The sequence below is a fragment of the Ammospiza caudacuta genome, chromosome 6, assembly GCF_027887145.1.
Source record: "Ammospiza caudacuta isolate bAmmCau1 chromosome 6, bAmmCau1.pri, whole genome shotgun sequence".
NCBI classification, from domain to species: Eukaryota; Metazoa; Chordata; class Aves; order Passeriformes; family Passerellidae; genus Ammospiza; species Ammospiza caudacuta.
The window spans coordinates 49,193,329-49,265,417 of record NC_080598.1 but is presented as its reverse complement, the minus strand read 5'-3'; the positions used below and the strand labels follow the sequence as shown (position 1 = coordinate 49,265,417).

Below are 72,089 nucleotides of genomic sequence, written 5' to 3'. Positions count from 1 at the left end.
GAGCCCACATTATCCAAACCAAATAACCTCATGCAAGAAGTGCAGAGGCTGGAGGCTGAAGAGGCACCACACACTGCTGCCATGCGAGCAATGGTCAGTGAAGTGAGGGAAGCATGGAGGGGCAGAGCATCCAGCAATGTGATGACAGGATGGAGCAGCAATGAGGGCTGCAGAAAAATATGTCTGTAGTTCACTGGGCTACCACAAACATCTGCTGAATTCCTCCCCACACTCTTCTTTCTCATAATACTTAATCTGTCTCATTAAAGAAAGTCCTTTACCAAAAAGTCAGGTTGTTACAGATTGTCCTGTGGTCTGGGCATTACGTAGGGGTATCTAGCACACAGATACTATGTTAGCTTCTATGTGTCCATCAGGTCTAACCTGATGGAATACCAGCTGTTTTTTCCCTTCAGCTGACATGCCTTTCCGCATATGAGAGACATAAATGCCCGCATTTCTGCCAGATCAGTAGGCAGTATCATTAGCACCCAGAACATGGGCTCTGCTGACTCTTTGAGTTCCTTCTGCTCCTGAGGCAGTTCCTTCAATCATGATTCATTTTAAGCAGATGATTTCCACCTTGCTGGAAAATTTCTTCTTTATTTTATTACATGATCCCTCCAACTACAGGGAATATTTTGGCACCATGCAAAATTTTGTTATGTGCATGGATACATCATGTAGGTTGTAACTATCCCTCTGGATTTATGATAATCAAGGGTGTTCCAGAAAGGGAAGAACTTCATTATTTATAGGCTCAGATTTTTATGAGAAGTACATTACTGCTGATAAGTGTTTCTCTAGGATCTGATTCTTTACCCATTGCTGCAAGAGAACTAATAATACTGGAAGGCTTTAATCTGTCTTACTCAAAATTGCTCTGATTAAAGCACGATGAAAATGTCCTTCAGGCCCAGTTAAGACCCTTTGTAGAGTGAAACATCTAATAAACTGTACCTAAAGGAGGCCTACAAGAAAGGCAGAGAGAGACCTTTTACAAATGCATGTCATGATAGGACAAGGGGAAGTGGTTTTAAAATAAAAAAGGAGAGTTTTAGATTAGATGTTAGGAGGAAATTATCTACAGTGAGGGTGGTGAAACACTTGAAAAGGATTCCTAGAGAAGCTGTGGATGCCACATCCCTGGAGGTGTTCAAGGCCAGGTTGGATGGGGCTTTGAGCAGCCTGGTCTAGTGGAAGGTGTCCCTGGCCATGGCAGGGGTGTTGGGACTAAAGGGACCTTTACGGTCCCTTTCAACCCAATCCATTCTGTCATTCTGTGGTATGAGATACAAGTAGCAGCCATCCAATGCAATGGGCCAACCTCTGGGCCCAGTGATGGGCTGAGCCAGGGATTCTATGGCCAACACCAAGTTAGATGTGTGTCTGTGTGAGGAAAAAAACTGCAAAAACTACCCAAACAACAATGGGCCATGTTGCAAGAGCATCCCCAAGGAGTCAGCAGGAAGGTCTATGGCCACAGAATGCAGGGAGACTGAGGTTGTAAAAATGGTTTGGGTGGTTTTTATTTCTATTACAATTAGACAAACAAGATTCTGACATCATTAGCTGTAAATAAAATGCTTTGTTTTTTTTTTTAAAGATTAAATCTCATCAGAAACTTCCAAAGGAAAAGGAAAAAAAAAAACCCAAAAATTTAAAGGCTCTGAATCTTGCCTAGCCACTCAGAGGGTTTATAGTTATAAAAGGACACCTGGTCACATCCTCCTGCCTTTGCTGGAGGTGCTTGTAGCTGGCAGCCCTTCCCCCAGGCACCTGATGGTGAAACAGCTGCCAGTGTAGGACACCAGCCTGTTGTTGGGTGCTGTGGGATTACCAGAGCATGGGCTGCATCAGAGTGAGCAGGATGACAGCACACATCTCGCTCCACAGGCTGGTTGTGGAATACAAAATCTCCAGGAAAAAAAGAAAGGCCCTGGGTTTGCTGGATGTGAGATGTTTTAATTTGCACAAATGCAAGTGACAGACACTTTGGAAGTTTCCACTTTGTATTCTGTTTTCATCTTAATTAGTATTAACTTATTCTTCCAACAAGGGAAAACCCACAGAACACTGATCAAGAGAAGAAAACTGCAATAGTTCCAATAGTCCCCTTCATTCAGCTGCTAATACTGTACTAGGAAGGATATGTTTGTAGTGGGGCATCATCTCTAATGACCAAGTTCTACAGAAAGAAGTTGAATTCATTGCTGTGGCAATTAAGAAAAGCTACAGCAGGATCACACACAAGGTGAATTAAGCCACTGGATGCCTTTAATTCCCCACAAATTGTGAGCAACCCATGGATGGTGTTCTTCATCAGCCTGAGCCCACAGGCTCAGAATCTGCAGAATCCTCAGGCTTGGCTGTACTCTGGCCAGCTCCTGTGAATGTGGAGATCCCCCTTGGGCTGCTAAAATTGAAGGTGAATATCTTTCTGCCAGTCAGGCATGCTGCAATGCCAGGACACTGGAGCTGGTGAGTGTTGGAGCTGTTTGAGGAAGGAGGCAGGGTCCCATGGCCAGGATGCAGGGAAGAGCATGACCAATGGCAGCTAGCTGATACACAGCTGAGGTGCTTGTCAAATTGCAGCCCAAGCAGTGAAAAACAACAGTTTTCTATCTGTGAAAAGAAGGTGTTGATGCCAACTAACAGAGCTGTGGCAACTTCTCAGGTGGCTGCCCATGACCCAAACATCTGCTGCAACAGAGTGGTAGAAGAAAAAAGTGACAAGGCCTGACTAGCATCTAAATCACTTTTGTGTTAACTAGCCAAACTTCTTGCAAGTCATGCTCACTTTTTTCAGAAAAACGTGTAGTGAAAGACAAACAACTCTTCAGCAAGCTGCAAAATCCAGTCCCTGCAAGTGGGCACAAGTGCAGCTGAAGCAGCCAGTGCCAGGAAGCCCCTGCCAAAAAGCCCCTCTTTGGGTTTATTGTATGGTAAAACAAATTACTCTCTGCAAGCTCCATTTCAGAGTCTAGAGGTAGGTGCAGGATTGGTTGGCATTCTGTGGCAGTGCCAGTGGTACAGTGCAGGGATCCTGGCACTGTTCTTTTGCCTCAGACCAGCCCTGCTGAGCATGGGAGGACTGGATTTCAAACATGATGGGCACCCACAGCTAGTGCCAATTGCAGGTCAAGGTGCAGCTGCCCTGCAGCTCCTGGCACTGGGTCCTGAGGGCACCTCCTACTTCCCCCCAAAAGTGCTATCTGGTCAGCCTCTCTCTTTCCAATTATACAGAATATTCTGTTAACAGCGATGTTCACTACAGCTGTACCTGCATTTTGCACCTTTCTGCTGCACAGAAACACAGCAGCATCCCCTAAATGAATCTCACCCCTCAACAGTCTTCTTGGGTAGATACTGTGTCATCAGCTTTCCCAAGCAGGAATCCAGAGCTTTGAAACTGAATGCCTGCCAAGGCATGAGCGTGTCAGTGGCACAGAGCAAGGGAAGCAGCCATGCACCAGGACAGCAAGGACTCTGCTGTGTCACCAGGGCCTGATGGCCTCCACAGCCCCTGCTCCTGTGCCCCGAGGGTCAGCCCCACACTGGCTCTGCCTGCAAACTCCAATGAGCCCACTGAGATGGACCAGAACGGGATTTGCCTTTGCTTTGTTCTACCAAATGGATGTAACAGTGACAGGAAAAATGCACAGAGAGGATTTTCTGGCCTGTCATCAAGTAGAAAAGGAACAGGAAAGAAGAGAAGGAGAAATTAGAGTAACAGAGAGGATCAAAATGAAAGCAAGCAGGGAAGACAGGGTGGGAATATACTTTTGAGTCTTTGGCTCACATCCCTCAATATTTCAGCAACTGTATCATGTAAATCTCAATCTCAGACTTTTTTGACTGCTTCTGAACCCTTCTACTCTCATTGGAAAGCTATTTTGGAATCTCACTTCTTTCATGGCTAAAATCTTTTTAATTTCTAGCCTAATTTTATTCATAAATATGTTCACATCTTGTGGAACTTAAGCTGTAGTCCTAACTACAGCTTAAGTAGTTGTCCCTGGATGTTAACCTCATAGTTCTGGTCTTATGCTTGGTTTAAGGTGTCTCTATGTCTGACCTGCTGCCAAATACCTGATAACAAATATGTGTACAGACTTGACATTCCCTGGTCAGAAAGGTGTCCCTCTGCCTAGCAGCTGAATCACACAAACCCTCTCACAGCTCTGATTCAGGACCCTGAGTAGAAGATAGGGCCATCTTCTGCCAAAGCTTCCTCTGGATCACATCCACCACACCTTGACAACACAGCCACCTCCTTCCTTCCCCCCACAACCTCCCTGGTGCAGAGAAGGGTGTGCAAATGTTGTGCAGGGCTGTTTTACAAGGCCTAAACTCCCTGGTGTATGCTGTGACACCTGGGCTGGAGAGATATATACAGCAAATGTACTGGCCAGGCACACACCAGCTGGGCCCCATGTGTGTGATCAGTCTCACATCAGGAACACCCCAGCCACAGGTTCACATGCAGCAAAGCTGCTGAGTCTGTCTGCAAACCCCAGTGAATCTTCTGGGGTTTCTGGACATTTCACTCTAAGTGGAAAAGGAGGGGTTTTCCCTTGGAGTATCAGAAATATTCCTCTTAGACTACCTTTGCTTGGTTACAGAAATAAGAATTTCATCATTAAAAAAAACAGGAAACAAGTAGGAAATAAATAATACTGTTTTAGAAAACCCTACAAATATGAAAATTACCTAATCTTTAGATTCAAGCCATATTAGGGGACCAGAAGGACACATCAGTGCTCTGCTGCCTGGATTATCTGATGGAGTAACACTCAGAAGCACTGCTGCCAACTGCCCACATAAACCTGGTTTATCGCATCCCAATAAAGCAGATTATGCTTTTGTGGTGCCCTTGTCCACATGTTCAATCAACAGGGCTGCATTACCTTCCTCAGTGACCTTCCTATTGCTCTTCCAAATAAAACAGCCATGTGTTAGTCTCCAGCTCTAGCTGAGGCAGTGGCTGCAGTGCCAGTGCTGTGGCCTGGGGAGGAGCTGCATGGTGACACCAAGGTCAATTATCTCAGAAGAGAGAGGAAAAGCCCAGCAGAAGAGACCTTCACCTTGAACCTGCCATGCATGACCAGGAAGGCTCAGCCACTCAAAGAGCTTTGTGCTGCTACAAGGGGCAGCAGGCACCAGAGAGAAAGGGAAAACAAAGAACAGGCTTTCCCAGTGCTGCTCTAATTAAGCAGATAATTAGGTGTGAGCTGAGATGGATCTGTTGCTGCAGTCTGTGGGTTTGAGGTCCTAGTCAGAACTAGGACAAGGGACCAAATTTTGGCTCAGTTGGAATGAAGCAGAAACTTATGATTTAATTTGGCAAGATTTTCTCCAGTGCTGAAGGATTTCACCAGTTTCACAGGTGATATGAGCCTGTGTTATAGCAACCCATCTCCTTGTTCTCATTTGGCATTTCAAACGCTGTCAAGTCTGAGGGACTTGTGTCTGCTGTGTTTTAATTTACCTGTTTTTGGCAGCCTGTGGTTTCCCCAAGACAGACTTTAATTCCTAGACAGCCCCACTCAGAGATCATTCTGCTTACCTGAGTCCTGAAGAAAAGGGGAGAATGTTCTCTATTTTATGATATTTTATCATGCATTAAATAAAAGGTATATATTTTAACAAAGCCAAAAATATTTAACGTTTAAGTTTGCAATTATTGATAACTATCTTAAGACAGAAGTCTCTAGATATTTTAAAACTCTAACCATATTTTCCCAGCTGTGTTATCCATAGAGAATATGATACAGCTATGTAAAGCTGCTATGACTGCTAAGTGCATTCAATTATCTCTGCTAGTTTTGTCCCCCCCTCCCACACTTTCCATTCATTTCAGTGTTCACTAAATATTTTAAGCTTGTTAAGTGAGTTCATGCATGCATTACAAAAAGGCACTTTGGGAAAAATTTATGGCTATTTTATCCATCTCAATATATGGGCACGAACGTACCACTGATCTGCACAGAGCTGTGAGACTCTGTCCCTTTCCCTCTTACCCTCCCCCTTCGGGAAAGAAAAAACCCAAACTTTGGAAAAGGGGTCATGCAAAGGCAGGGATTTCTATAGGGAGCCCATGGAACAATGCCTGCATTGCCAGGCGTAGTGGGCTCCCATTGTCTGCTCTTTGAGCACATAATAGAGGCTTTGCCAGTGGGGAGGCTAAATGGGGAACAAATGGATGGACAGCAAAGATGATGTCGGCAGAAAGTGCAAGAACCTCCTTCTGCTTCTGTTTCTTTCAAAGGCTTGAAAGTAATAGTGTGCATAGTAATTCCTCTCCATTGTGGTGTGTGTAACGTTTATATTCATGCTGTGCTGGCTAAAGAAATGCTGGCTGTGGTCAGCAGAGAGGCCTGTACACATGCCTTTATCCCAGCAGCCTCCTGGAGCTCAAACAGTATGGAATCCATGTGTGGGGAGCAAAACACCAACTCTTATGTTAATGAAGATTACAGTGAAGAATGGAGGGTTGGAAGCCCAGCTGGTGGATTTTCCCTTACAGCAGCCAAGTACCCAACTATAGTTAAGTTTCATCAAAACTTTCTTTACCATCTATTTCTGAGGTTTCACAGCTGGGCTGGAAAATTTGTGTGGAGATAAACCCTTCATTCAGGCCTCAAGCAAATGTAAAAATGGCTGTTATGATTTTGTGAAAGCTCCAGAGATGGAACTACTAAAGCAGTGCAAATACACATATGAAAATCTACCTATTTAGAGATGGCACACATACAGAATTACACAGAATTAATTTATCCCAGAGTTAATTTATCCCAGCTGATAACTTATATTGTGTAAATGAACTCATTTTTTTATTTTCAAGCACTTTTAAGCCACATTATATCAATTTGAAGTGAAATAATTATTTTCTGTTAAATACTGTGAGATGACTCAAGAACTCTGTAGAAAGGTGATCAGTTCCCATTCACTTCCAGAAGTCTCTTTCCCAAAGGATTTGAAGTGACAATCAGCAGCAACGGCTGTTCTTCTATCCCTTCGTCCATCTTCTCCTCCACAAACTTCCAGTTGTAAGATTTTAAACACTGCTATTGCTACAAGTGAAGAAATAAAAGGCATTACTGAAGTATCACTTTTCAGACCATTCATTAGTCCTCAGTATATTTTTGGTCTGGGAAAAAATACCCACCTACATGAAATCCTTTTTTCCCCTGACCTTTTGTTTTCAAAATGCTTGAAAAAAATATCCATTCCAAGATCCATCTCAAGAATCCCTTGAAACCTTTGAAAATCCTCTTCCTGTATCTAGAGCTGGGCACTAGCAGGAAGATGGAGTGTTTTTAACCTGTGTATGGAGTGTTTTTAACCTGTGTGTCCTCACTGGCTCCACCCTGGGCTCACAGTGATCTCCTGAGGGTGCCATGGTTGCCCTGCACAGAGCAGGCTTGCAGCCTTCACCTGTGAATCCATGGATCTGAAAATTAGTTTCACCATGGAGAAACCAAAGGTTTCAGATGGGCTGGCATATCTTCTTCCTCACTCCAGTTGGCCCATCCAAGGAAAAATGGTAGCCCATGGAGAAACTGCCAATGCTGCCAACATGCAGCAATGTGAGCATTAAACCTGTCTTAAACAGAGGAAATTAATACCAAGCACCTCATTTGAATGGCATCTCGTTTGGGAGAAAGCCAGAAAACATAAAGGTTGGTTTGCTCTGCTCATCACTCACATGACTCTGCCTTTTGTTTTTCAGCCTGATGAGAGGCAAGGATAGAAAATCAGCCCCAGCTCTGAATTTCCTGGCTTTTGTCAGTTGATGTTACACCCATGATATTATTCAAACAGGGGGTTTTGTGTGTAACAGATAAATGTCGACAAAGCCCTGTCTAATGCCTTTTAGGTTGCTAGGAAACCTGGCTCTGTAGCCACCACAGAAATATCTCGGGCTAGGGGATTAGATAAGCTCTGACTTGTTTTGATTAGGTGAGCTTTATTGCAGAAAAGACAGCAGCATGCTTGACATTGTAAAAATATGACCCGCTTACAAACCCGGGGCACAAGGATCACTTATTGCTCAGGATGGCCTCCATGAGAGGGCACTTTGAATACTTTTGTAGCCCACCGAATGACCTCCCTAGAAAAAGCCACACCTCCTAATTAAGGTCTCCTTTGATCCCCTAGAACTTGGGGCTGCTGCTGCTAACACCCCTATGTTAGACCATACTGAGGTGAAAAGTCATTTTCAGCCTAGCTTAATTTCATGTGTCAGGAGAATGGGAGTATTTGTGGTCTGGTGGGCAGCACAGATAACTAAAAACTAGCTTACCTGCCCTCTGCTCTCAGCTCTGCCATTTAATGATTGTGCTTTGAAAATAAATTTGAACGAGTTGTACCTGTGGCAGATATTTATGCAACCCCATTAATGGAGGAGCTAGAGGCAGTGAGACTCCCTGCTGCTGCTCATGGTGACCTGAGATCTGCTATGGGGAGCTGAGTCTCTTCCCCTTTCTGACCCTGCCTGTCTCAGCCTTGTGCTGGTCTATGCCCTGCCTTTGCCAATGGCATGCCCAACAGGCATTTGGGGAAATGGTGGAAGCTCCATGCCCTCCTCATAAGTGGTTTCCACCCCTTACCTCTTTACTGACAAGAAGTTTTTGCTTTTTTCTACCTTACTGCAATTCAAGAACCTTGCTTCTTGTCTCACTCACAGTATATGTAACAAACAGGTTGTCCCCTCCTCTCTGCAGTGCCTTTTATGTGTTTGAACACAGTTCTCCTTCCTCAGTCAAATTTTCTCTGAACAAAACAACCTAAATGTTCTCCATCTACTCCCACAAAGTATATTTTCCCTAAGCTCTTTAGCTCCATGGTGTATTATCTGTGGAAGCAGGGCAGATATTCTGCAAGCTATAAATGAAACCAACAATCTTGAGGTGAAAGCACCAGTCTGACCACAGTCTCAGCCATGCTGTACCTGTGAGCTGTGCAGTTCCTGTCCAGGTTGCTGGCAATAGTTTGGGATCATATTATCTGCTCTTTAATCAGGAAAGCCTTGAGACAGGCATCTGAAACAGTCAAAATTACATGAGAGAGACCCTGGGTTCATGCTGAGGTGTAAGCAGAACTCAGGACCCTGATTTGGTCTAAGTTCATGTTTGCATATTCACATTTAATAAAGGACACAGCTCAGAGTTATACTCTAGTATGACAGACATGCATTGTACCAGTCAGAAGAGAGAACTGGCTGCATTACTAATGAAATTTAAAAAGGCTCTCCCTCAATTCACACCAATTACATGAAAAGTTCCATTCATAGAGAATGTGTAATCTGTCCATATTCTTAGCATTTTAAAAGAAATTTCTGCTCATCAATCTACCTCAGGTAAAGCTCCTCCTATTAGAGGAGCTAAAATATCATTGAAAGGGTGAAAACAATAAGGCTCTTTCCAGCTAACTGGGAAAGCAAATCTCAGAATAATGAATTCTGTGCTGAGAACACTGCAGTTGAAATGTTTCAGTTGGGAGAGCTCAGTACAAACAGGTACATTCCAAACCATTCAGTATATAGGTTAATATTAACATTAGGCATTGCACATTTAGCTCAGCAGTCTAAAAGCAATGATGTGCTATGCTCCCCTGCACTCATGGCTGAGCCTGGGTTTGTGCCTTGTGTTCAAACACACCAGGACGTCCTGTGACCCTGCTCTGGAGGAGACAAAGCCCTGTTCACACTGTCTTTGCAGCTCACACCTGGAGCAAGCCCTGGCTCCCTGGCAGCCTGCACAGCATGGCCTGTGTCCCTCAGGAGCACACAAACCGTGGCCACTCTGCAGTGCTCTGGGAACAAACCTGGCATCTTATCAGCCTCCACTGCAGTCTGCACCTGGAGGTGAGCATCTCCCCACTCTCCCAACACCAGGGTCAGAATGCACTTGCCCCAGGCATGGCAGATAACCATCAGCATCCTCCTCATGAGGTGACCGAGCCAAATAAAGGAGTGCAGAGGCTGCTACAAAAGCACACAACTTGCTTCTGCTCTGACCATGTCTGCTGCCATTTCCTCCTCTGTACACCATGCCAGTCCTACCACAGAAAACCTCATGCACTGGGGTCGCTGACAGAGCCAGCTCAAACTAGGGTATGGATGGCTACACACAGATGCCTGTTAGAGCCAGCCTTGGCCAGATGGTGTTTGTTGCCCCAATTATATTCCTGACTCTTACAGTCAGCCAAGCTGTGACATAGCAAGTTGTTATATGGAAGTGCTTGCAGGGTCTGGATGTCACTGTTGGCAAACAAGGGCAGGAGGCTGCTGGAAAAGGCTGCTTGTGTGTGTGGGGACATGTTAGCAGCACCCAGGGCACAGGGTGAGGTGAGTCTCTTGTCCTGAGCCCTGAGCTGCCACTTCTGCTGGAGAATGGCTGAATCACACAGTGTGTCTTTCCTAAGCACATCTGTACCTAAACACATCCTATTGTTCTCATCTCTTCAGTAACTCAGCCAAGACATCTACCAGAGCCACAGGCAATGCCTGAAACATGGCTTCATGCCTGGGGCCCCTCCACTTGTCCTGAGCATGGCAGTGAGGATGGAAGGGGTGAATAAATGGCCTCAGAGAGTCTCATCTGTTGCAAGGCTTGTTAGGGTCCCTGACCTCTCAGACCCAGCAAGATGCTCAAGTCCTAGGTGACAGTGCAACCGGGAGCTTACTGTTATGGCACATGGGCCCTGACCTGGTGTATTTCATGATAGATGGAGGCACATCAGCCAAGCTGCTCCAGCATAATCACAGGCTTCACAGCTCTCTACATGCACAGCCTTTGTTTGGATGAATTTGAAGTCAAAGTACTTACTGCTGCAGGCCAGACCCACAGCATGAAGCAGCCTCCGTTATGTGATGTGCAGATATCTTGGAAGTGCTGAATATGGCAGCTCTGAGTTTTTTGCACCCAAAAAGCTTTTAGATTTTTTTATTGACAAGTTTCAATAAAAATTCCAAGCAGTCAAATAATAAGAGGATTGATATAGAGCTCCCCAGGTCTTTGGGCCAACTGGGAGGCTGGTAAGGACAGCTGAGTGAGATTTGTGTGCGTAAGTCTGGGGCCACTGGAGAACATTCTTGGGAGGAGGAAGTGAATGTGTCTTGGCCTTTGTAGGTAGTGTCTGGGGTGTGCAAATCCCTGAGAACAACCCTCTCAAATGCACTTAAATTCCTAAACAGAGGTAGCTATTTCGCTTGCTTCAGCAGGGCTGATATGGCTGCACCTAGATGCTGGGAGACCAGGGCCAGGTGCCACCTGACTAGAGATGCACTCAGTCATGGATTGTGTTCACAAGGTCTGAGAGGAACAAGTACAAATTTTGCAGCTGTACTGTGCACATTAGCAGTTTTGGCAACTGCATGTATGCGCTTACAACTCTACAGATGACAGCAAAACCTGGATCTTGGTGATACAATGGGCTCTGCTGTATTTGAAAGGACCCACACGACCAGCTGACTGTACTCTTTGACATATATCATCCCTCAAGAAAGTGCAAACTCCTTGGATTCACAGACATACAGAAAATCAGCGTTGCCTGTGTACTGTCATTGTGTTGCTGTCACAGCCTCTCTTGAGACTCACCCAAACCAGATGCCAAGCACTTGCTCCCCCATTTTCCCTCCCACTTCCTGCTCCAGGGATGAAGTTGAGAATTATGTGAAAAATCACGGGTTGAAATAAGAACAATTTACTGGAAACAGCAATGAGATAAGAAAATTAACAGTAGCAGCAACAACATTAATAACAAAAGTGTGCTAAAAAGGAGGGTGATTTACATGCAAGATGCTCACTGAGCCCAAGCTGACATGACCACAGCCAGTGGCACCCCACCCCAATTTCTCCATCTGCCATGCTTGTTCCCAACTGGAAACTACACCCCTTCTCAGGGAGTCCTTTTCCCCAGCCCATGACATAAGATGGTATCACATAACACAGTGCCTTGGCCATATCCTCCCACTGATTTGGGCCAGAACCAGGGCAGCTTCCCAGACTCTTTTTGAGCCACCTCACCTAAAGAGCTCAGGCAGCAGAGACTGGCTGTCAAGAAGGTCACAGCATTAAGAGAGCATGTCCCATGCCCACTGTTCAGCTCTCCCTTCCCTGAACTGAGTACATAAACTTGACTCACTAACAGACCACATCCCTTCCATACAGTTATCACAGCTCCTAAAGATGCCACCTGACACAGAGTAACTGGCGGAAGTTCAGCTGGAGTCAGTGAAAAGTTTGCCCAATTTAGAAACGGAGTTCTCCTGCGGGACACCAGCCAGACCCATTGGCATTTGTGAGAGCATATCTAATTTGCACGCTTTTAGTGTGTCTGCTATTACTTTTGCCACGAGGCTGAAGTTTTTAATGAGATTAATGATCCATGGGTCACTGTGACCAGTGATTGATGAGGTTCTCAGCAAAATCAATTTACTGTTTCTTTCCACCAAGAGTTGCTGCCACCCTTCTGCATCCCAAAACGGGTCACAATTAAGACGATGTAGTTTGATCTGGTTTTCCCTGACCAGACACTTCAATTCAGTGCCTGCAGTTTGTTGACTACAGTTTTCCAATAAGCTCAAGGGAGCCTAATGGTAGCAGTGCATTAACCCACCAAAGCCAATTTGCAGTATTGGGTATCAGGACATGCAAATGAATTAAATTAGATCTTGTTTTCAAAGGGTATCATAAGGTGTCCCTTGAGCTTTATGTGCTTTTGGACATAATTTGATACATTAACATTTAATTTCTGCCAGGTGGGGTTCACCTTCCTCTGAGGTAAAGAGCTCACAGAGTAACTCAGATCCTGTACCTCCCTCCTTCCTCTGCTAATAAGAAATACAAGATCCAGTTTCTCTCTCCCTTCCCCCACTGTTTTCCTCCCACAACATTTTAAAAATCTGATAATAATGCAAAAAATAGTTCTGTATGGCTCTGTTGTCACTCAGGGACTCCCAGGTTATATTTGATGTGCTGGTGCAGTTGGGAGCTGAGCAGCAAGGCTGGTGTTACTGCTCTCCTTTGAGCCTGTACTGCCCTGGGACAGCTGCTTTACCTACATCCAAATGTAAGGACTGGTAAGAGGAGATTTTTGTCCAGTCGTGGACTTCTGCTGGTCACCTGCTGGAATGGGATTTGGGGATCCTACCCAGCCCAGTGTGAATTTTTGTCACGTGTAGGCCCTCAGGACAGTTCACAGCCTTGCAGCTTACCACTCAATTTAATTAATGAGGTTCCAAGCGACAGGGGACACAACAACTGCCAGTATTTAAGATCACAGGTTTTAAAGGTCAGTAGGCACCACTAGCCTTCATTATACCAGAAGCAAAAAAATTTAATCCAGTAAATTCTACCTCAAATTCCTATTTTGTTGTCAAACTGGAGCATATAATTTCAGGAGCTGCTCCAAACTCAGTCTACAGGTTTCATTTTAAAGAGGTATCCCACTGAGCTCTGGGTGCCCCTGTAACCTTCCTTGTGTGCAGCACCATGAGAGACACACATCTCCGTTCTTACAGTCGAGTTTTGCTTAAAACATGCCTGGTTTGGGTTAAAGCAGCATTATTTGCTGGGGGTTAACAATGTCTTCTGCCTTCCTTAAGTCATGGTTTTATGATGCAAATTAGACAGATAATACTGTCTGTAAACCATACTGCATGATCAGATGGCAGACTAAGCTTAGTGAGATAGAGATTTCCTTTTTAATTAAAACTGCAATGCTTCTGTGTGGTGGATTAACATGCAAGGGTCACTGGAAGAAGTGAATTAAAGTAGGATCTGAACAATGAGGAAAAATTGCTCCAAAATGGCCACTAACAGCATAACAACTAATGTCACTTACCAATGTCTTCCTTGCAGGAATATTACGTTATGTTAACCCCTACCATTCCTTAAGGGTAGTCAAGTGTCACCCACGTTTTAGTCATGTAAAAACTCTGATGTGGAAGGTTAAAATAATAATGAAATAATATCTGGCTTCTTTTGTCATAGCCTTCATCTTGACAATGAGACTTTGCTTTTGGAAGCACCTGGAAGCCAGGACTCCCACCAGTCAAGAAATTTTTTTCAATAGCTCCAGAAATGCAGCCCCATAGATCATTTTAGGTAAATCATGTTTTTCCTTCAGAGCGTGTGCACTCAGCAGTTAAGCTGCCATACGAGCACTGAGCTTTAATTCCCACAATATCCAGTCCTTCTGGCCAGCTTGTCCCAGAAGACTGTCAGTAAGCAGTGCTGCAACAGATGTCACACTTACACAGATATATCCTGGCTTTGCAGTGGAAAGAAAATTTCCTTTCCCCTAAACTCTATGAAGCCACAAGTTCTTGATTCAGACTGATGCAAGCCCACCTTCACATAGGTCTGAAGATTAATTTATCTTTATTAGACTATCTTTGCTGTTCAGATGACATCTTCTAACAAAGCCAAGTGTAATAGATGGTTAACTGCACATCTAAAACTTGCATTTGAATTCTTTTGCTAAATGCTCTGCAATTAGACATAAGCTGAGTAAGGCAGAGACTGCAGTACTGTATCACCAGGAAACATGTAAGGAGAAGGAATCTGAGCCATCCTTGTTTCACAAAAGGAAAAAAAAAATAGCAGCTGAGATACATACCTGAAAAATACAAGGGGAACTAAGAAATCCTGAATCAGCTGTTCACAAAGAACAAAATTTTTATAATCAGATTTCCACATGCATATTTACAGATTAGAAATGCAATGCCTAACAATTCTTAAACAAATACGAGCTTTCTTCCAGAAAAAATTGTCTGTTAAAAACAACAAATCCAGTGTGGTTACAGATATTACAAAACAGAGCAGCTCTTTGCTATTAAACCTCAAGAAATAATAAAATATTTCTGTGCTGTCACAGAAGAAATAAAGAAAAGGAAAAAAGCCTAACTGGGGAGGGGAGAAGAAGGAGGGGTAGGAGGGGTCAAAGGAAATTAACTGAATCACCTACAATTTCCTCCAAAAGTGACTTAATCCTGCTCAATCTTCTTTATGAGACAACCTATAGGAAAACCAAAAAACCTGTAATAGTCAGGCTGCCAGGTCCTTGAAAGGCAGCAGAATTTAATTTGAGTACTTCAACAGCACAATGGCATCCTCAGCCTTAGAGAGGACCTCTAGGCAGAGGCAAGGTAAATTTATAACAATAATAAATAAAATTATGCTTACCCCTTTAAGTACCTCAAAGGAAATTAATTTTTAGGTTTTTAAAGTAAAAACCTGTGTGAACAGAAACCACATCAGGCAGTATAGAGTACGTTTGAGACTAGCACAAGCAACGCTATCCAGATACTCAGGAATTGGATAGAGCACCCTACAAGGCACGTTTTGCTGCCAGCTCTCCTTGCTGCCCTGTCAGAGGAATGCAGGAGATTGCAGATGCAGGCGAGCCGAGGGAGGACCCGTCCCCACCTGCGTTACCTACCCCGTGGCTCCCTGGCAGCAGACTGCAATGCAGCACTGAGCTCTGCACTGGGGAAGGGCTTGCTTCTCTCTCCGAGCCTGTGCCAGCCAACGTGTGCAGGCAGCAGGGAGCTTTAATAAAGCAAACTCTGCAGCAGACTGCAGAGCAGGCTGATTAACGCTTTTGGTGGTGCTGGGGAGCGTGGCAGAGCGCTCTGCCTCCCCTCCTCCACCCAGCCTCAAACCTGAGAGATCAAACCTTGACCAGCATCAGGTGGTTAAAACACAGTTCATTAGCTCGGGGGGGTTTCTGCCTGCTCGCCATAGAAAGGCTGCAGGAGTTGCTCAGGATGATCACATACAAAATGTGTTTGCTGGAGTTCCAAACAGCTTGTCTCCTTCGTGCCAAGCCCGCCCTTTAAAATGATATTAATTAGGAAAGCAGCTTTAATGCAACAGGCAAACGGCATGTAATCAGTGATTAGAGCAGCAGGCAAGGACATGGTTTACCAGAGATTCAGTGAGATGGGGACAAATGCAAGCTCTTGTCTTTCCTTGCACAGCACCACACAGGGCTTTGACTTGCCCCACTCCCTCTCCCTGCTTTCCAGGTCCCACAAGTGGCATCTGCTTCACAGTGATCTCTCTGAGGGAAATCTGAGTCAGGGAGAGAAAAACAGTTTTCTTTCTCCTCCTGTAACAAGTCAGCTGGGGAAGGATATGTGATTCCCCAGTCCAGTTTCCAGAGCAAGGGCAAACAGGATGATGCAGTGACCGAAGGGTGCAGAGTCACAGTCACCCCCTCTGCCCCCATGGACCAGAGCAGGGAGCAGCTGGGCTCAGCCCCTGGAGGTGGGAGCAAGCTCTGACAGGGTGGAGGTGCTGGCTGCAGGCAGGGCAGCAAGGGGCAGCCTGCAGCAGGACCAAGGACCTAATGCAGGGACACACTCAGCAGGCAGAGAGTGATCAACAAGCAGATTCACTCAGCTGTAGGTTGTTTATGAGAATGAGATGGAAACCAAATTAATATATTGTCCCAACTGCTATCCCCACACTCCACTCAATATATTTGTTCTTCTCCCTTCTGTCTTTGGTCCTGCCCTCCCACATGAGAAAATAGTTATTTGTTTCTATTCCTTGCAGTCCTTTATAATGCCTTAGAAAAGCACTACCTGTGTTTCTGGGCTAAAACCCCATTTTGCAGCTGTAGAAAATGCAGCTTGGAGAGGCAGAGTGACTCAGTTGGGATTTTATAGCCAGCCCACAACAGAACCATCTTTCAGTGCTCATCCTCTTTGGCTCCTAAAAGGAACCTTCTTCCACCAGCACCAGAACTTTCCTTTGTAGCTAAAGTTACCACCACACTGAATTGGCTATCTTTAGTCCCTCAGCCGGGTATTTGTTTCTTTGTTCTTCAGAGTCCTGGATGTTGCTGGATGTAAAGCTGAGTGTGTACTATTGTTCACTTCAGCTTTGTGCTGATGAAAGAACAAGCACAAAGGAAGGAGAGAAGAGGAGAAAAGGGGGCACCTTCTTGTATAAAAGGCTCTGAAATCCCATATGGAAAAACTCTATAGAAGTGAATAAATGTGATTCTAAAAGCCTATTGAATTTAAGAGAGAATGATCTCCTTCCCACATGGTTTTCAAACACCATATAGACTGGTGCAGTCTTTGAGCATCGAGGGAAAAGAGATCAGACTCCTTTCAATGCTATGGATTTATTTATATAAAACTATTGCTTTAATTTCCACTAGGTACCTTATGGAAAAGGCCTAGGGAAAAAGATAAAAAGAGAATTAGGAAAGCAGTTTTAGTTGGTTTATTTTGAATTTTGAAGTGATTGCAGAATAGCAAGCAATACTATTGCTTTCTTCTGATTCTCAGTGATGTTCTATTTGTTTACTTTCTTTATAGTTTGGGATTTTTTGAGGCAATTACTATGATGGTGTTGGGCAGGGAGTTTTTAAAATAGTATGAATGCTTTCCTAGATGTTTTTTGAGATGAGTGTCTTGTCTAAATCTTTATCTTCACTATATGGAGGAGGCTGTGGTTAGGAGAAGGCAAAGTTGGTCTTCATAACAATTTATCTGCTGGATGAAAAAGGAACAACTGGAATAATGGTATGGATTATATGATCTAAAGACTCTTAGGGGAGGAGAGGGCTGCAGAAGGCAGCATTACAAACAGAAGGCCTTTGCCATGTAGCTGTTGTGGAAGGCAAAGTCTGTCAGTCTGCCTGAGAGAGCCACAGCTGTGCCAGATGTGTGGTGACATGAGCACAATGAAATTCAACACGGCATTCAGGTAGACTAATTTTTCCACTCAGAATTCAGGGGAACTATTCCCAAATCCTCCTGCACATATGTGCATGTGTGTAGGTATGTTACATAAAAGCAGTGTTTATGCTGGATGCCCAGAGGAAACATTAAATTACTGTGTGCACTGCTCATGATGGACTCTAGAGAGCCCAAAGGCAATTTTTCTACCATAAATTTATGTCAGTTTTTATATGCTACAACATCTGGGTCCAAAATTGGAGCTAGCAATCTAATAAGACAGCTTGGTTATGAGCAGTCACTCCAATGTCTTGACCCTGATCATCTCCCTTTTTTAGATGATGAAAACTTGGCCTGCTCACTTACAGACTGCACATTTCAACCAATCCTAAGCCATGCCATCTTGCTGGCAGGGGCAAAGTCAGCCCTGAAACTCCTGGGTGCAAAAAATTCCCTGCTGGTGCACACAAATGATCTGTCAGGTGGCATGTGCTGTTTTCTCTGTCCTGGTGACAGGTGCCTTTGCTCCTGGCATGGGTGTGGTGAAACACACAATCCCATCCCTCTGGGAAAGGGAAAGTTCCCGTGTGTCACAGGGACAGACTGACACACCAGAACTCCCAGGCTCTCTTTCCTGGTGGGATAGCTGGGCTAGGAAAGACCATGCAAGAGGAAAGGGGAGGTTTTATGGCCCCTGCATCTTTCCTTGCCCATTCGGACAAGGCTGGGAGTGGCCAGCCTTTCATCTCCCCAGGACTTTGTCAGCCATAAAACATGGATAGCACTCACCTTCCAGAGGGATTGGGAAGCTTTGTTTGGATATGCCTATAAAATGCTGTGACTGAAAGGCAGGGTAGAAAGGCAATGTTTTAATATATTATTGTTAGTCCTTGAAATGTGTGGAGGAAAAGGGCTACTGCAGGAAGAATAGTGGCATATTGGTAGCTGACAGGACTGTCCTGGGCTGCTTTGCTCCCATGCACACCAGAAAGTCTTGGTTTTCCCTGTGTGCTGGGAAAGCTGCTCCCACACCTTGTGTCACCGCACGGCAGCCGGCACTCAGCAGGACACCCCTGAGTCAGATACCCTACTGAATCATTGCAGTTTCTCACTGCTTGGATGGCATTTCCCCCATGTTTGTGTGTTGTTTCCATCTTATTCCAGGTCTCTGGGTTGATAGAGGGAGCAGGCTGTCCTGCTCTAAGCTGTGGGGCCAGGCTGTCATGCAGGTGTGAATGGCTCTGTGGGTCCTGCCACCATGGGTCACAGACACAGCCAGAAAGGAGAGCAGTGATGGTAACAACACTGTAACACAAGTTAGAACACCTTTTGCTTTACATATGGCATGCTTTCTACAGATATCTCTGGGCTTTGGTCAGCTCCCAGGGGCAGCTCCTGCTTTAAGGCTGCCCAGGGTTCCCCATGGCTCTCAGATCTCCTACAGGCACAGGGACAAACACACCAGCGGGAGGCACTCCCATTCCTGGGCCATGGAGGCTGCACAGATCAACAGTGAGTTCAATCAGGTGATTAGGGCTCTGTCTCAAGCATCATTATCCACACTCTGAGTGCCAATATCCTTGGACTTCAATGAGCCAGTACATTTTAATTAATGTGGATTTTTAAGGTTATTAATTAACCCTGTTAATTTTGCTGTTTCGTTTCTTAGACAGAAAATCTGAATGAAAGTCTCTGGACCTTTTCCTGTTTGCAGCAACAAGCAGCTGTGCCCTTGTGGGATAGAGTCATGGGTTTGTGCTCTGGCTCTTATCAAGGCAAGCACACTGGTATCCATTGCTTTGGTATTCACCTCTTTTCTTACCTTGACAGGTTTTATGAAAGGCACTGATGAAGCATTTGCCAGCTCCTTTCATGCACTCTGACAGAGTCACTGTGTGTCACAGTGTGAGCTTGTCTTCCCACCTCTTTGCCCCTCTGATGTTTCACTAATCTGCTTGCAAAGGCCCAGGGTTTTCTTCTGAGCATATTCTGTGCATATTACTGTCTCACTCTTGGTAAACTCCAAAGGATGTCTGTGTATCTCATCATACAACCTGACACTTTATCCTTCCCAGATACTCTTCTGTTTCATTAATATGTTTCTCACTACTGCCAGAGCCCAATAGAGTTGTAGTAACAGTGGCCAGAGAGTGCAAAAGGCAGTAATGAGATTTATTTTATGTGCAACTTTATGGCATTGAAGAGCTTTATGTATCATCTCTCTGTATTGCTTCCTCTCAGGCTGCTGCTGGTTGAACATGTTCTGTCTGACTCCTGCATCAGCCACACTGTGTCTTGATTTCCACTTAAATCAGTCAAGTGCCACTTTAACCCTGGCAGCCTTTGAAATCAGGAGGCCACTGGAACAATAGGCAGAATTTATACTGCAGTTTTCATCTTCACAGCAATTTTCAAACAGAAATGAATCCATCTTTAATGGTCCCTTAGGTGGGACATGACAAAAGACTGCAAGGCAGATTTTACAGACTCGGCTCAGAAAACCTGAGGGATTTGCTGAAAGCCACAGAAAAAAATATGGCCCAAACTGCAAAAGAACAAATGAGTTTGTACTACCAATTTTTTACATGCACATCATGTTCCCAGACCTTTAAACTACAAGGCACTTTGTTTTCTGGGTCCTGTATTGCATTATTAACAGCAGAACCAGGATATTTGCTGCCACCTCACTGTGTCAATGATATTCACTGATGTCACATAGTCTTTCCAAGGAAAGGGAAATTAATTATTGCAAGTTATAGGGCATATGATGACCCAGTGCCTGGCAATGTGGAGTGCCTTGGTGGAGTGCAAGATGTACTCGAGGCAGTACACTGGGAAAGGTCTTTGTGTGGAAAATGATGCCCAGGCATTGGAAACACACTCTCCTCCTCCCCCACCATTACAAAATGCTACCAAGTGGTTTCCTCATTGTGCTGAACCTGCTGCTCCTCACTCCTTCTGTTAACTGAGCTGAATAATTTGTGGTTTCATCACTGAACCACAATGTCTCAAGGTTTCAGTCCAATATTCATGTGCAGATTTCTCATTCTGCATATCATGGTACATCTGCACCCTAGAGATTACTCTGGAATTTGGATTATCCTTTCCCAACCCTGTCCACATAATTTCCTCACCAGAAGACCTATCAAGCATTGGAACAGGCTGCCCAGAGAAGTGATCTTCCATCCCTGGATTTATTTAAATGACACTAGATGTGGCGCTTAGGGACATGGTTTAATGGTGGACTTGGGAGAACTGAGTTAATGGTTGGACTTGATGGTCTTAGAGGTCTTTTCCAAGCCAAATTATTCTATGACTTTTTATATTACTGAGATTAATCTATTGTGCTGTGACGGTGGGCAGTGAAAATTTGGTTATTTAGTAATGTGGTAGTACAAGAAATCAGACTGGCTAAAATTGGTTAGCAAATGTGAAGGACTGTTGGAAGATCTGGAAGCTAAATAGAGTTAAAATTCTAGGAAGACACTGAGGAAGCTTACTAACTGCAATTCCAGCTTGCACAACTGTATGCTTCTTGAGTTTGGATGAAGGAGTTGTTATGCTTTGTTGTAATAAGCTTCTGAAAAATTAGTTAATTTTTCTATGGTTCAAAGGGGGTGGGTTATAAAATGAAATTATTAACCATGTAGAATAACCTTACCCTGTAAAATGAAAAGCAGATTATTAAAAAAAAATAGCTTCCAGGTCAATGAGAATTCCTGCAAAACCAAAAACATCCCCCAATGGAACCAGAGCAGGCAGAGGTTTGTGACGCAGCTTCTGCTTTGTCTTGCACTTGGAGGCAAAAAGGACTCCTACAGAATAATGCAACGGCCTTCTCCTAACCCCTGTTTCCTGAATACTCCCAAAAGATGAGGGGCCAGGAAGAACAAACAACACTGAGGAACAGCAGGTTCATCATGTTCTGGCATAAGTGGAAATAGTCTGGAAAGGGCTCTGTCAATACAGTTTTCCCTCAACAGATGTGACCCCATATTTTCATTTGGGCAAGAGAAATCATTCTAGAGAAAGACTGGGAATTCAACAAATACTTCGGGACAAAAATCACATAATTTGCTAGACACTAATGAATCACATACATCATGTTTCCCTTTATTCTTCTTATTGGTGCCCACACACATGATCCACCTCCCTTCAGTTTAATAAAGATCAGGGACCCTGTTTAACCTTCAAAGTCAGGCATATGACAAAGACCCAAAGCTGTCAGCAAATCCTAAAAGAAATTTATTGCTTTTCTCCATTTAAATGTTTTAAACTGCTTTTCTTGTTTTTCCTATTTTCCATCAAAGCTGTGGGAGGCAGTGATGCCTTTGGACTATTGCCCTATATCTTTTCATTCCTACTTTTACTTTCCTCTCTGGCCCTTTCTGAAACAGGAAAACAATGTGGGTGGCAGAAGGGCAGCTTCCACCACTTCATTAAAACAGCATTTGTTTTTTTTTAATTGAAATGTCTTGTGGCATCTCTCATTACAGCTATTAATATATGACCTAAGACCATTCTTAACAGTATTTGGATATTACTATTTTAGACTCAAATCCATGCACTTTTGATTTAATACATTAAATTAATGTAATTCCCATATATTTATATATATGTATTGCTGCTAGCCAGTTGGTAGCTGAGTAATATGTATCTACATCAATGATGTTTTAATGATGCACTGTTCTAATATATCACCAAAAAATAGTGCTCACATGATAGATTAGTGCCATACATCACACTAGTGAGGTATTTTTTATGATATATTGCCCAAACAATGTCATTGGAAAGGAAGAAGAGACACATAAGAAAAGGTAGGTTTTAATTCACTACAGTTTTAAAAACACTTCTAATATTCTTAACACAATAATAGTTCACCCAGTCTGAAGTGGAAGAGGTATGATACTAAAAGAGAGGTCTGAAGCAGAGATCTGAGGTGCAATCCAGTGGGTCAGAAGGCATCACACAGACTCTTGAGATAAGTCATGTATCTATTTATGCCAGCAAACAGAAAGAAAGTGGAATAAGGGGGGATCCTCATTTTTTTGTTTTCAAAATGGTTATACATCTGGTTAGAGAGGTGGGGCCTCTCTGGCTCCAGGCAGGATACCTCAGTGGTACCAAGTCCAGCTGATTCCAGCTGTGTGGGTCCATGAAGCATTCTCTCACTGGAGCTGGGTTGAAAGGAGATAGCATTTCTAATGGGATATTTATTTTATTTTTTTCCTAGTCAAGTAATGCTGATCCACCAGAAAAGAAAAAGTTCAATAAAAATATGGCTGTCTTGATGAGGCATAAGTTCAGGCTAAATGTTGGCTGATTAAAAATGATATCTGAGGGTAAGACTCTGGGAAAAATACATCTGGCTTGATTCAAGCCTGCTGCTGTTTGGCTTGGCATGGCCAGCTCTGCCCTCGTACATTGCCTGCTTTGTGGGTTTGGGGCTCCCAGCTATTCACTCTCTTCAGCTCGCAGCTGTGATGCAAGACTCAAACCCGGTTGTGAGACATTTGCTTGCAGAACTGCAACTTTGTGTGCTCATGCAGACACTGGACAGCTGCAGTGTGCCCAGCTCCGTGGCTGGACCAGGGTGAGGCAGCAGCTTCCACGAGGAAAGAATTTCAGCATGGATGCTGAAGGCTCTGATAACTGCTCACACATAGCAAGAGTAGCACTGGGACAGCAGAAAGATAAAGGTGAAAGAGGAAACAAAAATGAGAGAGCTGAGTATCAAGCTGGCACAGACAGCAGTGGAGTGAGCAACCAAGCTGGATGGGGCTCGTGAGCAACCTGGTCTAGTGAAAGGTCTTCCTGCCCACAGCAGAGAGATCGAGATGATTTTTAGGTCTCTTGAAACCTAAGCCAGTCTATGATTCTGTGATTCTATATGCTGAATAGGACTTGTGAAATTTGCCCTTACCAAAACATTCCTTTCATCCTATAGCTGCCTATACCTTAGTGCACCAAATGAAGATGTTGCAAGACAAGAAATCCCTAATAAGCTACCTAAAAACTAGAGCTGGTGTGGAAAAATTCTTCTAGAAAAACGCTGCTGCATATGAAACATGAAGTGCATTGAGTTGGCATCAGCTGGAACAGTAAGTGAATAATAAGGAAAAAACCAGAACTATTTGTATTAAAGAATAAAATCCCTGTTAATATCGAGTTATGTAGTTAACTTGTATCTAATGTACAAAAAAAGACTAAGCAGATACTGTACTCCAAGCAAAAAAATATTAGTCTTTAATTAAATGAAGTAAACATCTCATTAAATGTCTATTTTTATAGACACTAATGAACGTTATTGCCAAAGGGGCAACGGAAATGAGACAATGAATATGGTAAAATGTATTCCTTGACAATTTTTGAGTAGTAAATCTTTCCTGTGATCTAACAAGGTACAATAAGGAATCCTACTACATTAGAATACCTCTAAGGATGTAAGGAAACTGATCTCTGATCAGCTCAGCTAGAAATTACACCACACATTTCTGCTTGGTTTTTTAAAAACTCCTACTCTGATTATAATGCACCATTGGAGAAGACAGCATTATTTATTTTAGGATATTTCACACCAGGAGAGCAGACATTTTCAAGGAAACCTTGAAAAAGGTAGGGACCTTTAAGCAATAAAGACCTCAGTTTTAGATGCTTTCTTTAACTTCTGCTGGCTCTTTTCAGGCAAAGTAGCATACATTTATTCCTGTGTCTTCTCACAGGTTGCATGGTGAGATTTGAACTCATTGTATTCTGTCTGACCTGTGAAATTCAGGGCACAAAGTATTTTTGCCCAAAGTCTGCCTGATACAGAGCTGGGCCTTTCAAGGTGCTGTTTCCCCATTGACTGTGGGATAGGACTACTCCCTCCTCATATCTGGTGTCTCCACCAAATTTGAGAAGGGCTTTGCTCCCCACCCAGGCTCTCTCCTGTCTCTTCCTCCTTTCCTAGTTTCCCTTTCCCTCCCTTCCTGCTGTCCTGACATGCCATCAGATGGGGAAGCTCCCAGAAGCTGCCCAGTGCTAAGGGCAGATCTGAACTGGAACAAGGCTCTTTCACAGCTGCTGTGAAAGCTTATTTTGCTCCTCAGTTGTAGGGAACATGGCTTTTGCTCTGCTTATTTTCCCCATATCATACCCAGCACAGTTGTCTGTCAGTGGTTTGAGAGTTTCCCAGGAATCAGTGACCTCTCTGCAAGCCCTGGAGCTGCATTTATCCCGAGGAGCTGCATTTATCCCAGTGCCCTGCTGCAGGCAGCCAGCTCTCCTCTCCCTGTCAGCTGCAGCACCACCAGTTTCAGCCCTGGATTTTGAGCAGCTGTAATGTTCTGTACAGGAGGAGGCACAGCTTTGTACACAAATCCTGCATTGCTCATCCAGGAGAGCTTGCCTGTGTGGTCATGGTCACTGGTTCTGCACAGGAGATTCTGCCTTTGTGTCACCCCAGAGCTGCTTTTCTCTGAGGAACTGGATACAAGGCATTGCTGGAGGCAAGATGCTCAGTGTGGGTGATCTTATCCTCTCCACTTCTGCCTCTGAAATCAAGATCTCTTGTGGTTTAAGGTCCTGGGAGCCAGATGGTTAGCAGGGCTGTTGAATTTATTTCTTGGTGTTTCTGTACATAAATCTAACAAAATGGTTTTACCTTCCTACAGCTGGCACATGTGCCTAATGATTTGATCTTTTGCGTTTTAAATATTTATTCAGTATTTAATTTACACCCCTGAGACTAATCCTGGTGCTTTAACTTAGCCGTCAACTAGTTTCACTGAATCATCTTTATGACAATTCAGTGATCTTCAACAAATTGGCTTTGTATATGAGCAGGGCCCCCATCCTTTCTTATTGGTATTTTGGGGGTATTTTGGAAAGAGCTACTGGTGATTTTTTTAAGTATTACAAGGCATTAAACTGTTGTTTCTGTCTTTGAAATTATAGATGGTCTCCATAGAGACACTGAAGTTCTACATTGCTCTCTTGAATTGCCTGAAGAAGTGGCACTTAGAATTACATTCGAAACAATGCTAATTAGCAATTGCTGAATTTTAAGCAAGTTTCACAGCAAGGTTTTTGTTTGATAGAAGCAGCAAACCAGCAATCCACTGACCAAACTGACAAAGCTGAGCTACAGGCAACATGCTATTTAATTATTCATTAGACATTGAACAGGGTTAACTACAATAGGCACCATTCCCTTTTTGAGGAATCACTGAGCCAAGTGCAAGTGCCTTAGAAACCCAGCATAATAAATAGTCAGAAAAAATCAGCAAAATGAAATCTGCTTCCCAAATTGCAGATTTATTGAGGAGGGGAGAGGCATGAACAAACCTCTGCAGCCATTTGATGAGAATGACACAGCATATGCACAGAATGGAAATAACTTGTCAGGAGCCCAATCCTGCAGACAAAGCTACCATGAGAGGGCCTGGGTGGAGGACAACAGAGGTTGGAAACTGGCAGCAGCTGGACACAGAAGCCAGATGTTGCTGCTAGAATGCATTAACCTGGCAAGGTGCAAGTAGGGACAAAAAGAAAGCTTTGGAGAAGGCTTTTATATGAGCTAAAATCTTGTCACTTGCAGAATAAGCCATAGTCAAAGAAAATGATTGCAGGAAGGGGGAAGGTTTGTGGATCCATGCAGAAGCCACAAAGTGTTGGGAAACATTTTGGAGAGACACTGGTCTAGATTCAGATACACTTAGAAAAATAGAAACTGGAAATATATGTTTATTCCACTATTTGGTTTGATCTGTGTATTTCTCATGTTAGCTAAGCAAAGTCCATGTCTGCTGCAACAAAGCCAGTAAATGAGGACAATGTTTTGCCTCTCCCAAGCCAAAGGAAATTGAAGAGGAAACATTGCTCATTCTGAGCAGCACCACCAGAACTACACCAGGTACTGATTCAGGTGGCTGTGGTTATCTGCAATTGGATGCATTACAGACCAGGTAAAGAATTCTGGCCCACACTTTGACAAGGTTTATACTTGGAAGGGGACAAGAGGACTGCTGGCATGCTGTGTTGTTTCTCTGGAATGCAGGGCAGCAAGAATTGCCAGCATCACAGGCAGGAAGCTCAGAGAGCATGGTTATAAGTGTACATTGGAGTAACTGATGGCTGCAGAGAGCACTGAACCTTCAACTGAAAAGTATTTACAAAGAGTACCAGCATGATAGCTCAGTTTCACTAGTAATGTGGTGCAATCACTTACCATCCTCTTTCACTCTCTGTTGTGATTTTATTACTTAAGTGGGAAACAGCGAGAGAATCATCAGGGATTATCTCTGATGGTCTTGATTTGTGGAGCTAAACCTTCTTCCCTTAAAACCTGTTTCTGTAACTCTCTCAAATGCTTCTCATGCATCAGACATGGCACCACTGTTAATGAAGAATTCAGAAATGAGCAAATCAGAACACCAGACTTCACCTCACAAACACGTCTGTCAGCCCTCCGTGCAGACATTCAGCATTGCAGCAGGCATCTACCTACCACCTGCTCTGTGTGGGGAGAAACACAAGTGCACAACAGGACAACTTCAAAACAGTTCTGCTCCTTCAGCTGGGATGATGGTTTGTTGCAGGTATTTGTATTGGAGGATTATATTTTCTGAGATGAGACAAACAAGTGAGTAGGATGAACTATCTAATCAAATGGAATAAAATGTGACTGGTAATGCCATTCCCAGCTATGGTGATACTTCATCCTACTTATTATAGCTACCTACATATGGGCTAAAGCTCAGCATAATAAAATCTTTCTATCTAAAGTGGCTCACAGTCTGTAGCCAGTTATTTTCCTGCCACCACTTTGTCATATCAGCAGTAACTGCACTTGCCACGAGCATTTGAATGACCTGTCACAGGAGAGACTTGCCCTGCAAACAATCCCTGTGCTCTGCAGTCCTGTTAAATAATGCCTGTACTGAACCTGACTACAAGAATGATCTCACCCTGTGTATTGTTTTCTGTGGAGTGTCCACCATTATTAAGACTGCATGTCCTAGATCCCAGAGAAAGGCTCGTGTAAGGAAACAATTATTTCCCTTTTCTTTCCAGCATGCATATTTTATTCCTGCTAGTTTTGTCAGCAGCATACAAAAGCTGGGTGCTGAAGCCTGCAGATTTCTTGTTCTCTCCTGACACCGAGTCCCACACATATCTCGGTCAGGGAGCAATTGGTCTCCTTTCATGTGTCCACTGTAGGAGTATACATGAGGGAAAGCCTGAAATAGGACCTTTTAATTTGACAAATGGGAAGTACAAAGATGCTGGGTTGTCACTGTTGCTGGCTAAGGCAGCCCTTCTCAGCAGCATCTGGGCTTAGTTCAGCACATTCTTATGGGTTTGAGCGAGCATGCAGTTTCTCCTAGTCACCAAAAGGTTCACAAATGGTCAGGCAAAGAGGTGAAAAAAATAACCTGGTGTTTAACTGTACCTTTCTCTCTCCATTGTTTGGTGGCAGCTGGGTAAATACTAGCTTCTCCATGATGTGCCTGCTGTCTAATCTAGTGTAAGGCTCTGCCTCTGGAGCAGCATCCACAAATGGATTTGCCTTGCTTGCATGAAAAGATGGTCAGACACTGCAATTGCCCCAAGTGCCCAGACTCCCAATACAGTTTCTTTTTCAGGGAGAAAAATAAAAGGCCATGTGGAGGAAGAATTTAAATGCTGGTCTGGGATGACTTGCTGAGCCTGCACTGTGCTCACTTTAAAGCAGCCTTGGTTGGGGTTGTGCTGCCTTGTGAAAGCAGCCCCAGTCCCCAGGGAGCAGGGGAATGGCAGGGAATGGAGGAAGGGGTCCCAGGAGGCTGAGAGCAAGCACAGGTGGGGTCTGCCACTGCCAGGGTCAAGGACTCTCAAACCCTGAGGATTCTAAGGGTGTAAAACCCCACTGAGACTCAGCTCCTCCCTGCAGTATTTCCCAGTCTAGGAAAGGAGGGACATGGAGTTGGACCACTTGGTTGAGTTAAATGAATAGAAATGAGAATGAAATGTTTATTGAATAGCTGTATTCACTTCAATGTGTTTTCCTGTTACCTAGAAACAAATCAGCAATTTCTTTGGATCTGATACCCAAAGAATGCACCTCTGAACTAACCTGACTGCATGAGTTCTGGCTGCACCTTGGTCTGCATGTGGGTTTGAGAGGTTTGGTCTGTGTCCAAAAGCAACCTGAATCCCTACAGTGCCTCTTGTTTTCTGAGTGGCTCTAATTGCTGAATTAAACAAAAATAAGAAAAAAAAACATACAAAGAATTTTTTGACGGTAATAAAGCCTGTTTGGTATTTCCACGCTTAGTATTGAAGTGACCCATCATTTGGATTTGTCATTTCAACCTACTTTGGTCCAAGAACTATGAAGAAACAATACTTTTTAACGGAAGCTGTACTACAATACATTACAAAATGAGCTCACTCTCTCAGAGATGAAGATGTCTCCTTGGACTAATGTTCAGCTCCTGTATTTTCTGGCTTTTGGCTGATTTATCCGTGCAGCCATAATATCATTTTATGTTTCATTTCCTAGCTTTCTAAAGGAAACAAGAAAAATAAAAATGTAATTTAATGCACTCCACAATGACTATTTAAGCATTACATCATCAGAAAGGCTGTCACTAACTAGTAAGTGGTCCCAATGATAAGACAGCATTACCTAGCAACTGCAGAGAAGTTATTAACCCTTTTCTCACTACTATATTCACCACTGAAGCTGGAAATAGCTTGTAGCAAACAAATGCATATGTCCAAATGCCTGCAAAAAAACCCGAAGCTCCTTCCCTCTTGTGATTATGGTGTGAACATTTTTCTCTGTAATTCTGAAAAGATGCCCAGTTCAGTTCTGCAAAAGGACATATGAGGCCCACACGGCTGTGCAGGCAGCTTCTGAGGAAAAAGGGAAGTGTGATGAATCATTCCAGGGCTACATGTGCAGACATAGGGTGATACAGGGTTTTTTTACCAGCCTGGGGAATGATGACTGGTTAAAATATTATCAGGGCTCTCAGGAGGTATGCAGTTACTATTTGAACAGGTCATGATTCTTTGCAGCCCTCCTGAATGAACATCATTCAATGTTTTAGAGAACATTATGTTCATCCTATATGCTGCAAAGCAGAAAGAGGCAGTTAGCTGTAAGCCTTAAATTTAATCTAAACACTGGTATGATTTACATTGGAATGGGCAAATCCTGAGGGATAAAGCACCTAGGGGCTACCTCCCAGGCTCACATCTTCTCCTGATCAATGCTACCAGTCTCTGAGTTGGTGCAACTTCCAGAAAAGTCCTGAGATGGCTTTTACTGCAGGACTGAAACCTGAAATCCACCCTGGGAATCAGAGCAAGGACCTCCACTGCAGCTGCAGTACAGCTGCCTGCCAGGAAGCCAGCAGCAGAAGCAAGCGCTGCAGGCAGCAAGAATGTGGGAGAGGCACCAAGAGCCAGGTCTGCACACCCAGGACTAGGCAGGCTCCAGCAGGGCAGCATCTCTGTGGACTGTTGTCTTCTTAAGATTCAAGAGCATGCCATCTTTTCCTGTGTGATCTTGCGCAAAATGTTCTTGTCCAGGAGACTGCCAGACACAGAGAGAGCTCAAACCCTGGTGTTTTCTGTGTGAATGAAGAGTGGAGGAAAAACTGTGTGTCCTCCTATTTCCCATGCCTCATTTGACAGGTTTCCAGGTCCTCAGAAAGATCTCTATGGTGATGTCAGTAGACTCTGTCTATCTTCAAATACTGCCTTTTTCCTTTTTTTGTTTGAATACATATGCAAGAACACAACAGCCCAGTTTGTAGGTCTTTTCTTAAATTACATGGATGTAGTAGCCATGAACCAAGCAAGCTAGGGGATCAAGCAAGTGTGAGGAGAGCAAGAAAAATCCAGAAAAGAACAGCAAGAAGAGCACAGTAATTGCTTTTCAAGTCCCACAAAGATGGTCTGGACAAACATCAGTCTAATTGGAGCAATTCTTCAGTATTTTATTCCAAATAAATAAGCCGTCCAACTCAATTACATATGATGCTGTGTATTTGTTCCAATGATCTTTAACTGGGTAATAGGACTGCACTGCTTTGTGTGTTTTCATTCCAAATTACTAAAACAAGCTTTGTAAAGTCTCCCCAGAAAAACATGATGTCCTGCTAAATCACTACTCCAATACAATTATAAAAAACCCTGACTCTTATTACTCTGTTAGTTTCTCATAAGCTACAATAAAGCAGAGCAATAACTACCCAGCATGAAGGAGTGAGCATTTCCAGCTAAAGTGCAGAGAAGTAGATAGGACCTAATTTGTGTTCTGCAAAGCCTCAAGCCAGCCAGAGGCTGACAGTCTCCCTCTCACTGACTTCACTAGAAATCTCTCAGCACCTCATAGGATTGCAGAGCACCTGGAAATATTGACCTCATCAGTGCAGCCCCAAGTGCTCAGTGCTCTCATCAGCTGTTAACACAAATTATACCTGAGGGGATATAGCATTGGTAAGAGCTAATCCAAACACTAGTGAGCACCTGCACTATTTCACTGTGTCAAATAGGGTGCACCCATTTAGCCATCCATGAAAGTGTCATATCACAGCCATGCAGATCAAGCCATGTAAAATGATTTTGCAGTATTTCCATATCATAAAATATGTACATACACTGAATCCCACTGAAACACCAATCTTGTTGCCTACAAATACTGCTGATGCCTAGAAATTTACTGAGCCATCCACAGAGCTTTTTGGACTGTCTTTAGGATCTGAGCCAAACCCCAGATCCTGAGCCTTCTTTGATGCTTGGATCTCTCTTATAGCACCATTCACAGTTGTTTCTCTTATTTTAATTTACCAATTTCTTAATAGTGACAAGACACTTGCTAGACACACATGCCTTTTCCTTGAGGAGATTATTGCACGGTATATTTTTGAAGTTCCTTTGGTCTGTGACCTTGCATCCTCTAACAGGATCCAGGTAGGCACTGGATTTACAGAATAGCACTGCATTGAAAAGAGGCTGGATGTTTTTCCAGAATAGTTGCCATTCTGCAGTTGCTGTTCTCTTTTCAACTGAGATATTTCTGACTTTGAAAACCTGGTCCCTGGATAGTCTGCAGGGTATGAGTTAACTAGAGAAAATATTTTATATAACTTTATATTAACCCTACAGTTGCACAATGAGGTGATTAAAAACTTCTCTTTGACGTATCCTGGAACTTGTTCACTTCCACATTTTGCATTTAATTTCTTTGTTCATTTTCATTTAAAGGAAGAAAAAAACCCACAAAAACCACTTATGGGTGAAGGCATAAAGGCGATAGTCAATCTCCTCCATAATATTAATCTTGAAGAGTGACCAACCCAAATATATTTGCTCCAAAACTGATGTTTTGCTTTTCATTTTGTTTTCTGAGTTAGAAAGGGGTGAGAAAAGGAGCTAGTAATGAAAGCTGGGCTTCATTCTTGGCCACAGCAGGAACTGGGAAGATCTCACCATGATTTATGTGCATATATCTTATATTTAATTTCCTTATCTTTTTAAGTGGGTTGTGAATAATTCAAAAATGACTGTTTGGATAACAGAGTTTGTGCACCCCTGAAGATTGAAATCTTCTAATTACCCCATAACACATACAGCCTGGAACTCATAACACCAGGTTTCCTTATCCCACCTACCCACAGCCCAGGGCTGATCCCTATGCATGAGCCCTTTCCTATCCAGCTCCCAATTAGGTCTCAGCTTGTCCTTCAAGACATCCAACAAGGCTGACAGTGAAGATAACATCCATAAGAGGCCACTTGCCCTGGGGGAAGTCAACTGTCACTATCGAACTGGTTCCAGCAAAAAATTAAATATTTGGCATATGATAATAGCATACCTGTCACTATTGCCTCAGATCAGCCTTCAACCTCACCAGACAGAGGGTCATAAATCCTTATTGAGCTCTTCTTTTTATTTCCCAGTAAGTCCCCCTCTTTGACCATTAGTTCTTGAGCTCATTGACCTGAGTACACATTTAAGAAATTCTGTTAGTTATCTAAAAAAAGACAAAATGAAGGCAGGCAGAAGCTGAGTTAATCACTTGGACATATGAAAATAATGTGACAATGCTGTTTATATGCAGGCAGGCAGTTCCCTAATAGCATCACTGCAAAACACTCAGGGTGTTTTAACTGGGAAAAAAAAAACCCAAAACAAAGCAAGGGAGCTGCATAAGACAGCCATAATTTGATGGATTTGATTGAAAGCTCTTCTGCTGCTTAGTTTGCTGTGGGCATAATGAGCATGATCTGTAATTGCTACACAATATTTAAAATCTACAGCCAAATTCAAGCCAAAAAATGAGACAACTTTTCAGTTAGGAAAGGGGGACTGGCTGGACAAAGGAAAAACAACAATTTTGCCATAAATCCTTGCCATTATTCCAATGCCAGGAAAACTTTAATTTCCAAGGTAGGTTTACCCTGGGACCCTCCATTTGTCCTTCTAGAATTACCCCTTGATCTAAATGACCATTCTTTTCTGGCATATGTTTTCCTGTTAATTTTTATAGAGACCAATTGTAAAAGTACTAAAGATGTTCATATTGACCCAGAAAGGAAAAAACAGTGAACTGTGTGACTGAGATAACATAAACAGCTGGGGGATGGGGAGGTTTAAAGGTGTAAAATTTCCCTCTGCACATGAATATCAAATATACAGAGGGATGTTGGGATCTCTGGCTTGTCAGAGTGACTCCGAGAAGAGTTGGAAAGTCTCTTTTCCCGGCCCGGCGCTTGAAGAAGAAGTAATTTCTTGAAGAGCTTGAAGATGCTCTTCATTTCTTGGTCTCAAGGTTGTTTATTGTATCTTATCTATAAAATTCTTTCTCCTGTCCTGCTGAGGTCTGCTCAGCAAGACAGTCCAGTCACTCTGCCTGCCCCGGGGCAGTGTTATGTCTTTATACTAAAAACTACATATACAATATTTACAATTACTTTCCAATACCTATCACCTATGTTAGACAGTGAGCTTCTACTCTAAACCAATCTGTAAGTGCCAACATCACAGCAGAAGATGGAGGCCAAGAAGAAGAAGGAGAAAGGCTGGACATGCCCAGATCCCTCCATCTTGCCCCTCTGAATCCCCATTCTAAAAACCCCAAAATCTACTTTTTCACCTAGTGATAAATTCACTATCATTCTACTTAATTTGTTATGGCTTGCAGATCTTCATGTAAGGTTGGTAACTTGCTCCATGGGTCATAATCAAAACCACAGGCATTTTGGGCTCTGTGCCAGGGTCTCTGAGCATCCTGGCAGGGTCTTGGCAGGACAGCCAGAGGGATGTCCTGGGTCCTGACAGAGGGAGATAGGGGTGTTTCATTTAATTAACAAGAGAGAAGTCACTAATAAAGTTTAAACCTGCATTTGCCAATTTCTGATGGTTCAGCTATTGATGTTTCATTCACAAATGAAATGAAATGATGCTGTGTACTGCCAGCATCCAGCCGTAAGGTGTTTCCTTCTCTGTGCTTGTATCCCAGGTGGCAGCACTGGGAGCTGCTGAGCAGTTTCCCCCAGTCCTCCCCACCTGCCAGCATGCAAATGCCCTGTCACATTTCCTGGGCCAGGCATTTGGGTGCAGGGCCAGTGAGCCGCAGGTGCTGGGTTGGGGACAGCAATCAGATGGTGACAGGGTCCGGCCTGGTGGCTGCTCTGCTCCTGTGGGCACAGGGAAGCTTTGGAAGGAACCAGCTCCATGGCTGACTTCCTCGTGAAGGACAATAAAAGCAGTGAGTGGGGACCTCACACCAGCCTGTTTGCATGAATGTTGGTATCAACAATAACAATAAATCTCTTTTTCCAGCCCAGTCCTGTGGAACAGCCAGAAGGGGTTTCAAATAATCCCCAGCAGCTGGAGCATTGTGTGGGGCTGTCATGGCTGGTTTGGGCTGGGCTCATCCCCTGCCTGTGCTTGGCACAGGCTGCAAAACCTGCCCAGGAAGTGAGTGGTGCCTGGCAGGTAGGTGGGCCCAAGTCTGCAGCAGGCCAGCATGTGTGTCACCACAGCAGTGAGTCCCTGCCCCTCCACAAAGGGTGACAATCAGGACACTTGGCCAAACCCTGCTGCTCGAGCAGCCCCTGGTCACCACTGCACCACGTGGAGCCTTGGGCTCTGTTTGCAGGGTGGCTTGCAGAGCCACGTTGTTTAAAGTCACTGCTGCGTGTCCTCAGCCTGCTGAAAACAAGGACAGACATCTCTTTAGCAGCTGGAGTAGCACCAGACTGGGAGACAGTAGGTCCCCCACCACAGCAACCCCTGGGAAAGGGAAATAGGCAACCATAGGTGAGGTAACATTACAAGAAGGTCTCCTCTGCAGACTGAGAGCAGACATTTGCTGGCAGTACCTCAACTTGCAAGTCGTATCTGAACCAATGAACTTGGGCTGGATGTTTCTGCACCATATTCCTCTCTCTGGACTATTTCCTAAACTACTCAAAATAAGGAAATTGCTTGCACTTGATTTTGCCACTAAGTGTTAATTTGGTACCCGCTATACCTTTTTCATTGTCTCCGTTTCACTAGGTTTAAAACTGGTGGGATGAAATAGAAAAATAGGGCTAGAGGTTAAAAAGGGAACTGAAAAATATAGTTCTGTCTTTTAAACCACTCATAAGTGTTCCATATATGTTTTAAGCTCTTATCTGACAGTTTTCCATCAACTAGCTCATATTAAAGCTTAGTCCCTTGTAAAATAAGTCCTAAACTCAGGTCTGCTAATATTTTAAAAATTGAGGAGAACTGCATGTGGGAATAACTGGATATAGAGCAAACACCCTAAAAAAGTAGTACCCAGCTTGGAAACATGGATTGCAGCACAAGAGAGAGAGTCAGCTTTGAAGACTAGGCAGAAAGCCAAGCCATCCCTACTCATGGCTGGAACTGGAAACACAAAGGATTGCATCCCACTCCTCCCAAGTCACTGTTCCCTAAACCCTTGCTCAGCTTAACGCAGACTGTGGCAGCTTTGCCTCTGCAGCAGGGCTGCTATCATTTGTAGTAGGTTGCATTCCCAAGGCCATTTGCATGTTTCATCTATTTTTTATCTATTTTAGATCTTCCCTCACACACTTCTGCCCCCACTTGCCTCTATTCTCTGCAGGGATTCTCCCAGAGCTGGCTCTACAGAAATCTCTCATCATCCTCAGCAGAGCTCTTCTGTGTGAGTGCTTTGCCAAACACACTCATCTTTTATTCCTCCCTAAGTCCATCAGTCAGGCTTTTCTACCTTTGTTTATGTCAGTAACACCTTTTTTCCTTTTAAATCTTTCTTATCTTTTTATAATACAAAATTAAGTTAAACCACAAAGCCTCATTTTGTAAAACTTTGTCTGACCTAGATCGCCAGAATCAAAGAAATTCTGAGCTAATGATGAATCTGCCTTGTTCAGCTAATCACGCCTAATTGCCAGAGTTCATGGGCACTGAGCTGTCAGTGCAGGAACAGAACAAAATGATCACAGAGTGATGCTCTTGCTGGTTTGTGCTGAAAAGAGTGATGAACTTTTCTTATTTGGAAACATAAAATTGAGATAAAATTTGCTGGAAGGTGATAAATTTGCAAAATGGGTCAAATCCCAGACTGAAATATTTAACATCAACCAATTCACTCAGCAAGAAGTATACCAAATTCATTAGAAAATCTGCAGGTAAGAGGACTTTGCCAACCTAATAGAGTAAAACTGAAGAGATGAAATAAATTCCCAAACTAGCAGTCAACAATGCACAGCCAGCAATAGCCCTAAAAAGTGATTCTATTTTCTCACCTATTCAGCTGGGTGACCTAATGCTGGTTCCAATTGTTATTGTATTAACTGTTCATATTAATTTAATCTCAAATTTGGTCAAGACAATACCTGGCATGTTGTAAATCACTAAAAATACCTACATTGCCATACAAGTAGATTATATGACCTCTGGGTAATATCTTAGGAACCAAAGCTGCATGTGAGGCTCAGTATTGCTCTAGTAATTAGCAATCTGCAAACAGATAGCTTCATATTTCATCCTTGAACTAAAACCATCATTTGACTGGCCATGTGAAGTAGCTTGCATGTGATGGACATTAATTGTAAACAAGAATCTGAATTGTTCCCTATCCTATTAAAAAGAGAGACCCTAAATTACATTCCATTATTTCATAGTAAGCAATGTACTGCAAAAGTCTGGAAAAGGTACCCAGCTATATATATTTTATTAGATACTACCTTTTCATTTATATATACTCTCTAGTGGCCACAGCTTTGCTATGAAAAAACTTTTTGCCACATCTGAGAAGGAAGGTTATTTTCCCCCAAATAGCAACTACCTATTGTACGGAATCAGGTCTAATGTGTTTAAGTACAGAGTACTAAAATGACATTATTATAAATATGACTTCATAAAACTTCAAACTACCACAATAATTTAATATAAGTGCAATCAAACTTTATGTGACTTTTTGTGTGGGCAGACTTCTGCAGTTGAGAGCTTCTTGCTTGTACTTTTTCTGTGTGGGTACTCCTGCAGTAGTTTAGCAAATAGCAACTGATGTCCTAATCTAAAGCTGCCTATTAACAGAGTTAGGTTCAATGAGGTGGGATTTGTAGAATAGGTAAAATGTGTCATGATACATAAGAAGAGATGGAGATTAGGGGAGACAAATGGAGAGGAGGGTTGGTAGGAGCAAAGGGCTGGGAGGGATCTCTGTGTCAGACCCTGGTATAATTTTCCTCCCTGTTTCAGACTTATTCTGCCCCACATTATAGCCCTAAGTTGAAAAGACAATGCATTGATGTCTGCTGGGAAGAACCCATGTGCAAAGACTGTCTCTTATAAATCTGTCACATTTTAGATTCAAGATGGCTGAATATCAGTGGTGGATGAAGCGACTGCCTAAGCTTACATCTAGTGTGATTCTGCTCAAAAATGGACAGCAAAGCTCTTTGTGAGTGCAAGAAGGTATGAGAGTGGTGCAGAAGATATGAGTGGTGCACTCCATGTTTACAAAAGCCGTAACTCTTCTGAGACAAAAGCAGGGTTTCAGGGAAGAGGTGAGGCAGAGCAGGGGACCCTCACAGGCAGCACTGTGGTGGACTTCCAACAGCTGCCTCACCCTAGACTAAGTATCTCCAGCTTGCACCTTGGGGCAGCCTGAGCTGTATCTTCTTTTTTTGCAAACACAGCTCTCTGCTGCTGTGAGTCAAGCAAGTCAGGCAAGGCTCAGATCCACACCTGCAACCTGGGGCCTGAGCAGAGCACAGCAAAACTTTAGTCTGTGCCCTGACCTCAGTGATCACCCTGTCTTAGGCAACACAGAGAATAAAGTTGTTTGGTGAGAAATCAACTAATTAGGACCAAAAGTTGTGGAAATGGAGATCTGGAAGAAGGTACATCATTGGCAGCCCTCATTAGTGAGAGAAATAGATGGGTGCTGTCTTGGGCTGGGGTAGAGTTCATTTTCTTCATAGTTGCTCGTATGGTGCTCAGTTTTGGATTTGTGACACAAAAAATGTTGACAACAAAGGGATGGTTTAGCTATCACTGAGCAGTGCTTGCACATCATCAAGACTTTTTCAGCCTCTCACCCCACCCCAGCAGCAAGCAGGCTGAGGATGCACAAAGGGAATGCAGCCAGGTGAGCTGACTTAACTGTTCCAAGGGAACTGCCCAGAGAATCTGTGGATGCCCACCCCAGGCTGGATGGGGCATTGAGCAACCCAGTCTAGTGGAAGAGGGTTGGAACTCGGTGATCTTTTAGGTCTCTTCCAACCCAAACTATTGGATTTTTCCATCATAAGGTATCATGCTCAGCAATGAAGTCTGGGGGAAGAAGAAGGAAGGGGGGATGTTGCTGGAGTTATTGTGTTTGTTTTCTCAAATAATCATGTGGGATATGAAGCCCTGCTTTCCTAAGGATCGCTGAACACCTGCCTGCCTACGGGGATTAGTGAATTAATTCTTTGTTTTGCTTTATTTGTGCATGTGCATGATCTTTCCTGATCAAATTGTCTAAATCTCAACCCATGTATTTTCTCACTTTTATTCTTCTGATTCTCTCCCCCATCCCACTGGGGAGGGGAGAAAGCCAGTGGCTGGTGGGGCTGAGTTCCCAATTGGGGTTAGCCCATGACTGCAGAAATGAAAAAGGAGCAAGGACTGTGGGACAAGGAGACCTAGAAAAGTCTGAGAGGTACAAGCTGGGCCCAACATGGGTAGAGAATAAAATGGAGAGGAAGGGAGCAGGCAGGACAGGAAGAGAACAGGAGGTATGGGGTCATGGTTACAGGGAATGTGTGGAAAAGCTTAGGACCATGAAAGCACAGCTTCCTGCAGAGCTCTGAGCTGCTCCCTCAGTCCTGAATCCACCGCTCCTCTGCAAATCTGAGGGCAAAGCTCTCCCTCCCATGCTGGGCTGGCTGAGGACGTGAAGGAGCTTTGCTCACTGTTCCTCAAGAGGTCCCAGAGGTCTGTGAGGAACCCCCTGGCAGCAGCTCGGATGGTGACTCACTGGGGTGTCACCATGATGCCACACAACCGAGTTTCCTGTGCTGGGGGTGTAGTTCTGCTTTCCCTTTTGTGGTAATAAATTACAGGATTGAAACAGCAATGAAAGTACAAGGTTATGCTGCAAAGCACAGAGTGCTGCAACTGAGGGGGTTTGCCACTTTTATTCCCCTATTCTCCTCTCACAAACCATCACCTCCACCAGCACCCCCCTACTTTGTGGTCCTAGCATGAAATTACCCTGTTTTCTTCAGTTTGTTCTCTTCCCTGCTGCTCTGGGCATGAATTGGTTTGGCACAATGAAAGAAATGCTGCATAGTTGATACATTTTCTTATTCTGAATGAGCAAGGCAACACATAGTGGGTGATATGGGGGCTGAAAGAAGGCAGCTGACCTGCTGGGCAATGCAGGCCATGGCTGCCCTGGAAAACAAGTGCTCCTGGAGCCCTCTGTGGGGTGGGATCGACCACTCAGACTCTGCTGTCTACAGACAGACGCCTCTTCCAGTAACATTGGACTGCAATGGCCTGACCCAGAGGCTTAGACTGGTTTTCAGACTTGAAAGACGCTCTTACTGACAAGGTGTCTTTGTAGCACACATAAGGCATGATTATGATTCTGACAAATGAAAATGTCTCAGATGGAACTCTCAAAAATACTGCTTTGGAATTCAGCGCACCTCGGCTCCTTTTGTTTGGGAGGATAAAGCATGTCCTCAATTCACTGTGTGTCCCTAAAAGAACACAGCATTTGTGAAGCACTCAGACACCTAAGAGCCATAAGAAAATAATAATTCTGACTTTGGAGCAAGGGCTGCATAGTGGGTAGTGACTAGAGTATGGATAGAATGATGAATTCAAAGGGAAAGTTGCAATGCAATGCTTAATACATGGATGGAAAGATGGTGAAGGCAGTATAGAATGAGATAAGACAGTGCCATGATGTTTTGCAATAGGCCAGTCTCGAGTTTCAGGGATAACCTTAATTGCTTGGGATTTTTTTTAAATTTGAGTACTTAATTTTGTAGCTCTAAGACCATTTTTTCTTTGATAGTATTTTCCACATGTGCAAGTGTTTAATACAGAAAAGAGTAATAACCTGAGCTACTTAAGAAATTACCTTCCTCTACAAATTAATTTGATGGAAAATAAATCAGCAAGGCTATTCTCACACTTTAGCTATGCTTTTGTAACTGTGTGATAGTGCAAGATATCTTCTTTGATATAAAAATCTGTTGTACTTACTGATTTAGTTTACTGATTGAATCTACTTGTCTTTAATTCAGCTGTGTAAGGTGGACAGCATCATACACACTGATTGTCAGGGCATCTGGTATATTTGTGTAGGAATTTTTATTTATTAATATCTAAAGAAAAAAAATTAGTTATTAGGAAAATATCTATCAAATTTTATGTCCAAACCTTTGAGAAACTAATTTTGTTGGTGCTGCACAGAGATTCCTAGACAGCTAAATACTCTGGGCTAAAATTTCACTTCACAAGATAGTCAGTAAAGCCTCAATAAAATTGTGGTCATATTTTGTCTCCTCCTAACAGAATGTCTGGAGGAAATAATTATTTCAAATATACATTTTTTTTTAAAGCTGAGAACAAGCAGAGCACATTTGGCAAGTTCTAATCAGCAGCAGGATGACAGCTTTTCCAGGTTATTTTCAGGTAAATATTAAGTTAGCATGGAGCAAGGTGGAGCTATGGGGAGCCAGGAAAACTGCAAAAACTGAATAACAGCACCACTGCTAAAAAAACCAGGGTGCTCACAATTAAATATTTATAGCCTTATGGATAACAAATACTCTGCAGGACAAGACTACAAAGCAGTCCCAGAGACAGGTATTGTTTTTACTCTCCCTCCATCCATTTCTTTCACCATGCCCTTTTTAAGAATACTTGCTACACTGACAGCATTATTATTGCCAATCCTACTGCAAACTAGTAAAATGGGGAATGCTTTTTAATGCCTTCCTATGGCTTTCTCAGTTGATTCAGTTGGTTCCTATTCAAATACTGTGTTCATTTTAAATGCCACAAATTTTAGAGCAAGCATGGCATTTGTTGAAGAATCTGTTTTTGAACTATATCATAATGAGAGATCGGGAAATAAATAATATTCAGAAATAATTTTGATTAATTTTTAGATTATTAGAACAGTTTTCATATTGTACTTCAACCACTATTTTAGGAGTTGTTTTTGTCAGGAAAACACTGCACTATGAATAATTCTTTCAGTATTTTGGTGGATGCTGACTTGTAAGGCTACTGAAACGAATGAAGCTCTTCAGAGGAGATCTGTGCAAGATTTCCCAGTCAATGAAACTTCTATGAAAGATCAAAACAAAAAATTACCACAAACAAGGCTGTGGTACCCACTGCCAGGCAGATCTAGTCTTGTCCCTCACCTACAGGGATGCTGGAAAGGACAACTTGCAACTTCTTTTTGAGGGTCACTGGTGGTAATGCTGGGAGACTTGCTTCTCAACTTTCTGTAGCATTGCTCCATGGTGCTGGTCTCCCCAGGGATGTGGGAGAAATTTAACCCCATGATATGATTTTTTGTATTAAATGTTTGTGGGTTTTTCTCTTGCAGTTTAACAACTGGAAGGCCAAAAGGGCTGGGTTGTGCTATGAAGTGCGCTCCTGCTCCTGGTTAGTCATCAGTCAGAGAGCAACACACTCATTTACTGCTAGATAACAACTCTGCCTAACCATCTATGAGACAGTAAGAGGTTTTCTTGGTGTCTATCTAATCAGCAGGTCTGCCTTTTATTGGGATACCTGTTCACTTCAGTTCAAAACCCAATTTATTACTATTAAAGAAATTACCAACTCTTTCAAATGTCCTCTGACTGCTACTCTAGGATACTCACTGATAGGGGGTCTTAAAAAACATAAAATCCACTAAGTACTTGAGCCTTCATGCAAAGTTTCTATAGTCAACAACATCAAGAATCTTTGGAATCCTAGTTCTTTATACAATTCATCATGTAATTCATTACTTCACAATCTTGTATTTGAATTTTTAAAAAAACCCAATATCAGTAATATTTTGGAATTGCAATGCTTTTAGGAAAAAAATCCCCACACAACTTGGTATGTTTCTCTTGCTGATTTTAAAGATCCACCCACTCTACTTGAAAATAAATTATTTGGTTTCCTAAATGTCAGTCAGGAGAACCAGGGCATCAGCCTTCCTTGCCAATGTTCACTCGATAGTTGTATGTCTGTGTATCAGAAGAACATGCTGTGGTTCTACCACGGTCCTGTGTCAGATTTCACTTAGCAAATTGAAAAAAACCTTAAACAATAATAAAACACCATATCCCAAGCATCACCCCCTCCCTCCTCCATGAACGAACTAACCAACCAAACCAAAAAAACCCAAACCAAAACAACACTATGAAATGAAAAGAACCCAAACCCTAACTGGATTGCAGCAAAGAAGTGTTCCACTTAGTTTCATGGCAGGGGATAAGCAAGCTGTATTGACTCTGGTATTTCTAACCCCTGAGACTGGTTTTAGTCTAGGATGTTGTCATCTGGGAAGAAGAATCTGCATTCACATCACACAGGTGCTGCACTCCAGGCCCAGGACACAGCCTCACCCTCTGGGCAGGGCACAGAGCCTGGCAGCCACAGCACTGTCCCCTGCCCACAGAGCAGCCCCACACCCTCCCGTGCGTCCAAGGCATCAGTAAGGCACAGGGTCCTTTCTTAAACAGGTTCTAGCATGTCTGTGCCTCTGGAGCTGTGCAAGTAAGACAAATGGTTGGGGGTTAAGAATTTCCCACATCAGTAACCCTCCCCACCCCTCACTCCAGCCCATCCCAGCAAACAGAACAAACACCCCATACCTGGAGATGTTTCCAAGCCTGAATTATTAATAAAATAAGCATGATAATGAATAATCTATGTTAAGCATTTTCTTACCCTTTATTTTTTCATTATGATCAGAAGAGGAATATGATTAACAGCAGTTTAAACTTTAGCAGTACAATTTCAGTATTAAATATAAAACTACACTGCAAGTTGATGTGTTTTAAAAATGGTTATGTATACTCTAGCCTTAAATTTATGTATCAAATACAAGTAACTCAATTGTTTCTTGCCTTGACAATTAACATATCTAACAGGTTTCAACAAGCCAGACATCCATCTTTTCCATTAAAAAAAATAAGCAAGCACACCAACTCTTATTCATAGAAAGAGGGGTAAAGACTCAACACTTTCCTGAGTGTTGTGCAAATAATAACAGGTTCAAGAAAGTCAGTTAAATAAATGTAATGATAAACCTAAAGCTAAGCTGGAGGACCTTTTGATTAACTTCATATTTCATATATTATTTGCATCAGTTGAGAGCAACATGAGTTACAGAACTTCCATGAAAACAAGCCACTTACAAGCAGGTGTTTAAGCTTGATCAGTTTATTAAAAGGATTATATGACACGGTTGCCTGCAATAGCAGGGGACTGGATCTGATGACCCAGGAAGTTCTTTCCAGTCCCATGTTTCTAAGCCATGCACCAAGTGTATCCAGCCCACACTTTCACATTTGGAAAAAGCCAAAGCCACACACACACACTCACAGGAAAAAAAAGTTTTAAAAAAATTAAAAAAGACCTTGATGACACCATTTCATTTTTCTAGTTATTCACTATGCAGAAGGGAACAGAGCTTAAGTCCTGTACAGAGGATACATTTACTCGAGGTTGATGTGGTACTGAAGTCAGTTAATAATTAGATACCTCCAGGCAGATTCAGTTACAGGGCATACCAACACTGCACACTGCCAAACAATTTCTAATCAAGCCAAGAACCTCTTGCAGGATGAGGTCTCTGCTAGCAAGCACAGAGCACACTGAGTAAGCTAAAAGCAGCTGTTCTTAGGTGAACTACCCTACCAACCATGAGTGAATGACAGATAGATGGTAAGAAGCATTTACCTACTAGACAAGATCTCTGCACACCCAGGCAGAAGTAATTAGTTCAGAGCTGCAACCATCCTTCCTACCTTGCCTGTCTCTTGAGTACGTTCTCTTTAGTAGCTAGTCTACAGAATCAGTGCAGCCATTCTCAAGCACTACTAAAGTAGTAATTTGCAGCTGCTATGCAAGAATCTACTTTCAAATGGTAGTCAGACATTCCCATCATTGAGGCCAGTTTGCTTGGACAGCATTCACAGCCACGGTACTAAGCCTTTGCAACAAATAGATACCTAAGCAATTGCCTACATTCAGCCCATCTAACTTTTAGGCACTTGGTTAAGGTGTCTGGGTCGTTTGTCACCCAGAACTCCCCCCACCCCCCAGGGGAAAAAATAAGAATTACTGAAGGCAGGCAGTCTCAATTGCCTTCTGGAGGGGTCTCTTGACCCCCCCCCACTGAGCAAATCAAGTTCTTAACACACGCACCTCAGTTAGACAGGATGAATGGAGACCTGTATCTCTTCCTAGAGATGGTATCAATATTCCCCAAAACCAAATGCAATCAAACAACTACGGTTTTCAACCCATTACATTTGGAAACAAAAACTTAGTCAGTAATTATGCTGTAGTCCCTCCCTCCCAAGCATAAAAGCCTCCTTCCACATGGAGGCTCTGCTTAAAAAAAAAATAAGAAAAAAGAAAGAGAAGAAGCATTCTTCTTTCAGACAAAGAAGAGTGCACACGGCTGCTTTGCCACTCATTCATGGGGAAGCTGAAGGATCAGAGAACACTTATTCAGAGAACTGGAATGACTAAGCACTGCTAGTGCATGCAAAGCAGAAGTAACAAGATTGTTTTTAAATTAACCCTAGTCCTCTTCTCCACCCCACAAAATTCATGCAAGTGTTTGAAAAGTCAAGACATAATAGCCCCGGTTTCCAAAAAGGCTTAATTTGGTTTTTTTAATATATACTGTAAAATGTCCTTTTGATTTCTTTCTGCGGGCAGATAAATGCATTTTTGGCATGTTTGAGAATCACAGATATCTATGAAGTCCATGCTGTTTAAATTCTTCCACTAGTTTTTATAACCTGTCAAAAAAACATAAGCAACCTATACATGTTTCCCCAGTATTGACATGCATGCTCAGAGCTCTCCACTGTAGTGAAATGAGGTGTTACTTCTGTGCTGATAGTTGACGAGTCAGCATTACACGACTTTGAGACCAACTAAATTAACATTGTCGTAATATGAAAGGCAAGCACAAGTTCATTTATTTATAGCAAAGGTCTTGGGTTACAGGAGGTCAGTTCTTGCCATCTTGAAAAGATAGGGGATAACTTATTGCATACATGTGCATTATAATTTAGCAGCAAGTCATTCATAGAAACACTTCCTTCCTACTGCTTTTTTGGTTTATTATCTCAATTATATATATATATATTTTAACTTTACAAAGCATTTAACACCACCTTTAAGTTAATGGTCTTTTATTGGAAAAAAAAGACTAGCATTTACAACTTGGAATGGACATAAACTGTAATATCTTGAACAGCAATGTTGATAGTTGTGCTGAAGTCCACAGGCTACTCCGCCAGCTCCAAGTCATGGTACAGAAGGTTTTAAAAATATGAGAGTCCAAAGATGCTCCCTTGGTGAACGTTTCTTTTAAAAATTTTGTGAACGGTAACAGCCTGACACCCGTTTCACTATAGTGCAATGCAGACAATGTTAAACCAGTATTTTAACACAGACATGCCATCCATAGTTAAGATCATCCTATTTTTGGAGCACACTGCTACGTACAGGAGAACCATTCAACCTTTAGGGCATTTTCTTTAAGTTTTGCATCCTTCAACCATTTTGCTGCATACCATCCTGAGGTATAAACCAATTTTAAAGTAAACCAGCTATGACAATTTATACTACAAATTGAATTAGAATCCACTATTGAATAAGAGTGGATCCTTTAGGTTTTTTTTTCCTTTTAATACACATGTCTGACTGTGCTCAATTGTCAAGCTGCATGCATGAAAAACTGGCCAGCCCAAACAGTGTAATAGTCATTAGCAAATGGAACTTTTGAGTTCACTAAGTGCTTCCTTTTTTTTTTTTTATTTTCAAGGTAGTACAATTATTTATATTGTAAAACTGATGTTTAACTTTATCTTTTAGGGACAGGACCACCAACCATTACATGCAGTTTGTGGACAGAAGGTAATTTGACATTCAGTTTTGCTATACAGAAACAGAATGAATAAATGAACATTTTTTTTTTTGCAAGAGGTAAGTAAAAGATTCAATTTGATTCTTCTAGAGGAAAAAAGGTGTAAAGGAGGTCTCTTCACTTTGCAGTCATCATCTGTACGAATTCTGAAAAGATAAAAAGTCACTGTGATTTACTGTCTCCAGCATACTTCAAATCAAGAGTCTAAAACACAGTTGGAATAAAAAAACACTTTTCACTGCAGCTATGGTTTTGTCCACAGTAGTGAACAAGCAAATAACTACTATCACAAGTATTAAAAATTAATGCCCAATGCAACAGGCTCTCCTCAGACAGAATAATGTTTTTGAGTCAAGACAAGCATCTTTTTACCTTCATAGTTGACTTGCCCATCCCCATCAATGTCTGCTTCTCTGATCATTTCATCTACTTCTTCATCTGTTAGCTTTTCTCCTAAGTTTGTCATAACATGGCGTAGTTCTGCTGCACTGATATAGCCATTGCCATCCTATGAGAAAAGAGTTGCACAAGACCATGAACAACAACCCTGAGAGTGACCAACGTGGAAACTACAGCTAGGTTTCCAGTAACTGCTTCAGAAGCAGCCTTGCAGCTCTTGGGACAGATGTACAGACCTGGCACACTGTACACACTGCAGCATGTATCAGTGCCACCGCCTTGTGAGGCATGCATGACACCATATCCTTCCATACAATTATTGTGCTGCAATAACAACTGCATGCCTGACTTGTAGTTGTGATAAGGTATTTTTAATGTTTTTTAAGAGCTTTCAAAAATAAACAGACACAAAACCAAAAAAGTTTTTGTTTAGTCTCTTTTTGGCCTTTCTTAGGCAGCAGAGATCCACTTCCCCACCAGCAAGAATGAAGCCAGTTTTCTCTTGTGTTAACACTACCAGACTGCAGCTGACTATGTTAGGCTTTTCAGATGAGATGATAAAAAACAGATCAAAGAATGCATTTAAATTCTACTCATAAGGTGTTTTGAGAAGTTTTATGGCAAAATTAAAAAGAGAAATTCTAGAGTCTAGAAACACTTCTAAGCCAATGTCCCCATTTGCAACATCTAAACCTAGAGCTCACCCTGAGCCACTTCAGAAATTCCATACACTGGAAGAATACACTATCTTAGAGCAGGATATGGCCATCAGCAATATATAACTTACCTCAGTGGCTTTAACACTAACCTTGTCTGCAGAAATACCCCCATATTTTCAGCACAGTACTAGAGACTGACACCTTTTTTCTAGAAAAAGTAGTAGTAAAGTCTTCTTCCACACATGCACTTGCATTAGCTTTACAGCTGCACCAGCCACTACTTCACACAATTCTTGTATAACATCTGTCATGTTCAAACAACCCAAAGAGGAGAACCTCTGTTCTAAAAATCTGATATATGCCCAGCTATTCTTAAACAAGGTCAAGGGGGCTGAGCTCTTAAGTTTTCATGAAAGCAACCTCAAATTTCACATTTTGAAAAGAGAACATGAAATACTTCATGTCCCTCCAAATACTGATGACATCATCTTGGCCTCAAAATCTTCCATAGGGTAGTATAAAACCATGTGCACCCATGCAAATGTTTCCCTATTTCCCCCAAAGTCAAAAGGTAGAGAAAAATCTCCCTCCTCTATCCACATGTCTCAAAAAAACCCCACCCCGCCCCCTCCACCCCCACCAAGCATTAAGGTCTGCTAATCTCTGTTTCTAAGGAAAGGCCAGAAAGTTTTCCTCATGGATGAGCCTAAAGCTTAGACCTTGCTGTATAAAGCAAGTAGAACCTGGCTGCAACAGTTCTGGTTCTATACTCAGAACAATCTGTTATGTTTCCAATTCCCCTGTTTCTACTAGAGGACTCTTTCTCCTTCTAGAAAAGAAGAGAGAAAACACTAAGGAAAATACAGACATCATTATTGCTTTAGAAGAGTAGCTGTACTTTCAGTAATACCTTGTCAAAGACTCGGAATGCCTCACGGATTTCTTCCTCGCTGTCTGTGTCCTTCATTTTTCTGGCCATCATGGTTAAAAATTCAGGGAAGTCGATAGTGCCATTGCCTTAATAAAAAAAAACTTCCAAAAATTAAACTTCCAAGCTTTTCTTCACAAAAAAAAAAACAAACAAATATTTGGCATTTGACTTAGCCAGGGACAAGATTGCCAGATGGATGCTCTGTTAACTGTCCTTATAGATGAACTGGTTCCTCTCTCTATATGGCTACCACTGCCTTTTTGCTATTGTAACACGCAGCAGCCACTCTGTTCCAGCACAAAATCAACTGCTGCCTTCTTTCAAGGACAAGCCACACCATTTGCCACCAAACCCACAAGTAAAATGCCAATTTGATGCATCAAGGTTAATCAATAACAACACTTATTTTTACTTCAAATAACTCCCACAAAATCAACCTTTAAATTTTTTTATAATCTCTCAATTGTTGAGTCTTCCAGGAAGAACACATATTAAGCTGCCATTATAACCCAAGGTTATCTAATATTTGGGAACATCACTCATAACTAAACTGTAAATACTTTTTTCTTTCTAAAAATTAACTACCTTATCAACCAAAGTTGCACACAACAAGAGCAACAAACCATTCTAATGGGCAACAAGAACCTGCAAATTCCAGTGACACAAGAAAAGCTGACATTATTTGTTATTACTGATAAGCTTAGCTGTAGGTGCTCTTACAGGTACTTTACTGCAAAACTGAAAATCCCTGCTGACATCCAGGCCTCACCCCTGAGATTAAGTTCTTCATTCAAAGCAAAGATTTAAATTTCAGGCTGCTTAAAGCTAGAGAAAAAGTGGTGTGGTGAAGAAACTAGATTTGTATAGTCAGGATTCAGCTCTATATGCCAAAAAGGCACATTAAGTACTTCACAAAACCACATTAAACAGTTCACTGTTCAACTAAGATCTACCCATTGATTTAAAGAAGCATACAAATTTATTGTGCAACTAATTAAGTTTAAGAAAATCCTTGCATCCTAGGGATTCCAGCCTAAGCCATACACAGCTATTTATCATCATGGCCAGCTTTATGCACCAGTAAATATGAACACAGGTCTCGCACTCAGTTTTGAAAACAATCCCAATGAACATGCAGAAGAATAGCAAAGCATTCTGCTGTAACCCAAATTTTAACAGTTGGGCAGGCACACTTATCTGAAGTCCTCAGTCTCCTTCTGTTTTAAATCCACCAGAGCAGCATTTGGTCTGCAGCCTAAAGAAGCTACACAAACTCTACATACCACTGCAGACTTATCACTTATCAGCTTCTGCAAAAACCTAGCTGTTAAAGTCAACTTACACTTTTTTAAAGAAAGTAGTTTACTTATATGGCCTGATAATCCAGTAATTTATACTCTTGCCAATATACTTTCACTCTTCTTTTACAAAATGGTTAGAGAAAGATCACTATCACAACCAACACACATGACTAGAGGCTTGACATCCTTGAGCAGGGGAAATATTATTCCTTTTTAAAACTGGTAGCCTAGGTGGAGTTCAGAAACACAAAATGTGTTTCAATATGGGCTCTCTGGTGTTCCTTTTAAATAATTTTGTTATTATTTTATTTTTTATTATTCTTTAACCTAATTTTTATAATTTATTATTTATTAACCTAATTATGTTATTATATTATCCCTTGATATGGGAAGGGTTTTCTGCCTTTACCTCCAATAGCCCCTCTCTATCTATTAGGGATTTAATACATTAGATTATACACTCCTCCTGTTCTGCTGAACTTCCATTGAAAACACTATTCCACTTCTAACACATTTTTGCCTTAGCCAAAACCACAGGCACTGGTAAAACTATGGGCTGACAAAGCACATACAGAAAAGTTGGATGGAAAGACAGGTTAATGGCAGGGCAAGTCAGAGAGCAACAAGAAGCCTGTGACCCATAAAATATTAAAGACAAATAGCATAACTTTGTCTCTGCCCATTGCCTGTTTTTAGTCTCATGAATACTGAGATATAGCATCTCTGACATCCTTCTGAGTTTAGAGTCTATGCAGCATTTTGAACCTGCTCTAAGAGCTCTATGTCATGGTCTTGCAAATGCAGTTTAAGCCCAGGTGTGAATGTCATACAAATTAGAGATGATCACAGCACCTTCCCAACACTTACCATCAGCATCTACCTCGTTGATCATATCCTGCAATTCTGCTTCTGTTGGATTTTGACCCAGTGACCTCATGACAGTTCCCAGTTCTTTTGTTGTGATAGTACCATCACCATCTTTGTCAAATAGGGAAAAGGCTTCCTTGAATTCTAGAGGCAGAAACAGTCCCAGTGTTTAGAGACATCACCAGCATGAGAAAAACCAGACTAAAAATACACTCTACTGACAACGCCTGGCACAATTCTAAGAAATATTTTCTTTTTCTATCTAACTGTCCCTGTATTGAGAGAATTAACACTCTCAAACACAAATAAATTACTTACAGTACCAACACATAATTTTCACAATAAATTCAAACTTATTTCATGCGGCTATTTATCTGCATTTACAACTCTGTAATTCATTTCCATGCATCTGCATCTTGCCTGAGGCACAGTTGCTCCACAAACAGCAGCTGTCTGAAATAAGGAAAAGGAGCCACTGGGTTCCCTTAACAATTAACAGACTTAGAGGAACAAAAGCATTGTCATTTACCACTTATTTTCAAGCCAGCCACAAATGGGGGACTGGTCTCCAGAAGGTCAAATAATGCTTCCTTCTCCTGACCAGCCTGAGTTACAGGCAGTTTATTAAAAGATTTATTTAAAAGACACTGGCTTGTAACAATGTGCAATAAACCAATCTGAGGTTTATTTGTTACCATTTCATTTGTAATTGATGTTCACTCTATTAAAGAGTACCTAGGCCTCCTTTGGCTCTAAGTAGTTCATTTGAGTCTAGCAATTATTTCTGTTTGCCAGAAATCTAGGAGAACTTGGCTCAAGTCTGAACATCTAAAAAAATATCATTATCTGTAGTCCAAGGAATAAGAAGTCTAAATTAAGAGGCAATGAACCAGTAATCTTCCAGAATATTTTTGTCTAGTTTTTTTTTAGTTTGGGATTTTTTTAAGTGAGTGTTTTTCAAAAGTGGTAGTACAGATTTAAAATTGTCAGAGATGTTTTTTTCCCACTATGCTTGAGATAATATATTTTCTTTTAGTCACAAGAGCTAGCAAAAAAAAAAAAATTATCATCAAAACACTTACCAGCAATCTGTTCTTCAGTCAGCTGATCAGCCTACACGAAGAATAGAACATTTTAGAATGCTGTTTACCGCTAGCTCTGTCAAGCCATGAGGCACTTCCTTTCAATTTCAGAAGCGATTTATCATTACTTTTATCAAGTCATTTTCAAACCCTGGAATTCTGTCCCTGCAAGGAGACTGCACTCACCTACACCATGCAGCTGTTTCCAAAAGCATACTGGCTAACTTGGTTTGAATTGCATATGAAGAACCAAACACCATCCTGCAACGTGGCGAATCAGATTGTGTGCAGTGAAGGACACAGGGCAGGCTCCTTGCAGTTGGTCAGAGAGGCACAAAACGCCCCATGCCCTGTGTCTGGGGGTGCACAGCACACGCCACTCGCAGCAGGGCAGCGCGGGGGCACCGCACACGCGGGGGCTGAGCGTCGCCCACGGCTCCAGCCCTGCCCTCCCCAGCTCACTGCAGCAGCCTCCAGCCCTGTGCCAGCCCCACAGGAGCGGCTCTGCTGCAACGGTACAAGTTACAGCTCTGTGTTACCCAGATGTTCGCCACCTCTGACTAAGAAAATCATATCATTTTTCCATTCAGCCAAGCAGTTTAAGGTGCCTTATCCTGACATTCAGGTTGTTTATATATAATTTTAAGTGGCAAGATTTGAAATGCCTGTTTATGATCTGTACATCAAGGGGCACTGCTGCATACAAAGGTATACAGGTCAGGGTAATCACAAGGGCTTTCTAGAGCTTGACTGTGATAGCCACATCCATCCAGAAGCCTCTCCCTATGTATGGGTAGAGCATCACAAAAAGCTCCAGTTTGGACTCAAAGGAGCTAACTAGTTCTTTATAGAAAAATATGTATTTTCCTAGTAAAGAAAAAAAAAGGTAATTTTACATGCTTAATCATAGATACTGAAGAATACAAGGTAGTAACTTGTTTTAAACACATTTTACTGGACTGTTTTTACAAATAGAACAGAGAATTTTGTAGGTCAGAGAAGGTAGCCATACCCTTCTTGTCCTAAAATAATAAGTATAAAAGCCATCTAACTGCAGCAAAGAGCAACAAATACAATGGAGAATTAATCAGCTATGCAATGTTAAGGGAAAAGGATAGGGTTGAAAATCTTCTCTATATGTTAAGAAAAATACACAGATGTCATCTGTAACTAAGTAAGGGGTTTCTTTTAAGCTCTGTATGTAATGATTAAACAATTTCCCGCATGCAGTGTTGGAGGAAGGAGAAAAGGGTAAAATAGCTAAAGACAGTCTTCTTTAATAACTGCAAAAAAGCTTGTGCTCAAAATCCGCCTCGACTTCCTGCACGCTTTGTGATTTTCCAGAAAATACGAGGTTTCACTTAAAGATTATCTAAGGAATTTACATAACAGACTCACTGCCCTGCAGAACAGGAAACAGAGCCACACCTTGGCAAAAAACCTCCAGCCCACAGCACCAGTTCATTGCCCATTATTCAGAGCTCGCTGAACGTTTCTAAAATCATATTTCAAGTGGAAAAAAAAAAAAAGGAACAAAAAAAACCCCGCAAAATAAAACTCCAAAACCTTCGCACACCCGGTGATGCCCGAGGACACAGCCCAACCCTACATTGCCGAGGGGTTCACCTTCCCGAGCAACAGGCACAGCCATTAACTATACCCTAAGCACAGCCACAGGACAAAGGTACCCAGCCAGGGCTGGAGCCATCACCCCACCCAGCCAAGTCATCAAATCCTGTCCTGGTGATGTCAGCCCTCTCCTACGGGAAGGGGAGATGCAGAGGCAGGGTCGAGGAACACCCACATTACCAAAAAGCGATTAGAGGTCAATCTGCAACTGTTTCTCCGTTCTCGTAGGAAGCGAAAAACCGCCAGGAAAATCCCAGCCCTTCATCTCGCTCTGTTTTGGGAGCACCCGGCAGATGATGGGATGCGCTCCGGCGGGCATCGCCCGGCCGGCGGGGCGGGAGGCTCGCAGCCCGCCGGCGCAACAGGCGCCCTTCCCGGCCAGCAGCCACCCACTGCTGCAGTGCGTCCCCGTTTCCCCTCCCTCCCTCTCTCTCCAGCCGGCAGCCACACCACGTCCCCATCATTCAACCGCGAGGTCGCCCGGGCTCCGCGGCCAGCTTTCCCTCCCCACCGCCTTTCCTCCAGCGGGCGGCTGGGGCAGGAGCTCTTCCCCCTCAGCCCCTGGGGAGAGGGGAGGCTGCGCCCCTCCCGCCCCATGCAGGAGCTGGGCCGCTTCCAAGCGAGCAACTCGCACAGCGCCCCGGTCCCCGCGGCCGGGGGGTGCGCGGGGGCCGGGAGGAAGAGGAGGAGACATGATGTAATGCAGACAGCGATGGGCTTCGCCGCCGCGGCTGCGTTTTTTTGGGGGGGGACTGGGGAGGACGGCGGGGGCGCAGTAGCTGCAGCGCGGTGCCCTCCCCCGGCCGCCCCCCCGCTCCCTGCGCAGTGCAGCTGGTGCCGGAGCCGAGCGGGATCCTCGCCCGCAAACCCGCGCCCCGCCCCGCAGCGCGCCCTGCCCGGTGCTGGGGCCGTGGCCCCGGGGAGACGAGCCCGGCCCTTTCCGCAGGGGAGGGAAGGCGAGGCGGGGCGGGAGGGCGCGGGGCCGGGGCGCCCACACGGCAGGCCCGGGGAAAGGGGAAGGAAGCGGCGGAAGAGGAAGGGCCGCAGCTCCGCAGCGATCCCGCGCAAGGCGGCGGGGGGTAGGGAGAGGAAGAGTCCGCAGCCACCAACCCGCTCACCCCGCGGAAAGCCGGGCGGGAAGGGCCCCCGCGGGGCTCCCCCCACCCCCGCTCCTCCCCGGGGACAGCCCACCTCCACCAACACGACCGTCCCCAGCCAGCTCTGCAGCGAGCACACCGCGCACCAGCCCCCGCCCCAGCCCGGGCACCCCGTGCCGGTCGAGCGAGCGAGCGAACGAACGAACGAGCCCCCTACCATGGCGCGGCGGCGGCGGCGGGCCCGGCGGCGGCTGCACGAACTGCGCGACCACGAGCGGCGGCGGCTGCTGCCTCCTCCCGGCGCGGCTCACAGAGTGCTGGGGCTGTGAGCCTGCGCCGCCCGCTATATACGTGGGGCTGTATCCCTCCGCCGGAGCGGGGCCCTTTTCCCTCCTCCCGGCGCGCTATGTGCGAGGCGACTGCGGCGGGCGGCCCTGCCCCCTCGGCGGCCCGGCCCCTCCCCTCCCCCGGAGGGGCCGCTCCCGCGGCCCAGCGCCCCCAGAGGGGCGAGGGCAGCCCGGGGCCGGCCGTGGTTCTCCTCTGCCGAGCGCTGGAGCCGGCGCAGCCCGCGGGGAGCTGCCTCGCCGCCGGGTCCCTACCGGGTCCCCACCGGGTCCCCGCCGCTCTCCGGGCTGGGACCCCCGGAGCGGGGGCATCTCGGCCAAGTTGGTGCTTTTTGTATTTTCTAGACAGCATCCCTGCCGGCGGGGCGGGCCTGCGCTCCCCCGGGAGCCCCGAGCGGCCCCTGGGAGAGGATGATGGCGCGGGGACGGGGAAAACGTTAATAAAGGACTCTTTTTTCCATGACAAGACGTGTGTGACGGCGACTGTAAAACTAAAATGTTGAAGCGAGCACAGCTGCCTTTTTACTGTTCATAGGGCTTTTGTCAAGCACCAAAATCCACGCGACGGCGAAATTTAATCCAGAATCGGATCGTCTACAACTGAGGTGTCACAGCCTCTTCAGAAGCCTGCAATTGAGATGCAGCAAAGGCATGTCCTGATGTCAGAGTGTTTCTTCATTTCTTCCCTGTCAGCTCTGAGGATTTTGTCCACACTGGTAATAACCCCCAAAAAATACTGTAGTGTTCACACTGTACCTCCTTTAACACGCATGGAAGCACAAACATGGACCCACTTTGAAATCTAGGATTTTGGTTCCATTCATGACAGGCTCCCTTAGATTTTGAGATTTGTTTTAGTTCAAGATATTTTTATTTGAAGGTTTTAGTTTGGGCCTCTCTCTGGATGGGGAGGCTTGCAGTATTTCCAGCGTGGTCACAATTCTGATAAATCGGCTTGCAGTATAGCAAATCTTTTGAAATTAATTTGTCTATTCTATGATTTTGAAAAATCGTGCATACTTTCAGTGTTTGGAATAAAGACAAAATCAGTTTGGTTCTGTTTAACAGTTTCAATAGCTCTGCCACTGAAGTTACAATTTATTTGCTCGCCTTTCTGGAACACAGAGATAGGTTGGCAAGCAAACAGTTACCTGTTTGCAATGTAGAGGGATTTCTCAGCAAACAAAATAGCACATTTAATGTGTCAAGTTTGGTTCCCAAACCATTCTAATATTTGTGTAGCAACTACTGTATGAAATGGTGTCAGAAAACCAATTTGCAGCTGGCTAATCTGCAAATGATAGGCTAATAGACAGCTTCCATTTTAGATGTGGAATGCCCATCCTCCTCTTTTTTGATATGCCTTCTTTTTTTTTTTTTTAACTACCAAACAGTGATGCTGATTTTTTTTTTTCCCCCGCTGTGGAAGAACATGCAAATAATTGATCTTTCATTTTCAAACCAGACCAGCAATTTTAGGCTCTTACTCTCCTGGCTTAATATCTTTCTGGAAAGCATGGCACAATGTTTGATTGGTGTAAGCTACAAGAGTGTTTGCTTGGACCAGTGAATCTTGGAACTCTCTGAGACTCACAGGGATATGTGAAGAACAATGTTCATGTACAAATTGTTCAGCTTATTGTGCTGGTCTTACACAGGTGATGAACTTGTTAAAACACTGAATTCTACATAAATATTGGGCTAATAAATTTGTAAAATTATCTTGCAAAGAAAATGTATTATTAGAAGAATAATTTTACCAACATTTAAATGTGACAGTTTAGAATGTGGGTGCTTTATTTCAATCTCCTTAAAGTTAATTTTAAGCACATGTAATACGTTGTTCCATTGATCCAAATCTTCACTTGTTAAAAAGTTAAGGGATTAGATTTATCTGTTGAGGAGAGACCATAAGACAAGTAATTAAAATTTATGTAGATTCTCTTACAAGCTATCAGCATTACAGCATTTGGACAGACATGATGAAACTTGGAAATGTGGAGTAGAAAGTCACTCAGTAATATTCAGTGAATGATGCCAAAGATTAACAGGGCCTTTGAGTAGAAGGATTGGTGTGCATTTATTCCTACTACTTTTTTCATCTTTTACCTTTTGTGTCTACTTTTCCTAACTCTTGACAGATCATGTTAATAATTCATTTATATTTAAAATGAAATTTGGAAATCAAGTTACTTTTAAAGTAGTTTAGAATATAGTTATCTTGCTTTATTTAAAAAAAAAATCAGGATGATCAAGTAAGGTGCTACAGTTTAGTTCTGCAGTCGTTTCTATTTAAATTGCATCATTCTGTGTTTGAAAATATTTCACAGCTCATGTTCCAAAATATCATTCTGACTAAGGGGATTTTTTTTTTCCTAATTTGACATATGGCAAAAATAAATGTAAACAAAACAGAATACTAATCTTCTGCTGCTTATTTAATGCAAATAAAAGATCATCTAAATTGCCATCTCCCTGCTCCTTGTAAATTTGCTTTCACTCAATTGTACAGCCAGACCTTGATGGGTATTCTTTGTTCTCTTAAAATTTACATTCAGTTGTGGGCAGGCAAGAAATGCCCCTGTCATTCCAATGACATACAATGTCAAATGATTTGCCAGGATCTTCTACAGCCTCATTCAAAATCTCCTGAATCTCAGTGGGAGCTGGACTGGGCCATGGAATTACTCAGTGTTTGTGCCTGACACCAGAGAGCTTGGCCATCCCATTGCCACAGAGTTTTCTATGAACAGAGGGCTCTGCAGTAGCTATTAAGATGAATTTTGACTGGATAAATTTGCCGTTCTAAATTCCTTTGCTCTCTAAGCATGCTCTTGTTGACTTGTGTTTGAACTGCAATAGTAAGAAAATATAATTTCATAAATTTATTTATAAAATAAATAAAATGTTTACAATGGAAGACTTGCAACCATTCTACCAAGTATTACATTCGCAAATTTTGCCTTGCTGTGATGGTAAGATTACAATCTTACAGTTGGTCTTTGTTTTGGCAGAGACTTCACATGTCCATTCCTTGGGAGCAGCCTAAGGTATAAGGAGGAATTCTGCTGAGAACCTGACAAAATAATAAACCTTACTAGTTACATACAAGGTGTGCTTTTCAGCTTTAGCTGTTTGTTAACATGAGCATGAGGAACATGGCCTCACATGTATCAACTGTTTTCTTATATTATATATATGTAAGTTTAATAAAACCCCAAAAAATAAATTAAAACATTCCATAGATATCTGTCCTGAGAGAATGGATTTGAGAGCAGATGGACAGAAGTTTGTCATATCATTAATGCACGGTTGGGAGGCTGATATTATGGCAACAGGCATAGATAACCAGTTTATAATAGGTTAGAAGTACAAAAAGCCAAAATGAAGTAGATATGTGCATGCAACTTCTGTGCAACTGGAAAAAAATTAATGATTGGTTTTCATGGGTATAATACTGACAGTTATATATGTGAGCTACCCAAACTAGATTTATTGTACTGTTTTTCAAGTCAACTGGAATCCTCTTGGTATATCAATTTTTTACACTGTCTACAAAATTCTCTTCATATAGGCAATGTTTTTTGGGGAGACCATTTTCCACAAAAATTAATGATTCTAGATGCCATTGGCAGCTGTGAAAACCTAAGTGAGTATCTTTATAAACTATAAATATCACTAAGATTGCAAATAAGTGGGTGGAACTCCATTGAAATAAAAAGCTAGAACATAATTTATTTTTACAAGAGGTGAAAATGAAAGTTGTTTTCATGTTAACATTTAAAGTTCCAGATCTTGGAGCATTTTTAAATGGGTACATACATAATCCTGTAGGTAACTGTTTCTTTTCCAAGAGAAATTTAAAAACAAAAACTAATTCCTCAGTTTTTTATATGTTTGTGATTTAATTTACATTTGCCTAATTCCCAGTGTTGTGCCTCAATAATCACAAACAATTATGGATTTTCACTGAGCATTCAGTGTTCGAAGGCCATCTATGTAATTGAATAATCAGTGATGGTTGCCTACATTGAGTGCCCGTTGTCTTGTGAAGTTTTAGATGTTTATATGAAACTAATTTAACCATTAGGCAGAAGTAAATTATTTGCAGATGGTAATTAAATTAGTGAGTTCTTTTTTGTGTACCTATGTAAAATGGCATCCTTGAGACCCAATAATTTGAAAAGTTTCACGTTTTAAACTTAGCATAGTTTGAGTTGGGAACCTTCAAGATCCTGTCTTAAAAATATTTGTAAATATGGGAATTACAGACTTGCATCCACATATAATCTCACTCGTATATCTTGCAGATTAAACATCATAAAACAATTCTTTTAAACTAAAGGTTTCCCTACTTTTTTTTTTAACACTTGCAATGTAAAATAAATGAAAAAAAAACCCAAAACTTTTCCACACAGACTTAAAACCCCCGATCTTTCTGCATAGTCCTATGAAGAGTTCTCTAGAGACACTGAAGTATGTGAAAACAGGATTTTTCTTCTCAGTTTTTGCAATTGCCAGTTTCATAAAAGGTAAACATTGGATGATTCATGATATAAACAATTCACTCGCTCCATTTTTCTGTTTTGTTACCATTCATGTTTTTTACAGATACGAGCTAAATTGCATCCATCCACTATTTTTCAAGAATCAAATGCAGAAGAGGAAAGGATATTTTTATATTGTGTGTTTGCTAAGTATTACATATTTTTACACAATATTGTCAAGCATACCTAGGTCTTGATTTTCCACTGATAAATACATGTACAAGAACTATATTCCCTGATGATGAATCCAGGTAATACATCTGTCAAAGGAAAGTAATATATTTTTGCCATAAAATACATTTTAAAATATTCTGTATAGAACAACACTTACAGGAATGGTTATTCTAATGATAGGGAAAACTCGTTTCTAATTTCAGTAGATGGATTCCTCAAATTTTTAAGTGATATAATGTAACAAACAAGCAATTTTTTGGTCAGATTCACCTTATTAGGAATGTCTTGCGTTTGCATTTTATTTCTTAAGAAAATGCTAGAAAAATGAGTGGGCCAAAAACTAGTTTACTTTATATATACTGTATACTCTATATATTAAATTTCTGCATTAGAATTGATAAAAGCTGAATAGCTGTTGCCATTAGCTACACATTTTGAACTAATATATAGCTTATAATGGTACAATAAACAATGGTACACAAATATCCTACAGAATTTAAGTGCTGAAGAAAGGCTGGAAATCCTTTCGTTCATCACCAGTAATGTTGTTCCTCATGTCAGTTTGTCCTCCTTAACACAGGAAAAAAATCTTCACAGATATTTAGGACTGCTTTTTTACATGATGGAAATTATTAAATGTTTATACCTCCCCATTGACCGTGAGTTATTAATTTTTATCTGAATACTCCTGTGGGGCAAATTGGGATATCAATTTTGCAAAAAAAGTTCAGATAAACTTAACAAATATAAGAATATATATGATATAGGCAGACAGGTATTTAAAATCCACAGATACCTCCTTTAATGGCCAAGCCTCCTTTACTTATCTCCAAATTGTAATTTTGTAGAAGGTCTATATTAAATGGAATTTCTTTGGGTCAGATGGAGCTACAGCTAATGATAAAAAATTAAACAACTCCACATATGCAGTTCAAGGGTGATCATAATTTTAAATCAGAATCATAATTTCTGGTACAGATTTTCAGCAATGTAAACATGCCCTGAAGTCAATAAATCCATATTAATCTGCATGAGTTAAGGATTTAGTCTTCCCTTGCTTTCCCTCATACACTTGAATTGAGATGTTTCAATAGGTTGGGGATAGAATCTTATCTGAGGATAAGAAGCTCCAAGATCAAAACCAACTGAGTTAATAATGGATGTCAAATACTGTCGTCCAAGACACATCCAGCATTCTAATCTGCCATGCTGCAAAGCTGGCCTGAGGTGGGAAGCATAGATAGATCCCAAATTACAGATGCTGGAAGCCAGCACCATTGCCAAATGACACTTCTTCCTTTGCCTTACACAGAGGAAGAAAACTACAGAACCATTTCACTTCTTTGGATGGCTATTTTATGTTGTTTGTGAATGCACCAGTAAAAAACCCTCCTCATAATGAAATAACTTCAACTTATCTATGCTTCTGGGGAGATAAAAACCCATGTTTTTCAACAACCTTGAGAAGAAGATGCATTTCTAGTATAAAACTATAAATTCCAATCTCTGTAACCTATTGCCTGAGAGCCAATGACTGCCTCTCCTCTGGGGACATTCCATGGCAGTACCTCCATGGAAGTGCTCTCCTGAGGGCTCCTCTCTTTTAATTCTTTTGGTGAACGGGGACATCTGATGCCTCCAGAATGTAGGTTCTGACATCCCCCTTAAGGTTTCTCTTTGATCCCATTCTTTGTGTAGACCTTTAGGTTTGTGGTTTTGGGGACACTAGCTCATGTGAAGCTCAGAGTGTTAAAACATACAACACTCAGAATATGCATCTCAATCCTAAAGCAACTCCCATCATTGTTGAAACTCCAGAAATTGTACCAAGGAAAGCCATCTTTTTTTGTAAACTTAAAAAGTAGAGCTGTCCCATGAGACTTCATATTCTTCCCCACATTTTTGTGAGGCTACAGTTCACATCAGCTGCCTAATTAAACCTCTGTTCTGTCTGCTTTATTCTGAGGCTATCAGCTTCCGTGGAATAAAAATATGTCTAAAAATCCGGTCTGTCCTAGGCATGTAGCACTTTGTGCACACCTTTCCTGGCAAGCAGCATTGACCTTCCCCACAGTATGGCTATTTGTTGTTATTTTTGTGGTAGCACAAGTATTCTAGATGCTAATGAAGTACTTATATTTAGTAAGTGCACTGTTATGTGCTGGCTGTGAAGCTGTCAGCAGCGCTGTTAAAGAGCACAAGCCTAACACAAAGGTGCAGAGAATGGGGGTTTTATGCTATATAGAAGGGAAGTACATTTAATGAATTTATTTTGGTTAGCCTTTGGTTTAGTTTCAGGTCTGCCAATACTGACATCATTTTTCCAAGCAGGGAGCACCATCTAAGACTTCTCTGCATCACTATCCTCGGGGTGGGCCTGTGTGTGGGCTGATGCAGTGCTCAGCACTCCAGATCATTTCACTTTGGCAACCATTCTGCTTCTGCTGTCTCTATCTCCATATTCTATTTTAGGGGCTTATGGAGCACCAATCCTCTCAACTAAAATATAACTGAAACAAGATATTCAGCATTAAATAAGCAAAAAACCAAAAGACTCAAAATAGGCTATTTTGTTATTATTATTATGAGGCTAAATCACTTAAACATAGATATCTTCCTACTCCTCCTCCCACATCTTTCTTTGTCTCTTCTTGTTCTCTCAGGATGCACTGATGGCCCACAGGTTTGTATAAAAAAAAAAAATTAACTCTGTTCTGTGAGAGGTCTATGGGTGCCAAGTACTCATCTAGCTTAATTCTTGAAAAAACATGTTATTGCCAGAATTGTCTGTCCTGAGATCCTTGCAGCAAACCCTCAGCCACCAGTGGGGCCAGGGAGCATCCTTTAGAGAGCGATCTGGCATGGCAGCATTTGTTGGCATGAAAACACAGCTACACTAAAGCTGCATTCAGAGTGAAGTGGATTTATTACGCGGGTATGGGAAGCAGGTGGATTTTCAAGCAGGTACACCTATGGTAGGTGTTTGGAAGGATATGGAGGAATAGCTGTCCATACGCTGGGGACTCAGCTCGCCACAGAGGACCCGAGCTGTTCGGTAGGACAGCAGCTGCCCTCATGCCCCGCAGCCGCTCGGCACTGCGGCTGCTGCCGGCGCTCCCGAAGGCGCTGTGGCGGCATCCGCAATTCCCGAGCGGCACTGCAGGGCTCTCGGCTGTGCTCCCGCAGATGCCGCTCGCCAGCTTGGCACGGCAGCTCTGCAGCTCCTCTGGAGGCACTCTGGGATTCGCCTGAACCGAGGCTTTGGCTCGGCTCGGCGCTGGTCGTGCTCCCGTTCCCCCCGCAGGAACTGCCGATGGCGATTAGCGTTACACCCACCAGCGATGGCCCGGGCCTGCAGCACCAACCGCTGCGCTCTCCCGGAGCCTCCAGGGGCCTCCCCAGGCACCCTTTCCCCCTCACTGTCCCGCAGGCAACGAGGCCGCAGCGGGAGGGCTCTGTGCCGGACTCGGCGGCCGTTCGCTGCCCGGGGAATGGGGCTGCACCCCGCACGCTGCCAGGTTCTGCAGCAACAGCGAGGGGGAGGCAGTGCTGGGGCGGCCGCTCTCGTCCCGGCTCCCTCTGTCCCTCGGCGGGCCGCTCCCGCCAGCGAGCCGCTGGCCGGCGGCGGGACCTATATGCTCTCGCGGAAGGTTACCGCTGGCCGGCACGGCAGCGCCCGACGGAAGCGGTGCTGAAGCTCCTGAGGCAGCACTTTGTCAAGGAGCGCCTGATTGGCTAACGGGACTCCGCAATGGTTATCTGCTAAGAGTCAGGGCCTCTGATTGGCCGCGCGGTACCTGCAATGCGTCAAGTGAGGATGCTGGGGTGCGCGTGCCAGCGCGCTGTCGGGGGCCGGCCGTGGCCGCGCCGGGAATGGCCGCTCGCAGCCGGCGCTGGCCGCAGCACCCGCGAGCTCCGTGCCCTCTCGGCCCTTCTGGGCAGCATCAGCAGCGGTCCCAGAGGAACATTTGCCGTCTCTTCGTACCGCTGCAGCTTGCACCAATAGCAGCTGCTTTGCTGATGAGCCGGAGCTGGCAGGAAGAAGCTGTTCCTCAGCCCGTGACCTCTTCAGAGCAGGGTTTCTACGTAAAAAAGCGGCAGAAAGACAAAGCCGCTTTTCTCAATCCTTTTCCACAACACAGGGTGCCAGAGGTGCAAAGTGTGGCAGAACAAACGTGCTCAGGCTGCCCTTGCGCTGCCCGTGAGAGAAGCGTCTCTCAGACCGCCGCTCCCAGTGACAGCTTGAGTGGCAGCTGGGGGAGGATGTGCACGGCGAAGTGATGACTGATCGCCGAAATATCTCGCTGAAACCCTGCAAAATCCTTCAACACAAAAGAGATGCTTCTGCAAAATTAGCCCTGAGCTGCGAAGCTGTGCCGAGGCACGCGAGGTTGGTGTGCATCCGTGTGGGGATGGCGGCCCCCTCGGGCCTGGCCAAAACCCAGCGCAGTCCTGTTGCATAAGGAGCTGCAGAGATGCCACAGCCACTTGTGTGGGGTTTTTTTGTATTTCTCTAATTGAAATAAGCATAGATCAACCAGAAGCAATGAAAGTCGTCTCTGCACCAGTAAGAAGCTTACAGTACTGCTTTAAAAACGACGGGGGTTTCAAAGCAGCAAGAACTTCCTGGCACATCTGTGAAGCTTGATACAATAAGTGTCTAAAGGTAGAAGTAGGTTACAGACGCTCATTATCTAAATTCTTCAGTATTTCTGTTACTGGAGTGTTTTCATTGCTCTTTTTCAAAATCCCATTCTTGAAGAGTGAGTCAGCAAGAAGCCTGTGAATGTGTCAGGGAGCACTGTTTTAAATAAGCTTTTGCTGCTAAGCAATTATTACAGAGCATGTTTACATATGAAAAAATTACAAATTTGCATATGAACATAACAGCCCAATTTTTTCACTCTAGGGAAAGTTTTTTCCTAACTACAGTTTTCAGGATGACATTCTTGATGTGCTAGTGTAGGAACTTTGAGTTAAATTCCTTGGTAATTTGTTTTCTTCGTTCCATTTGGTTACCTGGAAGTAGATCAGTTTTTAATTTAAAATTATCATGATTTCCTTTTCAGAGCCCTACTGAGTACAAACTGCTTTCCTGCTGGCATGAACACTTCTTACTGTCTTTTTTCCAAAGAACTCTTTCAAAATATTAAAAACAATCGAACCACTTTTCCTTGTAATCCTAGCCAAGTGGAACAAGTGCAATGAAACCTTTATGGGAAAATTATATGCCTGTGTAATTATAATGTTTATGAGTCCAAGTTTGCTAAAGTGAAACATAAAAGTCAGACTGCAAACTCATTCTGTTTCTTACCTGGTCATTTAAAGTATGATAATGTTTTAGAAAATTTCATGTTTGAACACGTTAGGTCTAAACCAGGTTGATGTCTTAATAAATGGAAAGGAAATTGGTATAAAGCATTGCTAAAGGCATCACCTTGTTCTGGAGTATTTTCCAGAGCAGCCTAATATGACTCATAAAACAAATTTGTTGTATTAATTTACTGTAATAATACTGTAATGACTGTACAAATAACAGAACTACATTAATGACAGAGAACCTGAAAAAAGTTTCCGAAGTGACATCATCCCATCATTCAACAAGAAATAAATATACTAATTTTAGGTTAACACGTAAGTCATTGTTGCCCCAAGCAGTCTCCTGTAAATCAGACTATTTAAAAGATAACCTCAAGGCTTTGGTGTGTTCAGGGCAGTAATATATTCTCAGTTAGCTTACAATGACCAAGAGTTCTAGAAGGAATCAATGGCAATAAAAACCAATTTCGTGTTTATTAGAAAGAGTTACATTGATCAAGTAATGGTAATTCCCAATCAGCTGTGAGTGATGATGCTACATTGTATTTTTTTACAGGTACTTTATGTAGGCCATGTCCAAAGTCATCACAGTGTATGGCAAAGGCAATGCAGGGTAGTAAGCAGAGTTCATTACAGTTCTAAATATACCACATTCTGAACATTCTGAGTGAAAACATGCCCCATCAATTTAAAGCAACCATTTAAAAACCAGTTTATTTACAGCAATGTAATTGCACCAACATCTGTTAAATGTATGCAGGTCTGCCATCTTATGGAGCCTGAATGGTACTGCCAAATAACAGAACGTGGACCTACATGTTCATGTTAGGTGAATATTTGAATTTTTCCTTTACAGGTAATATGTGCTTTCTTCTAAAACTCGCACCATTTGGATGCACTCTTTCTATTTGATTTGTTTATTTGTGGGATTTATGTGTGCATGCAAGTGTAAACACAATCATATAAAGGTGTTACACTGCAAGTTTAAGCATATAAAAGCTGGGAAGAGTTGAAGTTAAAGTTGGTTGTTTACATTATATGACAGCCTGGACCAACATAATCATATGCAATTTTTGGGGAGAGCTCTGTTGGATCTGTCTGGTTTTGCATCCAGGTTAGATGGGGCTATTTAGTGAGTGGCTATTCAGAATTTTGCTTTAGCCTCTTTGTTTGGATAGTGACTGTGCTGTATTTGCTGCAAGCTAGTCAAGTCCTGTTCTAAGGATGAAATTATTAACTCCTCTGTGGGCTTTTCTACAGCTGTTATTATTAGAGTATAATATAAACAGTTTTGAATTAAGTTTGTACAGGCCAAAGCAGACAATCATCATGGCAATATTCAGCCCAAGTGATTAAATTTTGGCACAGCTATTAAAGTTGCTAAAATGATGCTTGTTTGTTTGTTTTATTTCCTATTTTTATAAAAGCTGATGTCAGATAAACTTGATAAGTGACTTTTGGGTCAGCCAAGAACAAATGCACAAGAACACAAGAATGTTATAATTAGTACATCAAGTATTATTATACATTATTTTCTCTTTAACTGGTGCAAATTTATTTTTGGGTGGAAAGGATTTTTCAGGAAGACCTTTTTACTTTGCCTTTGAAAATCTTGAGGTGAGTTAGGAAAGTGGTTGATCTGAGTGGTTGTGATATAGTCAGATACTGTGGTGGAACACTTAAGCAAATTGTCCAGCATTCAGTGAAGTTTTGCAGAGTTTTACCAGCTGCTGGAAAATCTAGTAGTGCCTGGAATCTAAACATGTAGGAGGATGTCTGATTTTCCCCAGTTGTACCTGTACTAGAAAATACTCTACATTACACCTTTTCCATTTAGTGTCATTTGCAAATATTCATATCTATCCTGATACTCTTGATCAAAAAAGACACTAAGCACAAACTGCCATTTAGATTACTGTCAACTTGTGAATTTGATGAAGTACTGCTTACCACGACAAAAATGTCTTAGCATAATTTGTTTTCACTATTCGAATCAGTTTGTTATCATCATATATCAATTTTCATTTGTCTTTCATCTGGAAGTTTTACAGTTTCAGATGGATATTAGGTAACATTGGCTTTTTGTTGAGGAAGTTATCTTGTGTCTCAAAGGTCGTGCCACATGTTACTGTCTCTTAAACAGCACAAAATAAGACACCTATTTTTCCAGTCAACAAGAAGTTAACCTATAAATCTGTAAACCACACAAGTTATGTGATAGCAGCAAATTTTACTGTGTCCAATATTTACATTATTTTGAAGTGGATAGTTTTGAAGGTGGGTACAGACACACATTCAAACCCATTGCCATATACACATCTCACTGGAGACCTGCTGCCAGATGCAGATACCAGAGGAGTATTTCATACTGTGTAATTCTGAGCTGGAGGTGTGGTCAGGCAGGTGCATCCTCAGCATGACAGCCAGTGAGCATGGTGTTTGCTAGGGTCATTGATGGCATGTGTGTTAAAGTGCAAACAATCTCCTGCTACTAGAGGTAGCCACATATTTTTATGAAAGACTTTAGGAATGACAGCAAATAGGCATAAGGGTATGATTTTTATCTGAGTGGTGCTCATCTGACAAGTTCCTAACAACTGCAGTATTAACTCCTTTTTAGCTACATTATGCAACCCTCAATATTATATTAAATAGTTTTAAGCCATCCTCCATTGAATTTGCCTCTTACCAAGTTAGGGAATATAGCTTCTAAGACTTGTCTTTGACTATTTTCAATAGCTATCCAAATTTGATTAATCTGATATATGCTAGTTAGTTGAAATAAAATACAAGCTAAAGCACATCTGGCTTCTTGTGGTATGGTTTCAGAGGTTAGGAATGGGCACCACAGTGATAGATTAGTGTGTCAGTAAAGGTGCCAGGTACTTGCCAGTCTGGTATGGAAGTTTGTAAAGCTGTTGGTAGCCAGCTTGCAGTTCTGCTTACCACAGCTTTCAATTCTTACAATATTGAGAATTTATTTGCTAGAATTCTCCTATTAAACAAATTCAGTGTTCGTGGTCCTACACCAATTCCACCCAGCAAAGTTTGCATGGTATCTCTTTGATTTCTGTATCCTTTTGATGTATGGTTTTTGTAGCCATGATAGAGGAAGATGCTATATTCAGCACAAGTCTTGTTCCATGTACCAGTTGGCTAAGTTCAGATGTATGTTAATCTCATTAATTTTGGAGCCATAGTCATGGGCTCTCATCCATCATACAGTTGCATTAAGTAAAGGAGTGCTTTTGTTAAGAGGTTGTTTTGGTTGTTGAACAAGCAATTCTATTTGCATATAAGATACACAGTCAGGAACAAGTAGTATCTTAATTGTGTCTATTTGCATTGACTTCCTATTGATTATTAGCAGTGTTTATAGAAAAATGGCTGAATATTATAATGTTGTTCTCATTGTTTAAAATTTGAGTGTAATTCTTAGGAGCCTTTCAAGTATGATTGGTTGTCTTACATGTCTATAGTACCCACTTGGATTTATTAATTAAATAATTTGCAGCTTCCCATCCAGTATTACCTACAGCTAAAGTGAGTTAATTTTAGGCTTTAGGATTACTGTAACATTATCACCTACTATCAGTTCTTGACCCAGAGCTAATCTGTCAGAATGTATTTCCAGCCTTCAGGAAGGACCAATATAATCTACTTGCTGAGTTTCTCAGAGTAGTTTATCTTCCTTGAGACTGGCAGCCTATTGCTCCTTTAAAAGGTACAGTCTTATTAAAAAACTAAACTAAACAAAACAACAAACTCAAAACCAACAAAAACCTAAAACCAAAACCCAAGAAGGTATGTATTTACCATATCACCAGCCCCAGGACACAGGCAATCCTCTCCTTGTACCCTACTGATGTAAATCATAACTCCCTATGAGTCTTAGCCATTCTGGTACCCACCTACTAACCTTTCTCAGAAGGTGATTGAATGTTTTAGAGCTCTATTAATACAAATTCTGTGGCCTCCCATCCATCATGTACCTAATACTGCAACTTCTTGACTTGGTCCCTGCTGTGTAAAGTAAAAACACTAATATTTAATTCCAGAAAATGCTTGATGGAACACTAATATTTAATTCCAGTGAATGCTGGATGATAGCATTCATACTTTGGTGAACTGTTTCCTTGTGTATTCCAGTTAGAGTATGATCTGTGTACTGTAAAATTTTTACTGTGGTGGGAGGATCATTGATTCCAGCTGTTTAGCTAACAGGGCACAGAAAAAGATGGGGCCATGGTTAAAATCTTGGGGTATGTGATAAAAGGTACATTGTTTTCCACCCCAAGTAAATGCAAACTGTGGTTTCTCTTGCTCTTATATCAGGATCATAAAGACCATTTCTTGTGTAGCTGACACACCCACCCATGGAGAGCATTTACTGTGCTGGGAACCAGGGGCTGTTAAAAAGCCAGTTGCTTTATGGGAATCCCTGCAGTCAATAATTGTGTGCCATATCCTGTCTGGTTATTAAAACTGGGCTGTTACACAGTGAGCTTTTTCTATAGTACCCTGTTGCTCCAGTTGTTTGACTTAATTCTGTCACAGGTTTTATGGCAGGAGATTATGGCTCTGAGCCCTCTTTCATTGTGGTACTGGTTTGATCAGTCTCAGCATGTGATTGACTTCCTGGATGTAAACTTTGACTTGTTTGTTATCCATCCTGGCATACATTCCAAGACAACAGAACAGACTGATACAGAGCAGGGCTCTCAGGATTAATCCATTGGATAAGGGCAGGCATTTGATGCTACTGGAAGCATCAAACTTCTGTTCCCAGACTGATGTGCTGGATGTGTAGGATGGTGTGGACGTGCTTCCACACCATCTTATGCTACTTCTGTACCTGTGTGCATGCATCATATACTGAGGTCCTAAGTTTGAACTTGCTTCCCTCATCTCCAGAAGAAGAAGCTGGTTTCATTTCCTCATAAAGCTACACTCCATCCATGTCACATTTCCAAACTTGTCTTGGTCCCAGAGTCTTGGAAAAGGTGGCTCTTGGCTAGGTTTCTACAGTGAGGGCCATGATGGTGCAGAGGAAGAGCTGCTAAGCCAGACAGCAGCAAAACTCTGCCCAAAGCTGGCTGGTGTCACCTGCTGGTCACACACAGCTCCAGGGGTGGAGAGAAGCTGCTCTGTGCCAAAGCATGCTGGAGATACAAGAACACTTCACTGTATGAACAGTTAGTGACTGCATGGAACAACTCCTGCAGTGGTGATTGCTCCAGTTCATGTATCTTCTATTTGTGGCCTTCTTTGCAATTAAAAGAGTCTTAAAAAGGCAAAATAATGGTGTGAATTAATTGGATTATTGATTTTGTCTGAATCAGAGACCACTTTAGTGCTTAAACCCTTGCCGTGTTTCTTAAACACTGCTTAAAGTGCTCAGAAGCTGGCCCCAAATACAAGTGAAAGCAGAAGGTGGATCAAGTTTTAGTTCAGAGCTACATTTAAAAAAATTCTAACTGCAGAGATCAAACTATAGTTGAGTTACTATATTGAGAAAAAAAATATCTATAAACTGGTGTCATTATTTATGTGCCTTATTCTTAAAATGGTAGTTACTGATAAAGCAAAATGGCAAAAAAAACCCAACCAAAACAACCTGAAATTGGCATCTACTCTGTTTTCTTCAGCTCCAAAACAGCAGGGAGATCACAGGAAGCTCAGAGATTGCTGTGTAGAAAATACTGTTCTGCACCAGACTGGAGATCAGACTGGGTCAGTATCTTTCTACATCTATGGCAAGATGAGGTCCTTGAATTAATTACTTGCTGCTGGTCAGAGGAATCAGTCCATCCCCATGAAGAATTGTAGTCTAAACTTTAACAGTAAAATATTTTCTTAATTTTGAAGCATGATTTGTTAAAAGGCTTCCAGAATTATTGTGAACAACCACAGCTCCATGTAGTTTGGTATTCATGTACATTTTAGAATTTACTCAGTTCTTGACCCTGGTGGATTTCTGTAGCAATATGTTTCACCATGCAATTCCTTATTGATTTGGCAAACAGTAATCAAGCACGTTCTTTCTTCTACAGAAATGATGCAAGATTTTATTACCCTTACAAAGGAGGAAACATTTCAGCTCTCTTGTTTTGTCTGAGAAACTGGCATACAGCAAACTGCCTTCAGCTGGCTTTATCTTTTAGATCAGATTATTTTAAAATGTCATATTGGAATTCTGCTGTTAATTTACGGTGTCAACATGTCTTAGGGTGGATGAACCTTAGTGTTTTACTGAAACATAATGTTTTCTGGGTTTTCTAATAACTCAAACCAGCTTTACCTCGTTATTTTCAGCTTTCATAATTATTGTGTATTTTTTTTACCTTCATGCATAAATCAATGAATATCATTTAATCTAACATTTGGTTTACTTCTGTTTAACAATAAAAGCCTGTACAGATGGCTGCAAAACAGAACTCTCAGACACAGTTGGATTTGTGCCTTTGTTCTGATTTCTTGCTTAAGGGAACTCAGTTCAACATGTTTTACTGCCAGATTCATCCCTGCAGTAATTCTCTTGGCTTCAGTGGACGGCCACATGGGATCACCTGTGCTAGCTGGCTAAGCTGAGAGATTCTGTACAATTCCAAAGAGATCTGCTTGACAATATGAAAAAATGAAGGCTGAAGAGCATGCTAACTGTGTTGGGCTTTGGACAGTTCAACTGTTTTGTTCAAAATAGGGGCCATGAGGGCTGCTTTCCATTCAGGGATCACAAGAACAAATTACAACTTTGATTTATATAGCGGGCACTAGAAAATATTGTGCTCACCCTGGGTACTGTAGGTGCAGGCAATAGGAGGGTCAAAGATTCAGCTGATTTTCTGAGGATTCAAAAATCATTTCAGAACTGTGGAAATGATTTGAGAAGCTGCTCTAATTCTGTCTATGTGACATCAGAAATGCTGGAAGGAAGATTTTTAGAATACAGCTGCCTACAAAAAGTCTGGGAACTACAGGCAAATAAATTGTTCCTATTCATGTGAATTTCTTTGTGCTCCATAAATCAAGTTGTAATGTCCATTATTCCTAAAATCTAGGGTCATATTAAATTTAATCAATTTCTTTTCCTTATGGAAAAACCCTTAAAGATGTAGAAATCTGAGCAACTCTGGGGGCTAAAAGGAATTGACACTTCTAGAGAACATGAATATGATATTCCACAAGTTTGCAACATAGGAGCAGGCCAACAGCTTGTTTAGCTTTGTTTGGTATTGCTTATACAGGACAGGCAAGACACACAGAACTGCAAGTCTTGAGGCTAACTTGTTTTTATGGAGTTGTGCACCTTATCTGAATGTATGCAAAGTATGAAAATAATTAGTTGTGAATTTTTG

At 42.4% G+C, this 72,089-nt stretch overlaps 1 protein-coding gene and 1 long non-coding RNA gene across 2 annotated transcripts; both read right to left on the bottom strand.

Annotated features, from left to right (window-relative positions):
• Nucleotides 1-6,786: 6,786 nt before the first annotated feature.
• LOC131559544 (uncharacterized) lies at nt 6,787-15,551 on the bottom strand. The gene is made up of 2 exons (XR_009274896.1): nt 15,454-15,551; nt 6,787-7,076 (listed from the first exon to the last, which is right to left on the bottom strand). It is a non-coding gene; the product is annotated as an uncharacterized LOC131559544 (long non-coding RNA).
• Nucleotides 15,552-43,137: 27,586 nt separating this feature from the next.
• Nucleotides 43,138-54,756, bottom strand: CALM1 (calmodulin 1). The gene is made up of 6 exons (XM_058806935.1): nt 54,565-54,756; nt 51,622-51,652; nt 50,540-50,683; nt 48,351-48,457; nt 46,755-46,890; nt 43,138-46,528 (listed from the first exon to the last, which is right to left on the bottom strand). Exons 1-6 carry the CDS (start codon nt 54,565-54,567, stop codon nt 46,500-46,502), a joined length of 450 nt encoding a protein of 149 aa, XP_058662918.1. The 5' UTR covers nt 54,568-54,756; the 3' UTR covers nt 43,138-46,499.
• Between the last annotated feature and the right edge of the window lie 17,333 nt (nt 54,757-72,089).

What these genes read in the sequence shown, in the direction of transcription:
- CALM1 (XM_058806935.1), bottom strand. An exon ending in GACTGAAGAACAGATTGCTG is followed by an intron (nt 50,684 to 51,621) that starts GTAAGTGTTTTG and finishes TTCTGCCTCTAG; the next exon opens with AATTCAAGGAAGCCTTTTCC. An exon ending in TGGGCAAGTCAACTATGAAG is followed by an intron (nt 46,529 to 46,754) that starts GTAAAAAGATGC and finishes TTATCTTTTCAG; the next exon opens with AATTCGTACAGATGATGACT.